At 42.5% G+C, this 72,089-nt stretch overlaps 1 protein-coding gene across 3 annotated transcripts; it reads left to right on the top strand.

Moving 5' to 3' along the window:
- The first annotated feature begins 12,941 nt into the window (after positions 1-12,941).
- Positions 12,942-52,517, top strand: CAV1 (caveolin 1). 3 transcript variants are annotated; one of them, XM_080666450.1, is made up of 3 exons: positions 12,942-13,264; positions 14,574-14,738; positions 50,280-52,514. In XM_080666450.1, the coding sequence occupies exons 1-3, from the start codon at positions 13,235-13,237 to the stop codon at positions 50,619-50,621; spliced, it is 537 nt and encodes a 178-aa protein (XP_080522576.1). In that variant the 5' UTR covers positions 12,942-13,234; the 3' UTR covers positions 50,622-52,514. The 3 variants fall into 3 exon arrangements, with proteins under 3 accessions (XP_080522576.1, XP_080522578.1, XP_080522577.1); XM_080666452.1 differs by having other exon boundaries at positions 13,191-13,264; positions 14,518-14,738; positions 50,280-52,517; XM_080666451.1 differs by lacking the exon at positions 12,942-13,264 and adding an exon at positions 13,685-13,904 and having other exon boundaries at positions 50,280-52,517.
- The last annotated feature ends 19,572 nt before the right edge of the window (positions 52,518-72,089 follow it).

A 72,089-nucleotide genomic window follows, 5' to 3' on the forward strand; every position in this document is an offset into this window, starting at 1 on the left:
TTATTCCTAAGTATCTTAATTTTTTTTTTGTTGCAATGGTAAATGAGATTGTTTTTTTAGTTTCTTTTTCTGAGAGTTCATTATTGAGGTATAAAAATGTCATTGATTTCTGGGTGTTAATTCTGTATCCTACTACATTGCTGAATTTACTTATTAAATCTAGTAGTTTTTTGGTGCAGTCTTCAGGGTTTTCTATGTACAATCTCATGTTATCTGTGAATAATGACAGTTTTATATCTGTCTTCCCAATTTGGATGCCTTTTATTTTATGATCATTGTAGTTAAGACTTCCAGTATCATCTACACTAATACAAGAGAAATATGCAAATTGACTGTACCTCCACAATGCACATCAGCCAATCAGGAGTGAGTATGCGAATTAGCCCAACAAAGATGTTGGGTTAATTTGCATATGCAGGTGTGGAGCAGCTGGGGGTGGGGCAGCCCGGGGACAGGCGTCCTCGGGAGCCAGGCTGCTCTGAGCCTGTAGGCCCATGCGTAGACCCTGAGCAGCTGGGGTCTCAGAACAACTCCCGGCCACTCCAGGCCTACATGCGCTGGCATGGAACAGCTGGGGGCGGGCTGAGAACATCCCTGGGACCCAGGCACTCTGAGCCAGCATGTGTGCAAGCAGCCAGGGGCGGGGCAGGAACATCCCCCGTAGCGAGCAAGCAGACACCAGGGCCCTCCTTGCCCCTGGCCCCGGTGGCTAAGGGCAAGCAGGCCCCCATAGAGAGCAGACGCCAGGGCCTCAAGCAGGCAGGTCCGCAGAGAGCAGAGAACCACGGGGAGCAGGCCTAAGCCCTCAGTAGGACATCCCCTGAGGGCTCCCAGATTGGAGAGGGTGCAGGTTGGGCTGAGGGACACCCCCCCTCATGCACAAATTTCATGCACTGGGCCCCTAGTACTGAATAAAAATGGTGAAAGCAGCCAGCCCTGTCTTGTTCCTGTTTTTAGGGGGATTGGTTTTAGTTTTTGCCCATTGAGTATGATGTTAGCTGTAAGTTTGTCATATATGGCTTTTATTATGCTGAGTTAAAATAACTCTATTCCCACTTTGTAGATGTTTGAATAAAAAATGGGTGTTGGAATTTGCTTAATGTTTTTTCTGCATCTGTTGATATGGTCATGTGATTTTTGTCTTTCAATTTGTTTATGTGATGTATCATATTTATTAATTTGCTAATATTGTACCAGCCTTGCATCCCTGGAATAAATCCCATGAATCATGGTGTGTGATCTTTTTATATTGTTTCATTCTATTTGCTAATATTTTGTTGAGGATTTTAGCATCTATGTTCATCAGGAATATTGGCCTGAAATTCTATTTCTTTGTAGTATCTTTATCTGGTTTTGGAATTAGGATAATGCTCGCTTTGTGAAAAGACTTTGGAAGTGTTCCCTTTTCTTTAATTTTTTGGAATAGTTTGAAAAGGATAGGTGTTAGTTCTTCTTTGAATATTTGGTAAAACTTTGTGAAGCTCTCTAGACCAGGGTTTTGTTTGCTAGGAATTTTTATTATTATTATTGCTTCAATTTTATCTGTTGTTATTTTCCTGATTCAGTTTTGGAAGATTGTATTTTTCTAGGACTTTTTCCAGTTTGTACAGGTTATCCAGCTTATTGGCATAAAGTTTTTCATAGTATTTTCTTATAATCCTTTGTATTTCTGTGGTGTCAGTTGTTGTTCAATTTCTTTCATTTCTGATTTTACTTTTTTGGGGTTCTCTCTCTTTGTTTCTTCATGATTCTGGCTAAAGATTCATCAATCTTGTTTATCTTTCAAAGAACCAGCTCTTGGTTTCATAGATTTTTTTTTCTCTATGTCATCTGCTTCTGCTCTGATCTTTATTATTTCTTTCCTCCTACTTACTCTGGACTTTTTTCTTGTTGATCTCTTCCTAATTCTTTAAGTTGTAGGGTTAGATAGTTTATTAGAAATTTGTCTTGTTTCTTGAGGTAGGCCTGTAGTGCTATGAACTTCCCTCTTAGGAATGCTTTTGATGTGTCCCATAGATTTGGGGTTGTTGTGTATTCATTTTCATTTGATTCCAGGAAGTTTATTATTTCTTCCTTGATCTCTTTAGTAACCCATTCATTATTTAATAACATGCTATTTAGCCTCTATTTGTTTGAATGTTTTTGAGTGTTTTTTACTGTAGTTGATTTTTAATTTTATGCCATTATGCAGGAGGTATCCAATTGATGTGTTTCTCTCACATTGATGTATCTCTCTGTCTTTCTCTCTCTCTCCCACTTTCCCTAAAAATCAATGGAAAAATATCCTCAGATGAGGATAAACAAACAAACAAAGAAAAATTATTTTTTTGTCTTTAACATTTTCCATTTTAATTTGATGTGTCTAGGTGTGGGTCTTTTTGGTTTCATCTTGATTGGAACTCTCTGTGTTTCCCAAACTTGAGTGACTTTTTCCTTCACCAGGTTAAGGAAATTTTCCGTCATTATATCTTCAAATAGGTTCTCTATTTCTTGCTCATATTCTTCTCCTTCTAATTCCCCTATTATGTGGATATTGTTATGTTTCATGTCCCACGGCTTGCTTAAACTCTCCTCTTGCTTTTTTATTTTTTTTCCAGTTGCTGCTCTAAATGGCTGTTTTTTTTCTACCCTGTCTTCTAATTGGCTGATTTGGTCCTTCACTTCTTCTATGCTACTGTTGGGTCCTTCCAGGGTATTCTTTATTTCAGCTATGTCATTCTTCATTTTTTATTGCTTCCTGTTCATGGTTTCTACCACTTTTTTCATTCTGGTATAGTTCTCATTAAGTTTCATTTAGTTTCATAAAGTTTCTTGTAGTTATCACTAAGTTGTTTAAGCACCCTTATAACCATTACCTTGAAATCTTTTTTGATTGTTTGTTAATCTTCACCAAATGACATTTTCCCAAAGATTTTTGGAGAGAGTTTAAGGGAGGGGAGAAAGAGAGAGTAATATCGATGTGAGAGAGATACATCAATTGGTTGCCGCCTGCATTGCCCCCTGACCAGGGCCAAGGATCGAGCCTGCAACCAAGATGCATGCCCTTTACCAGAATGAAACCAAGGACCTTCAGTTTCTGGGTCGGTGCTCTATTCACTGAGTCAAACCTGCTAAGGCTACTTCGAATTCTTTATCTGACAAATTGCTTATCTCTATTTCATTTAGTTCCTTTTCTGGTGTTTCCTCCTTTGCTTTCATTTTGGGATTGTGTCATTGTCTCCCCAATTTTGATGTTCCCTTATATTTATTTCTATGTTTTATATCAAACTGTTTTTCCTCCCAATCTTCATGGAGGGCCTTATCTAGTAAGTGTTTTTGTGAGACCAGTGGTGCAATCTCTTAGATCTCTTTAGTTGGGTGCTCTAGGAATGTCCCTTGTGTGAGTTATTTGGACTCTCCTGTTGTAATTTGGTCTTGAATGTTGTTGTTCCATTCATGGATGGAATCTCCTTTCAGGCTGGCTGATTATGGGGCTCACCCCTGACCATATTGTGCTAGCTGTTGTGGAGGTGCAGACTGAACAGATCAAAACACAACAGAACCAAACTAGAAACAGAACAAAAATATACACAAGGCCACTATAAGAACAACAATAAAAGCAATCACAAAAGAAGAGAGAATTAGGAAGGAGAAAAGAGAGCAAGAATGATAGAAAAAAATAAAGAAAAAATACAAGGAGAAACAAAATAGCATGAAAATGGAATATGAAAGAGCAGAGATGAAATAAGGAAAATTAGAATAAAGAATAAGAGAAGAAAATGGTATAAAAGAAAAGAGTATGCCAAAACCGGTTTGGCTCAGTGGATAGAGCGTCAGCCTGCAGACTGGAAGGTCCCAGGTTCGATTCCGGTCAAGGGCATGTACCTTGGTTGCGGGCACATCCCCAGTGGGAGGTGTGCAGGAGGCAGCTGATCGATGTTCTCTCTCATCGATGTTTCTAACTCTCTATCTCTCTCCCTTCCTCTCTGTAAAAAATTAATAAAATACATTTTAAAAAAGAAAGAAAGAAAGAAAGAAAAGAGTAAGAAAAAAATTGAAAAGGAAAATAGAGCCCTGACGGGTTTGGCTCAGTGGATAGAGCGTCGGCCTGTGGACTGAAGGGTCCCAGGTTCGATTCCGGTCAAGGTCATGTACCTTGGTTGCAGGCACATCCCTAGTAAGGGGTGTGCAGGAGGCAGCTGATCGATGTTTCTCTCTCATCAATGTTTCTAACTCTCTATCCCTCTCCCTTCCTCTCTATAAAAAATCAATAAAATATATTTAAAAAAAAAGAAAAGGAAAATAGAGTAAAAAATAGATAGACCAAAAATAAGAAAAGGAAAACAAAAAAGAGATAGAGAAATTAAAAAAAAAAATTAGTACGAAAAGGGAAGAGAAACATTATATATATGAAAGAAAAAATTGAGACCAAAATAACAACAAATCAATAAAGCAGAAAGATAAATAAGATGACAAATAAAAGGGAGGAAAAGAAAAGTGAAGTGTTATTCATCTCAGCAGAATTTAGTGCCTCCTGGGAGCTCCCTTTGGATCCTGTTCTTCTGATGACTGTGGCTGACATTTTGCCTGCCAATTCTTGGCTTCCTAGGAGGTGCTTAGGTAGTAACTCTGTTGGAAAATCTCCTCCTTTGGCTTTCAGCAACTAGTTTAAAGCTTTATGTGATCCACAATTTGTGTCTGCTCCACAGGACTTGGCCATGTGTGGGAGGGGCCAACCTGTAAAGGCAGATTTGTTAGCAGCACGGGCCCAGGGGTGGATGAGCAAACTTCCCCAGGTTCCCCGTGCTTCACCTCCACCTGTCTTTGCCTGCCTGCTGGCTGTCAATCTTAATCACTCAAAAGGCTGTTTCTGAAAGGGATTTAGGTGGAATTGGGAGCATAGACCCCCTGGGTCTCCTCTGAGGGGAAGCTGATGTTCAGATTTCAGGAAAATGGTTGGGTGTGTTTCCCCATCCCAGAGCTACTCCTCTGAGAGTGTTCCAGAATATATCCCTACCCTCAGCTTGGCTGAGATTCTGGTATGCAGTCCAGTGGGATCAGCTGGATACTGGGAGATTCTATCAGCTCTCCAGTCAAGTTCTTGGGATAGTGGGGTGGACAGCCCCACCCCCAATCCAGTCACTGACGCTCCCTGAAACTATTCAAACCTGTAGGCTTGGCCTCTGCTGCTGTCTCCTTTTTAAAGGTCATGATGCACAGTGTGGCAGGCAGGGCTCCTGAGGGTGGGTCATGCTATATCACCTAGGGTGGATTTTTTTTTCCTTTTCCTGAGATATGGCTTCTGGGAAAGGCCAGTGCCTCAGGAAAAATGGCCATTTGGTTTGCAGGGTGCGACTAAATGCAGTTCTCCTGGCCACCTCTTTTCCATGTCTCCCCCAAATGCTTCCTACCCCAGCTTCTCCTCAGGCATCTTCAGTCCATACCGCTCTCCCTCCATTGGAGCCTTGGGTGAGTAGCTGCAAATGAAAATCCTGTGCTCTGGATTTAAAAACAAACAACAACAACAAAAAACACTGTGTCTTTATCTCTGACAATCTCCAGCCAGAAGCCCTGCTGTTTTTCATGGCTGGATGTTACCTGGGCCCCTTTTCTCAGCTGTGTTGCTCACAGCCGTGGGCAAACTACGGCCCGCGGGCTGGATCCGGCCCGTTCGGCTGTAGTATCTGGCCCGCGGAGCCGAAAGAGCAGAGGGTTCTCTTGCTCTCCCCTCCGCTCCTTTACTTTGAATTTATGTTAGTTCACACAAACACTCCATCCATGCTTTTGTTCCGGCCCTCCGGTCCAGTTTAAGAACCCATTGTGGCCCTCGAGTCAAAAAGTTTGCCCACCCCTGCTCTAGGATATAGAGCCCAGCCTGGGTTCCAGGCCACAATCTTCTCAGGAAAAAGACCCTCCCATAGCCGAGAGATCCCTCTTCACACTCAGCCTGCTCCCTGTGGAAGCTGCATCAGCCCCTCTCATGACCTCAGCTTTCATACCAGTCTCCAGGTGGTTTCTGTCCTTCCTTGATATAGGTCTCCTCATCTGGAACACAGTTGGTAATTCCATGTGAATGTTCTCCAATTTAGTTTTTTGTTGTTGTTGTTTATTTTATTTTTAAAATATATATTTTTGAGAATATTAGAGATATCCCTAATTTTTCACCCTATTGTCCCCCCTCCAGCCAGTTGCCATCCCACCCCAGGCCTTCGCAACCCTATTGTCTGTGTCCATAGTTAATATATATATGCATATAAGATCTTTGTTTAATCTCTTCCCACCCCTTCATCCCTTTCCCTCTGAGAATCATCAGTCTGTTACATTTCCATGCCTCTGATTCTATTTTATTCACCAGTTTATTCTGTTCTTTAGATTTCTTATTCATTTATTTTGATTTTTAGATTCAATTGTTGATAGATGTGTACTTATTGCCATTTTATTATTCATATTTCTTCTTCTTCTTCTCCTCCTCCTCCTCCTCCTCCTCCTCCTCCTCCTTCTTCTTCTCCTTCTCCTTCTTCTTCTTCCTCTTCTTAAAGAATACCCTTCAACATTTCATATAATACTGGTTTGGTGGTGATGAACTTCTTTAGTTTTTTATTGTCTATGAAGCTCTTTATCTGACCTTCAATTTTAAGTGATAGCTTTGCTGGGTAGAGTAATCTTGGTTGTAAGTCCTTACTATTCATCACTTTGAATATTTCTTGCCACTCCCTTCTAGCCTGCAAAGTTTCTGTTGAGAAATCAGCTGAAAGTTGTATGGGTGTTCCCTTGTAGGTCTAACTGCTTTTCTCTTGCTGCTTTTAAGATTCTCTCTTTGTCTTTAGCCCTTGGCATTTTAATTATGATGTGTCTTTGTGTGGGCCTCTTTTGGTTCCTCTTGTTTGGAACTCTCTGTGCTTCCTGGACTTGTAAGTCTATTTCTTTCACCAGGTAGGGGAATTTTTCTGTCATTATTTCTTCAAATAGGTTTTCAATATCTTGCGCACTCTCTTCTCCTTCTTGCACCCCCATAATTTGAATGTTGGTACACTTGAAGTTGTCAGAGGCTCCTTACACTATCTTCATATTTTTGGATTCTTTTTTCTTTTTGCTCTTCTGATTGGGTGTTTTTTGCTTTCTCATATTTCATGATTTGATTCTCAGAATTCTCTCTACTTTTGAATCCCTGTAAATTATAATTTATTTCATTTAGTGTATGTTTAATTTCTGACTGGTCCTGCTCAAAGGAGAAGAAATTGGGAAAATAAGCAAAATAATTTTTGACATACCTGTGTCCCTAGCACAGGCTGAGATAAGTTAGAAGGATCCAAGAACAGAGATATTTTTGCATTTGTGCCTCCTCCTTCTGGGTAGGGACCATGGAGGTAGCTACCTCCTGAAGTTTCTCTGCACCATGGCCTGGTGTTTGTTTTGCTCTCTACACCACATTCACATGGGAGGCTCCATGATGCTGTGCTCCACCTACCACTCAGATTCCTCAGACTTGCACAGAGTCCAAGGGAAAGATAGAAGTTAGCAAAAGTTTCTCCAGCTCTAAGGGTCCTATGAAATAATCATGAAGGACACTGTAGCAATGTCATGAATGAACCAATGTCCAAGGACAGAATTATGGTGCTCGATCCCCTACTAGAGGCCCGGTGCACAAAATTCATGCACTTGGCGGGCGGGGAGTTCCCCAGCCTCGCCTGTGCCCTCACACAGTGCGGGAGCCCCACGATCAATCTCCCCAAAGAGGTAGGCCCCGCCCACCCATCTGGGGATCGTTGATGGATTGCCCCAAAGAGGTAGGCCAGAGCTGGGGGTTTTGTCCCCGGCGTCACTGCGTGGAGCTGCCAGAACCTGCCCCCATGGCTCCACGCAGAGCCTCCTGCCAGGACCTGCCCTGTGGCTCCGTGCGGAGCCTTCCACCAGGACCCGACTCCGCACCATGCGGAGCCGCGGGACCGCCGCACACCGCACACGTCGCGTCAGGTCCCTGCCTACCCACGTGTGCCTGCTGCACACGTAACTTCCTGGTGATGGATTGTTATGGTGTGAGGGCATCACAACGTGAGGGCGTGATGACCACATAGGCTTTTATTAGTATAGATCAGTAGATTCAAGATATACAATAAAAAAAAGAACCTCTCCTGCACAGACCCACCCTGAGATTCCTTGGCAATTTGGAGTCTCTGGAATGTAGAAATGCAATCTCAACAAAATGGAAGAAACAAGGAATTGCCTGAGAGGAAGGTTCTGCCACCTGAAGGAATGCAAGGTTGTAAAAGAAATTAAATTCTGTTACAGAAAAAGAAAAAGTTGCATCCCACAAGGAACAATAGTATCTATGATGTTTTCCACCTTTAAAAAATTTGAAACAAATAAAGCAAATTTATTATTTGATCAGGCTTGATGGCAGGTGTTCTTTATACTATTTGCTCTCTTAGATGGTGAACTATATTACAATAAAAATACTTTAAAATAAAATATATATATTCTAATATTGAATCTGTGAACTGAAATTTGTACCCTTAATTTTTATCTGTTACGGGCTAGGCAGTATCTTTAGTGCTTTAAAGCATCTCTGTTGGGTAGATGTAAATTACATTTTTCACTTTACAAATTTATAAAGTAGAGCTAACTTTTTAAAAAACTAGTATGAAAAGACTACTTTCTTAGCCACCTTGATCAGAAAGATTTTTAAAATATAGAAATAGTTGTTTATTTATTTAGGAAAACAATTAAAAAAATCATTTCAAATACTCAAAATGGAAAGGCTCAAACCAAGGAAGATTCCAGTGGGGCATTCAAGCCAGGATAGAATAGGAAGGGATCAGGTGATCAAGCAAGTCTTAATCTAGAAAGCAGTATCTTTTCATGTATCAAGTGGAAAATACAGAAGAAGTATGGCAAGTATGGGAAGGAGGATGGAATGGAAGTGAATAGGGGTGACTAAAGGAAGATATGTGAGGTGATGATGGTGGTAATTAGGGTAAATATTCAGCTGAACACACAGATTATAAAAATATTGACATTTGTGTACTTTCATGCAAATAGTCACTCTCTGAAGTACTCTCTGCCTCCTCCCCTCTCACCCGGCCCCGAAGGGCGCCCACCCTCCCAATGAGCCAGCAGCTAGCCAGCAAGACTCTAAGGCTCAGCTCCAGAGCTGGGGCCCAAGTCTGGAATGACTGTGGGTGTCTCTGCCAGACTGGTCATTAACTTTTTACTAGTATATTATACATAGTAATAACCCTATTGATAATCCAAACTACTCTCTTTTCTGAACTCATTAACAAAGGCACATTTGGGCAGCCTCAGACTTCTGAGTGCTGGGAAGTGTTGGAAGAATACCTACTTCTTAAAACCTCAATACCATTTAAGTGACCAAACCTTAGGTTCCTAGTCCTAAAGTGGGAATTAGATGGACCCGCCTAAAAGTATGAAGAGGACCTAGAGGGTAGGCACTGGAAAAGGAAGCTGTGCCATGTGCCTTGTGAAGGTGATAACACAAAAGGCAACTAACTTCACAATCTCATTAGACTACATAAGAATCCCATGTCCTATAAGTTGTTAACAGGTGCTAGTATTTATCAACTTTAAAATGTTCCATTATCCCCAGTTAACATAACAAATCTGTAAAGAATTTTTGTGAGTTTATTTGAGCCAAACTGTCGACAATTGCCAGGAAGCAGAATCTCAACAGATTGGGATAATGCTCCGGGGAATGGCAGTTCTTCACCTTGTTTTATACTCAACAATCAAAGGAGGAGACATAAGTGGGTTACATGAAATCCATTGGTGATAGATTAGGGAGGCAGGAGAAAGCAAAGGGGGGACTTTTGGGATTGGGTAAGACGTAAAATGATAGACACATACTATCTTTTAGGTAGGTGCGTGCAGAATAGGTAACATTCAACAATTAACATGATAACAATAACAATGAAGGCATTTATGATCTCCTTCCCCGCCCAGGTGCATTTGGTTGTGCCCTGAGGAGTTCAGAAAAAGGGAAATTTCAAGTTGCTCTGACATTTCACAGATGTGTTATCTTAGATGTAAAAAGACAATAGGTCCCCTAGCCGGTTTGGCTTAGTGGATAGAGCATCGGCCTATAGACTGAAGGGTCCTGGGTTCAATTCCAGTCAAGGGCACATGCCCGGGTTGCGGGCTCGATCCCCAGTAGGGGGCGTGCAGGAGGCAGCTGATCAATGACTTTTCTCTGATCATTGATTTTTTTCTCTCTCTCTCCTCTTCCTTCCTCTCTGAAATCAATAAAAATATTTTAAAAAAAGACAATAGGCTCTGATAAGGTAAAGATTGAACTTTGTCAGGGAAGATACTAACCTAGGACATGATACCCACTATAAACTGCTTTTAAAGTTTTAATTTCAGACCATCCTTTGTGGCTACTTTAGGCCTTTGAGTTTGCAAGATTTCCCTGAACTTGTCAGGTTAGCATGTGGGGCCCCTTTTTTTTGTCCACACCCCACAAAACTCTTTAAGAATAAATAATATTCATGTATTTAAACTTCAGTTTTCTCATCTCTAAGATGGCTGGTTTGTATAATCTGTGTTCCTTCCAGCTGTATATTTTTAGTAACATATAATATGTGGGTTGACTTTTGAGACTGCTTCTTTAAAAACAATACAGGGCAAATGATTGCCATTTACCCACGTTTTAGTAAATGATTTGGAGAAAGTTATTAACTTGCCTCCAAGCCTAACATTATCTATCTGGGAATCAAAGAAAAAACATTATGTTTTGTTTTTACATCATCTATTTATTTCAGTTCTAGTACTATGCTAACAATGTTCTTCATCTTTTTTATTTCTCACAAAGTTGGAGTCAATTCTCGAACTCAACTGTTATAATCACAAAAAGATCTGTTTCTCTTTTGTGCCAGCTTCTTGTTGAGGCAGGTTAATGAAGATTTGTGGTTTTTCCTCTCATTAGGAATTCATTTTGGCATTGACAACGCTTCACTGATCATCATGATTCTGTGTGCTGCTGTTGATTCCCCTTAGATGTAGACTTCCCAGTCAGGCTGCTTTCCCTTCCTTCAGTGCTAGTTAAGCATTCACCCACAGGCCTCCCCAGAAAGTCTATCTCTTGCTGGAATGCAGGACATGCTCTCTCCCTGTTCCTGTTGACGTTTTTCACAGTCAAGATTACTCATCACAGCTGAAGACTGAATAACAATAGATGGGAACCAGTTTCCACATTTTTTCCATAGAAGTTAACCCCAACTGCTTTGCAGCTAACATTTATGAAGGAAGACACAGATGAGCAGACTGGGCATTACACAACACTGAACCTGACAAGACCCTTTTCTAGCATAGCATGTTTGTTAACACACAATTTGTTCAAAGAATTTAGAAATGAAACTTGGTAGAAATAACATTAAAAAAACAAAACAAAACTTTTTTGCCCTAGCTGGTTTGGGTCAGTGGAAAGAGCGTCGGCCTATGGACTGAAGGGTCCCAGGTTTGATTCTGGTCAAGGGCATGTACCTTGGTTGCAGGCATATCCCCAGTAGGAGGGGATGTGCAGGAGGCAGCTGATCGATCATCGATCTTTCTAACTCTCTATCCCTCTCCCTTCCTCTCTGTAAAATATCAATAAAATATATTTAAAAAATAAAATTAAAAAACAACTTTTGGATGATCTTTAGTATTCTAATGATGATTAGCCAGCATAATTAAAGTCATGCCAATATTTGTGACATTTTCCCTGCCACATAGTTAAAACTGTCTTGTTTTTAAAAGTTGTATTGCCGCCCTAACTGGTTTGGCTCAGTGGATAGAACCTCGGCCTGCGGACTGAAGGGTCCCAGGCTTGATTCCAGTCAAGGGCATGTACCTTGGTTTAGGGCACATCCCCAGTAGGAGGTGTGCAAGAGGCAGCTGATCAATGTTTCTCTCTCATTGATGTTTCTAACTCTCTATCCCTCTCCCTTCCTCTCTGTAAAAAAAAAAATCAATAAAATATATTTTATAAATAAATAAATAAATAAATAAATAAAAGTTGTATTGCCTTTTGCTATCAACAATAGGCTGTCTTTTGTAGTTCTACTTTACAGATAATCAGCTAGGTAATCAACTCTAAAAGTTCCATCCTCTATTCCCCTTTTTCTCCTCTTTTTGTGCTCTCCCCATAGTTCCTTTTCTAGACTGTCAGTTCTTTTAATGTAACATGTGCCCTTTCGGGTATATTGACAACTTTTTTTATTTCAAGTCATAATTTGACTTTTGATTGCATGTGGAAACTTAGGTTCAAAAAATCCATTTCATTCTTGGATAGTAAATTTCCTAAAGTAAAAATGACTGATCATTGTTTAATCCATCTTGTGCTGATTTATAATAAGGTAAAGAGAGAAGTCCCCAATTCAGGAACAGATAACATATTTTACTAACAATTTCAAATATTGTATAACTATGGCATAACCTGTTGGCATAAATTCCCTTTGTTACAGAAAAGATTTGTAATAAGTTTATAGAAAAGGTTAATATTTCACATTATTTGGAAGCCATTCCAGAAACGATTGGGAAACATTCAGTTATTCTGCATGCCTGTTTCTCCCAGGTTTCCATCCACAGCAACTACTAGTAGATGCAGACCAGTGACACTAAAGCACACCACACATGCACCCGCAGATTCCTGCCTGTGTTTAGATGTGAACTGCACCTAAAGGCTCCCAGCCATTTTCTTTATCCCTTCCTCTGTGAGAAACAAGGATATGGTAGTGTCTTAGGCAACGATGGAACATGGACGATGAGAAGAAATGGCTTATAAAGGGCAGAATTCTTTCTAAAGCTCTGGCTCCCTTACTGGGCATCTATCTAGCAGGCATGTGGGAACTCTCCACTCCCCACCCCTGCTGGGATGATGCACCGAGAAAACATTCGCTCTCCTCGGGACGCCTCTCAGTGGTTCCCAGCTGGGAAGATGTTGCCCCGGGTTTAAAATATCTGCCCCAGCAGCCCAGCGTGGGTGAAGCGCTTCCTCCCTGTACTCTGCTCCCCGAGGACGCTCCCCGCCCTCTGCACGGAGAACTTTGGGGATGTGCCTAGACCCGGCGCAGCGCAGGTCCTGACCAACCCTGAGCAGAACAAACCCTTGGCGGGCGGCCAGGAGGCTCCCTCCCAGCCACCGCCCCCCCTCTCCGTCAGCTCCATCCCCCTCCGCCCCCATACAAGATCTTTCTTCCCCTGTTCCCTTAAATCACAGCCCGGGAAAATCTCAAGAGCCTTCATCCAGCCACGGGCCAGCATGTCTGGGGGCAAATACGTGGACTCCGAGGTAGGCTTGGGGAAGTGCGCGGCGAGTGCCTGCTTCTGCTATCTCCCTCTCCAAAAGCCCCGGCGGCTCTCCCAGCCCCAGCCCTCTCTCCACTTTGGAGAACCCTCGCGCCGAGCGGCTGAGGAATGGGCCTGGGCGGGGAGGTGAAGAGGAGGCAGGAATATTTCATGTTTTCCTCCTGGGAAGGACCCGGGAGCCCTGAGCTGGAGGGGTACAGAGAAGGTGGTCAGGGTTTGAGGTTGGGTCTCCCTGACGGAGGACGAGTTTCTCCACGGGTCCAGGTGCTACCTGATGGCGGGACCCCCCACGGCGGGCCCTGGCCAGCTGGGAGGCGGGAGCTGGGGCGCAGGGTGAGAGCTCGTCACCCGCCGTCCCGTCCGGGGGGACGGTCCCGGCGACTCCCCGCCGGGCGCCTGGCCCTACCGGCGGCGCGCGCCGTGTTTGCACTTTGCAAAGCTCTCAGGCCGCCTCAAGGACTCTTCCTGCATCTCGGCGCCAGGCAGGGGTGTTTGAAGCGGGACTCACCTCCCTCCCCGCAACTACCACCACCCTTCCACCACCCTCCAGCCTGGGTGTGGAGACTTCGTTTTCCCAAATACAGACGCCGTTGCGCCAAGGGTGGGTCGGAGTCGTGGTGCAGGTGAGAGATACTAGGGAGGTTAGGGGTCTGACACGGCTCCGCCCTAAGGTTGGAGCGTGCGGAGCTGGGGGGTGAGGGGAGGAGGGAGAGCAAAGGGCAGAAGGAGGGTGGAGGACGCGAGCAGGTGCCCGGGAAACGCTGCTGGGAAGCAACGAAATGGGGACATTCCATGAGTCCGGGGGTTCAAGTTTAATCTCAAGGATGAAACTGGAATTGTGGAGAGAGGGGGGAATAGGCGGGGGGCGTGGGCGGGGACGAGAAAATTGAACAGGTGAAGCACTCGGGGTATGAAAAAGGGGGGCTGTAGAGAAGTCAGGGGTCGGCCCCATCGCCGCCCGGGACTAGGAGGGGTACTTCGCCAGGCGCGCTAGGGCGGGGGCCGGGCGGTGCGCGGCGGGGGTTGCCCTGACCCCTGGCGGCGGACGCGGGAGGCTGGAGCTCCCTGCCGGGTAAGGAGGGGTGTGGTGTCTTCTCCCCGATCCTCTTAAAAAGCTGGCGGCGCCGACGAGTTGATTGCGTGCGCCACTGCTGCAGGAGCGGTTTGTTCGATTTTGAGCCTGGAGGCTTGCTCTGCCGCCAGGCTGACTTCTGATCGCTTGTTTGTCTTTTGGAGAATTTCTTCCAACTGCTGGTGCCCCTCTCTCTCTCGTGGCCGTCCGCCCTCTGCAGGGACATCTCTATACTGTTCCCACCCGGGAACAGGGCAACATCTACAAGCCCAACAACAAGGCCATGGCAGACGAAATGAACGAGAGGCAAGTGTACGACGTTCATACCAAGGAGATCGACCTGGTTAACCGTGACCCCAAGCATCTCAACGACCACGTGGTCAAGGTAAGGGGAGGCCTGTCCCCAGAGGGGATGCTGTCAGGGCCCGGACAGCTCTCTTCTGGCCAGCAGCCTGTGCATCCTTTTCTAACTTTACCGCGCGCAAACACACACACACCGTTTTCTGGGCTTGCTCTCCCCTCCCCCATCCTGCTGTTTAGTTCAGGTGGAATTTAGCTAACTTGAGTTTTGTAGGCGTTCATATAACTGCACTCTTCTCCTGGCAAATGAAGCTCCTGATCACAGCCACAGACAAACCCCACTCCCTGAAAGGGTGAAATGGTTAGCTACAGGTCACACTCTCCCTTCCCAGGTTGAAAGTCTAGTGAAGGGTGGTGCCCACTGCACAACTAATTGACGCAGGAAGGTCATTTCTGAGGTCTTGTGCCAAAGGTGAAAGCTGGGCTACAGAGTGGGCATGTTCCCCTCAGCTAAATCAAGTAACTGAAGTGATTTTCTTAAACAATAACATGGGTAGAAGTGCTTGCATCTAAAGACAGATTATGCAAATAAATATGCATACATACTCATATAGATCCATATATGAAGAGTATTTTAACTGGAAAAAACATGGGACTTATGCACAACTGAACAAAATTACAAAATCAAAAATAATGCACACCTCTGGGTTTCTCCCATAGAAACCTCGAGTTAGATGTGGAAAGTTGCTTCTTTAGTGACTACCTGCGTCAGCTTTCGCTGAGCTAAAGGGACATTCTCCTTGCAGTTACTTTTTATACTTTCAGGATGTACTTGGTGAGATTAAAAATAGGTTAATTGAACAGGTTACTGGCCAAACTTAGATCTGACTTGGGGGTCAGTTTTTTATTTCATGATGTTGTTTAACTTTGACCCTTTTAGCAAATCAAGTCAGAGGAATTTATTGTCTGAACCCATCTGGATTGTGAAATCATGGGCGTGAGCCATCCTTGGCAGAGGGTTTTCTTTGAGGAACCAGGAAGGCCAAGAAAAGTCCTGGCGTGGGAGATAGGGTGTGAAGACCCAGTTCTGTACTATCCCAGAGCAGTCAATCGGGTGAATGAACCACTTCACCCACTGGGCCTTCTGTCCATCCATGGAAGAAGCTATAGTTGAGACTGTTCACATTCATGAATAATAGATTTCAAAAAGGGGAACAATTTAATCTGTAACTAGAAGGAAAATGTAGCTGTCAGAATGGACTCTGTTGGCTTGCTGGTGGAGGGGAAAAGGAAATTTGGAGCCTTGGCAGGGTTTTCTACTAGCCAGATCATGGAATATTTAAAGGTAGCAGCAATAACCAAAGTAGCTTATAAACTGAAAATGGGAATTGCTATAAACTATTTACTAAAAACATTACCTTAAAAGGGATAAGGGCATTTTTTGCTTCTTCCCCTTCTCCTGTAGCTTTGGGCAAGAAGGAGAGATGCCAGGAAAAGAGGCAGAAGTCAGGAAGGGCTGGCTTTGCTGGAGCCTCCCTGTTGTTCCACCACAGTGTGAGTGGGGTTCCTGGAGCGGGCAAACCTCCCCGATGAGTCAGAGAGGCCAGGAGTGTGGATGTGGCTCTCCACACATAGCATGACTAAGTTGAGAAAGAAGAGCCCGCTGGGAAAAGAGACTTCAATGCAGATGGAAAAAGGGCATAACAGGCTTAGAGGAAATAGCAGTTTACAAAATAGCATTTCAGAGAGCAAGTGTGGGGATCCTCATATTAGAGAAATTAAAAGGGAGAGTTAGAGCAAGCTCCTGCTGGCCTAGAGAAAGCAAACCCCACCCACTTGCTCATAGAACTGTGAGCAAAGCAAGACAGACAGAAAAAATCTGCCTTGAGAAGAATTTGGGAGGCCCGCTTACTCAGATGCCCCACTTAGGACTTCAGAATGCCCTGCAGAGAGGGAGAGAGACCCAAAGAGTGCCATGTGCCAGAAGGTGGAGGAAGGGGGCTTACGCCTTACAGAGACTCCTAGTCCTTTTCTTTGAGTACAAGCATAAACATAATGACAGAAACAGGGGTGATCCTCCTCATGTTACCATAACAATAAATAATGAATTTTCCTAAATTTTATTTTGATGGCATAGATTTCTAAAATAATAAAGACATCCAAAGCCTCACTGTTAATACATGGTAGTTTAAAATTTCACATGATAATAAACAGCAATCAATTGAATCTATTATTAAAGGTACCAAATCAGGTAAGGAAAGTTCTGTTCTAAAGGCAAGCAGCTCGGTAAAAGCAGCTCTGTCCAATTCTGTAGCCACTTAGCCACTTGAAATTTAAGTTTAATTAATTTACATAAAATAAAACTTAAGTTCAGTTCCTCAGTCACTCCAACCACAAAGAGTTCCCAGCACATGAGACTAGGGGCTACCATATGGGACAGCATAGATGTAGAGCATTTGGACAGCACCAGCCTAGAGTGTTCCCTGCATTTTACAAAAGGTTCCTATGCCAAGGTTAGAATAATAACTCTGGATGTAGAAGAAATTAGACCCTGATGTACAGTGAGAGGAATAGCATAGTATTATCTACAGCAAGCATGTCAAACTCGCGGCCCACGGGGCACATGCGGCCCACAAGGAATATTTTTGTGGCCCAACCAATATAATGGTATGTAAGAAACGCTTTAATAAAAATTTCTTAACTTAATTTTTACAATAGCCTGTTATAGGATATTGGACAATGTTCGCTAATGACTGGTTACTATAATTGTGTTGCATTCATTTCCCTTACGCACCTTATGCACGGGCGCACCATTTTAGCAGCTGATTGCCACGTCATTAGTCTTGGACTGACTTGTTTGGTGTGCGCAACAGGAAATATTTCACTTTTGGAGAACAAGAAAAATAGGTTTATTTGCATCACACTTATTAATTTGTGCAGTTATTTAGTGTCTGGTAAGTTAATGTTCAAGAAAAAATATTAATTTTTATTAAAATGTTCTATTATTTTATGTTAACGATTACTCATTTATTTCAGCCCTTTGTATTCAGCATGTCTCTATCGAAATAAACCTACATTTCTATGAAAATTGAAGCTTTTGTTTTTTTGCTGCCCACATAATCTTAAGCCTTGTTTATTTGGCCCGTGTTGGCCTTTGAGTTTGACATGCTTGTTCTACAGTATCCTCTCCATCCAATAAAACAGACATGTAGGGAGGGGAAGAAAACTCAGAACTGGCTGTGTCATGATTTTTTATTTCAAGGTGTTTTACCACCTATTCCACTGGTTTTAATGGCATAAATTAGTCTATACCATTTAGTTCCACCGAATTTGTTTCTTATATTACTAAAGGTTTGCTGCTCTATATATGAGATATCTGTATTGATATTTATCTAAAAAGAGTGGGCTATGAATGCTTCTTAAAATTTCCTCTAATTAAAGTGATCACAACTTCAGACCCTTCTCCTTCCAAGGTTTTTATGTCATCTTTTTACGTTCCCATTTCCATCCATGTGTTTATTATGTACATATTTGGAATTTCTAGATAAATAAAATGGCTTCAATTTTATAATTCTGATATCACATTAGCCATCAATTAATTCACTTATTCAAGTCTTATATGCTGAACTAAACACATACTACAAAGGGTAATTCCTAAAATAATTTCTAGAAATCACAAAGATTAGAATTATGAGACAAGATACATACAGATGAAAAGCTTAAAAAAATACACACGTATAATATCACAATAGTAAGTCACTGCCACATGGTAAGTAATGGGCTCTTTTTGGTTTGACTGCCAGGAAACATATAACTAGATTTTAAGTTTTATTGACCCATTTTATTTATTCTCTCCCACATATGGATTTTAATTTTCACTTTCATTTCCAACTGGCATGCTGTTTTATGCAGTTACTATAGTAAGCTCTCTCATCATCATTTTGGAAATAGACCAAATAGCTACATTAATAAAAGAGTAAGATGCAAATTGACCATACCTTTGCAACATCCACCAGCCAATCAGGAGCGAGTATGCAAATTAACCCAACAAAGATGTAAGGTTAATTTGCATACGCAGGTGCCGAGTAGCCGGTGGCAGGGCGGGATGCTTGCGTCGTCGCCATGGCAGCGCAGGCATTCCGCACCACCCCAGCCGCTCCGGGCCTCTGGGCAGCGTGGGAAGGTGGAAAGGCGGCTCCAGGCCAGAGCGAAAAGGCAGCTCCAGCCGGAGCGAAGGCAGTGCCAGCAGCCAGGGGAAGGAAGGCCCATTCTTGCACGAATCTTTGTGCATTGGGCCTCTAGTCTATATATAAAAAGCCAGTGACCAGAACACCCTAATGACCAGAACGACAGAATGACCAGTTGCTATGACGTCCACTTCGGCCTGCGAACCTGCTGGAGCAGGGATGGAGCTGGCCGACCAACCTTCTGCGGGCCCTCCCCCTGGCTGACCTCACCCCTGATCTCCCGCACACACCAATCGGGGGTGGGGCCACCCGGCCAACCTCCTGCAGCCCCTCACCCCGGCAGGCCCAACCCTGATCCACCCCGATTGAGAATGGGCTGGCCAGACCCCATCTGTGCACGAATTTGTGCATTGGGTCTCTAGTATATTATAATAAGTCAAAAGTAAGTAACAGTGACTATTGCATAATAAGGCTTTTAAAAAGTGAATGGTATTAATTATCTTGATTTTGGTAATCATTCCACAATGTAGATGTATATCAAATGATCATATTGTATACTTTAACTATATACAATTATATTTGTTAATTATTCCTCAATAAAGTTTGTTTTAAGTGAATGGTATTAAGTGTTAGGGAGGCCCTACTATGGAGAGGGCATTAGGGAAAGAGAAGGAGGATGCACTAGAGAAAGGTTAATGGAGAAGAACATGAAGGAGATACAGTCTGAGTTGGGTCATACAGGACAAATGGAATGCAAATATCTGAGAGAAGCAAAGGGGGGCATTCTAAATGAGCAAAGCATGGAAGCGAGAATGCCTCTCCAAGGTCATGAGCCTGAAATGCCTCAAAGCCCATTTTTTATTGGAATAGAATTTAGTGGCAGAGTGGTCGATCATAAGATGAAAAGACTCATCATGGCCCGGTGGCAGAGTCCTGAATCCAGTACACATGATAAGTTTCAACTCTTAACAGGTCAGCAGTGCGGTCAGGAGCACTTCAAGCATAAGGATGGCATGCTGAAGGTAGGCATTTTGGAAGATGACTGGTTAGGGCACAGGATGTAATAAAACATAGCTAGTCTGGATGAGTAGAGAACAGTTACACTATAATTGCACAAAATGGGGAGGACAGTATGTGGTAGCATTGGGAATAAAATCATATAAGCACAAAATGACGGAATTTTAGAATTATAAGGGAATGGAGTGGTTATATGAGGCTAACTTCCACTTCATCTTTTTTAACATTAACAGGAATTTAAGGGCTAAAGAAGTTTAAAATGTTATCCATGTTTTCACATGGTTTCTGTCTAAAAAATATTTTAAAATCTATCACAAGGGAAGAAAAGACAAGATTATGTGATTCTCCTGGACTATTGTCATGAGGAGAGAAATTAGTTGAGATAATTCTGATGTTAGTTCTGAGACAAATCAAGACATCTGAGAGGAGATCTTTGTTGGAAAACACAAATATGCATTTGCAATTTTCTTTTCCAAAGCTTGAATGTAATGATTCTTAAATAGACATGAAATTTTTTTAGTAGTCAGCAAAAGACATGCACATGGTAATCAGATCTGTTTTGGTTTCAAAATAACAGCCTCTGTGATCTCTTTCAACCTAAAATCATTCTAGGGTGATTGTGAATTAATATCAATATAATAGTAATTTTTAAGTTTATTCGATATAGCTATAAATCAAAGCATAAGGTTTAAAAGATCAAATTATCTCAAAGAACTCAGCACATCCTATGTAATAAAGAGCTAATATGCAAATGGTCATCACGCCATCATGCTGTAACTGCTCAGACACTCAACACTGGGGTGAGAGGAATGGGGACCAGCCAGGCACAAATGAGCTTGCAAGAGAGGAATGGGGACCAGCCAGGCTGTGGCCTGGGAGAGGGACAAGCAGTCCTGGGCACCAGTGGCTGCGCCTGCACCTATGGCCCGGCCCAGGAGAGGGACAAGCCGCCCGCTCTGTGGTCCTGGGTGCCAGCGGCTGTGTCTGCACCTGTGGCCTGGGAGAGGGACAAGCCACCCACCCCGCTGTCCTGGGCACCTGTGGCTGTGGCCCGAGTGAAGCCACCTGCCCACGGTCCCCTGCGGCTGCAGCCAGTGTGGGCGAAGCCAGCCCGGGTCCTGGGTGCCTGCGGCTGGCCAGAGGTAGGGAACCCTGGGTGCAGGATGAGGCAGAGGCGGTTAGGGGCAATCAGGCCAGCAGGGGAGCAGTTAGGGGTGATCAGGCCGGTAGGGGAGCAGTTAAGGGCAATCAGGCAGGCAGGCAGAGGTGGTTAGGGGTCATCAAGCAGGCAGAGGTGGTTAGGGGTGATCAGGCAGGCAGGCAGGCAAGCAATTAGGAGCCAAGTAGTCCTGGATTGCAAGAGGCAGTCGGACATCCCCTGAGGGGTCCCGGATTGGGGAGGGTGCAGGCCAGGCTGAGGGACTCTTCCTTCCCTTGTGCACGAATTTCATGCACTGGGCCTCTATTTGGTAATATTATCTTCTGTTAGGACTGTTGTTTGTGTGTTTGTTTGGGAGATAGTGATGGATATTCTGCCACACATGAGATCTTGCATGGAATTCAGAATCCCCAGCTTATAAAAGAGCATTATAGTCATCTTTGGTGGGAAATTATCCTCACATCATTGAGTAAAGAACTATAATAAAATGGGGAGATATTATTCATTCATAAAAATCTGAAACACTTTCAAGTTCAGCCAACAGTGATATACATTTTAAATGCTTATGGAAAGTCTTTTTTATGTTCTCTACCTCCTAATTGTGGTAAAAAGAAAAAAAAAAAAAAGAAGAAGAGTTAGCTCCACTTTGGTTCTAACTGAACAGAATGTCATATTATTTAAGACTAGTGACCCGGTGCACAAAACTTGTGCACATTAAAAGGGGATTAATTAGAGGAAGTATTTTAATATTGCTATTTGTCCTTTCTCTGTAATAGAAATTTCAGAGATGAAAGAAAATTAGTAAAATGTATATGAAAATGTTCCTTCTGTCAGAGTATGGGGCATGCCACAGGAACCAGAGTCAAGTCCCCGCCCACCCACGTATGCCTTGAAATCGCACGAGACGCAGACCTGGCTGGCCCCACCCCCATTGGGCTAGATCCAGACCTGGCCAACCCCACCCCCATCAAGCCCCACTGGGTGGGGGGCGTTGGCCTCAGGTTGCCTGGCCCAGTGCCGGGGTAGGGGGCGTGGCCTGAGGTCCCCTGGCCCAGAGCTGGGGCGGGGTGTGTGGCCTGAGGTCCCCCAGCCCAGGCCGGGGCAGGAGGCATGCCTTGAGGTCCCCGTCAAGCCCTGCTGGGCAGGGGTCTTGGTCTGAGGTCCCCCGTCAAGCCCTGCCGGGCGGGGGGCACAGCCTCAGGTCCTTGCTGATTGCTCGTTAAGGCTCTTTACAGGAATTCAGCCTCCGCTGTGGGTGCAGCCATCTTGTGTTACGGGATCTCCGCCTCTGCTGTGGGCGCAGCCATCTTGTGTTACGGAATCCCTGCCTCCGCTGTGGGTGCAGCCATTTTCATTATGGCATGATGGTCAATTTGCATATTCCCTCTTTATTAGATAGGATAAGATACACCAAATACCCTTGAACTGTAAAAAAGTTCGTGATGTGGGTAATTCTCCCAATGAATAACAGTGTCAGCTACATTTTAAAGGGGCTTAGCCCAGGCCAGTGTTGTTTAGTGATTAGAACTTGGGCCCTGAGTTGGATTCATAGTCAAGGACGTGTACTTGTATTGCAGGTTCCATCCCTCACCCCAGTGTGGGTGGGGGTAGGAGGCAACCAATCAATGTGTCTCGCTTTCTCTCCCTCTCTCCCTTCCTCTCTCTAAAAATCAATAGGGAAAATATCCTCAGGTGAGGATTAACATAAATCAGTAAATACATACATACATACATACATACATACATACATAAATGGGCTTAAAGTAAGAACAGCTGCAATGGTAAGCAGCATCTGGAAAGTCCAGTATGCACTCAAGTCCATAGAAACAACAGACACTTGCATATTTCAAGTGAAACTGCTTTTGAGTTTGCCCTAGTTTCAACATAAGTTCTCTATGATGAAATGGTCAGAGAGAACTGGTCCCTAGGAGACCTGGCTGTGCACACCTGTGGGATTCTGGGCCTTTTCGTGACTCAGCTGGCTGGGTTTGCAGTGGGGAAAGGGCAGGGCTGCCATTTTTATACGAAGATGGTTTATGCCAAGAAACACACGCTTCCATACTCTGGACCTTGTATATACTATAACAGTATATTATCTTCATTAATGTGCACAGAGCTCCTGAAGAAAAAATTTGCATGCTATATTTCTTTTTAAAGAAGTTTCTAAAAAATAAGCCCTCGGCCCCTAGAAATATCCCTAACACATAGGTACTCAAAGGCACCCTGACAGAGTGGAAAGAGTATTGTGCCAGAATAAGAAAAGATATTTTTGCAACTTTTTTTTCTAAAACTTGAGTGTGATAATTCTTAAATATGCAGGCACAAAATTCTTTTTCTTTAAGAGTCTGGAAAATGCATGCATATAGTAATCAGATCAGTTGGTTTCAATATAAGGGCCTAATGCTTTTGTGGCCTCTTTCAGCTAGAAAGCTTAGAGTCTCAATAGTGTGGTACTGCACACCATGGAAGGAAGGATGAAGGAGGTTAGGGAAATAGATTTCTCTTCTTCAGTCATCCCAGAGGATCTGGTTTATAAACAGGGAGTATATTTGTTTGGATATAGTAAACACCAGTCCTAAAAATATTTTGGGCAAGCTATTTTATGTTTGTATGCTTCAATTTCTCCAACTATAAAAAAAAAAAAAAAGGAGAGTCATTCTCATATAATAGTGTTCCCCTTAAAAAAACTATTCACCTTTCAATAAATGATTATTATACATCTACTATTATGTGTCAAGGGCTACAATAAGAATAAGATAGATAGGAGCACCACCCAGAGTTTATGGCCATCTGCTTGCCTCCCTTCATGCAGTTTCCTTTGAAAACTTTTGCTGAAATTCCTTTACCAAATTCTGCTGTCTGTTAAAACCTTAGAACCTTCAGGGTTTAGTTCAAAAACACCTCACCTCTAATGCCTCCAGTTGTTCCTGAGCCAGTAAACAAGGCTTGGGCAAAATAAGAGGCATATTTTTTATACAATCTGCCCCTGTTTGGGCCCTATAAAAAGTGCAATTAAATTATGGACCATATTCCAATTTTCTAAAATTCTCTCTTCCCACATTGGTGCTCAATTTCTAATCTTATTGAAAATTTGACATTTTCAGCCTTTTTAAAACCTTGTAGCATCTTTACAAATTCAAATTTGGCTGAACAGCTGACAAACCAAAGGAATTTTTAAAAATACCGATGCCTGGGCCCATTACAGATCTACTAAATTAGCACTTCTAGAGATGGGGCCTAAGAGTCTTTGTTTTTCAAAGCTCACTAGTGATTACATTTGTGAGGTCAGGTTTAGAAGTAATTGTACCCAAGGTTGGCTTAAAATATACACCTTAGATGGTTTCACCCAAAGACAACAGAGGAGTCACCCTGTGTAGCTCCAGATGTTCTTCCTGCCAGGAAAATACTTGGGAGTCGGGCCCATTTAAACTGGGGAGTTTTGAAACACCATAGAGGGTTCCCAAACCAACCATGCTCAATGGTCCTCCATCCCTTGAGGCCACTTGGGCTTACAGCCAAGTGCAAGCCCAGAGCCTCATGGTGACATAGGAGAGGGGTGTTCATATGTCCTAGGTTGTCCCGCATAAACCAGTTACTACTGGCCAGCCCTGAGTAACTAACTATTAGTAGTGTCCCCATTCATGCCTAGAAGTGCCCAAGTTTGGAAGAAAAACTATATGGTCACAAATGGATTGGCAATGACCTGCCACTGACTCCTACACCTGGAATGCACTGGAAGCCCCTACATACTAGTACACTATTTTTTAGCTGAATGAGCAAAATTTCCACATTCCAGACATGTTTTCTTTCCTCTCCACTCTCCAGTGTTACCTGTCTCCTGTCCATCATCACAGCCTTGAAGCTGCACTAGAACTCGGAGGAGGGGCTCTTAACCGCCAATCTAACCTGACCCCTTAGCTTCTTTCCTTGCAACACAGGTTTAATTAAACTGACATCCTTCCATCACATATTTTGTCAACTACTCAATCAAAGGTTAAAATGTTTAAAATAGTTTAAACTCTTTTTCAATTAGTTCAGGAAACAAATGGCATGCTTTCATATGAACCATTGTTTAGGGTGGAGGAAATGTTTTTTAATTTTGTCTTAAAGGAAATCTGCATGACCCATGTACTGTGCAAATACCCGGGGAATTAACTGGTAGAACAGATTGACACCTGCACAAAATACATACTTCCTGCCTCTCACGGGAACATGCTGATGGTTCAGATATAAAACACATCTTGTTTTCTTCATCGAAACTTGCGAAGATGTCTCTTATTGGTCATTATTTCAAAGTAGAGGAAGTGCATATTCCTAAAAACACAACTGAGCTTCCCCTTAGCCACTGTGAGCTGTTTAGGTCGTTAAGAGGCAGGCATTTTGATGGTGTATCTATGTGCTTAATCTCAGAGTAGGAATTTAACAGTAAAATTTTTAAAAGGTGCATTCAATGTATAAACCTTTCCTGAGCCCAGCAACGGCATTACGATACAAATGGACATTGATAGATTCTATGTAAAAAGGCAAATTGCATCTAGAGATTGCACTGGGTCATCTCATGTGCGTTGTGGGTATCAAACACAATTACATTTTCTCATTTACAGTGATTAACTGGAAAGTATGCTGATTTCTGGACCCAAGTCATGAAACAAGGAGGAGATTGGGAGGAAAGGAAGCAAAGATAAAGGAAAATCCACAAGGCCCCTTCTCCCTGTCCTGCCACTGGCTCTGTAAGGGACTGTACATTTCACATGCGAACCTCGGGATCCCCACACCCATTGCTTTGCACAGTGCTGCCATGTGAGGCTGTGAGCAGGCGCAGGCGCAGGCACTGACTAAGTATTAACTCACTGCTCCTAACCCCCAAGAGGTCTAGCGTTTATCTGGGAAGCACACATGTAAACACATCCAAGTGAGGCCATGTAACTAAGGGGCAGGCCAAAATTGGGCAGAAAGCAGTGGATTTTCAACAGTCTCCAAAGCCAAACCACATGTTCACCAGGCACTAGAGGTAGTAAACGGGTCCCTGGTTTGGTCCAGCAGAGGGAAAGGAAGCAAAGATAAAGAAAAATCCACATGGCCCCTTCTCTCTGTCCTGCCACTGGCTCTGTATGGGACTGGACATTTCACATGCAAACCTCAGGATCCCCACACCCATTGCTTTGCACAGTGTTGCCATGTGAGGGTATGAGCAGCACTGGGTCCATTACTCCTCCAGTGGTCCTTTGAGGAGGCTGCTATTGTTATTATCCAGTCCTCTTCATTTTGCAGATAAGGAAACTCAGGCTTAGCCATTTGCGCAGGATTACACAGGTAGGAGGTGGTAGAGTCAAACTCTGAGTCAGAGTTTGAATCCAGACAATGCGCCCTCCAGGGCCCAGGTCCTTAAGCACTGTGCTACAGTGCCTCTCTTTAAAACTGGCCACGATCCAAGCAGACAGAGGTCGAGAAAAATGACGGTTTTCTTGCAGTGGGTGGGCAGCATTTAGCAAGGGGAATTCCAGAAGTCATCTGTTTGGGGAGTGACAGGCCTGCACTTCCAAGGCCAGACTCTGGATCCCGGCAGGTAGGTTGGGGAAGGAGTAAAGGAGCAATGTAAAGATGAAGGTAAAACCCCAAACCTCAAGAAATGCAGATGCTGGGTGAATTCCCAACAAGGCAGCAAAGATCTATTCCCAAAGTCCAGAAGTGGGGTACAGAGTGGAGTGTGGTCTCAGTGATTAGAAGTGGAGCACACTCTCAGAACCAGACAAGCTACAATCCTAGCTTGGGTTGAATTGCCTGAGTCTTTTATTTTACTTTTTTTTCAGTCCTCACCGAGGATATGTGTTTTTTGTTGTTTTTTTTAATTATTGATTTTGAGAGAGAGAGAGAGAGAGAGAGAGAGAGAGAGAGAGAGAGAGAAAAACATCTATGTAAGAGAGAAACTTCAATTGTTTTCTTCCCGTACATGCTCGGAATGGGATGGAACCTGCAACCTAGGTATGTGCCCTTATGGGAATCGAACCACAACCTTTTTTGGTGTAAGGGACATTGCTCCAACCAACTGAGCCACCTGGCAGAGGCTGAATCGCCTGAGCCTTTTAAAGCACCCCCATTGCCTAGGGTGGCCAGCACCTGGGGCGCAGCTGATCCTGCGTGAGTGTGGGTAGGTGCCAGAGAATGAAGCAGGTCCTGACAGGCACTGGGCAAGAACAGCTTCTCAGTTTGCCTGTTGGATTTCTACAGGTATCTGTGCCATTATCGTAATATGTTGTGAAAACAGGGAACAATTGAGAAAAACCTTTGTTTTATGCTAGTGGGAGAAATGTGTATTTAGTTCTGAAAGTAGTTTCTCTTAGACTTCCTCCCTAGTTGTTACATATTTGTTCTCAAAAACAAATGCCAGACATAAGGGAGAGACTTAATAGTGCATTTTACACCGTTAAGTGAATCTCTCAGAACAGTTAAAATGTCCTATCAATCATGGCTCACTATTTGCCTTTTTATTATTATTTTGTTGATTTCAGAGAGGAAAGGAGAGAGAAGAGAGATAGAAACATCAATGATGAGAGAGAATCAGTGATCAGCTGCCTCCTGCATGCCCCCAGGCATGTGACTTTGACCGGAACTGAACCCAGGACCCTTCCATAGGCCAATGCTCTATCCATTGAGCCAAACCAGCTAGGGCTGCCTTTTCTATATTATTAGCAGTAATAATAAAAGCTGGAAATGGCATACCACAATATGTCAAGAAAATGGAATTGCATTCACTGGATTTCATCACCGGTTATTTTGGTTAGGTCAACTGATCTCTCTTCCTTGCTTGTTCCTGAGCACCAGGCTTTTTAGTAGGGAGAGAAATTCTTTACGAAACTATTTTGGGTAAGTGCCTCTACCTACTCTAGTTATAAAGGTGGAATGAGAGTCATTCCCAGATCATGGGCTTCCCAGAAAAGCCATTCAACAAATATAGGGTGTCCCCAAAAATGTACACACACTTTAACAGCTGATGGCTCAATTTTGAAAATGAAATGTATTTTAATAAACACTGCCTTCATAATTATTCAACATGTGTGTGTACATTATGGGGGGGCACCCTATATTTAGGAAGCACGCACTCTGGACTAGGCATGGGGTATGGCCCGAGTCTTGCTGCACAAGAGCCTGCCTGGCAGACCCATAGCCACGCCCAAGGCTCAGCTCAGATTTCTGGGCCTCTGTTAGCCTTCCCTGACAGCCCTCATCAGAACTGCTCATCTCTTCTCTTGGCTTCCACCACTTAAGTTTTTATTTCTATTTTAGCGTGTATCAAAGCCTTCTAAGTATTCTGCTTCTCTTGCCCCATGCCTCTTCCCCTGCTTCTCTTCCCACTTCAGGTCTAAGTTTCTCAAAGCTTCACAGTGCCCACCCCAGGACCTTATACTGTCTGCAGTTAGAAAATGGATGCCCAACTGAATCTGCTGAAAGTAATCTGAAACTCTTCTTTAAGGAATTGAAGGTCTCCTCTAAGCAAAAAGACAGTGGGATTCATTATTGAGTGTCTTCCTTTTACCCCTTTTCTCTACAAAAGCCACATTTAAAATCTTATAAGAAAAAGTATATCCAATTAATTAATAAAGAAATCCAAAAGCATTTGCTTTATTTACTAAGGTAAAGAGAAAAGTTGTTCTAATATGTGTATATATTTATTAAGATTTTTAGGGGAATACAAATACATGTGTCCGGTGGCATCCCAGGGCCTGGAGGACAAGGCTAATTTCCTAAGTATCTTGGGGCCAGGCAAGCAAATTCCCAGGATTCCAAGAGATACCATTCGGCTGCTTGGCATTGTCCCCTGGGGTCAGACGAGTTAAGGCTGAGAGTTGTTTCTCAGGCCACATGAGAGATATAAACAGACTCCCTGTTGAACCCCTGACATGTTCCCCCCAGACAATGGCAAACATCAGAGGAATGTCTAGATCAGGAGACATCCCTGAAGAAAAAGCTAAAATCCTCCTAGCCTGAAGGAGACAACAGCCTTGATAGCCTGAGTCTCTTCTTCCTTCTATTTTGGCTTTACTACTTCTAGATATTAAGTACAGAGATCTCTGAGATTTTACTAGCTGGAAGGTGGCGACCATTAATCCACTACTACAATAACATAGAAGTTTCTTTGTACCTCAGAGGTGGTCTCACATAGATTTCAGATCTCTTCTACAGAAAAAAAAAAAAGTGAAAATGCTTAAGTGCCTCTAAAAGGGGTCAGACATTATTCATTTCACTATTGATGTTTGTGCCAAGTGAAGGGACCATTAGCTCCTTTTGCAGATGTCTTTCTTTCTCTCATCTCCTATGAAAGGAGATGGATTTATTGTAATATGTATAAAAGTAAGACTTGTCCATTTGACCCCAAATAGTTTACGTATCAATAAGCTAAGTATAGGAAATCAGGATTAGGATTCAGTGAAGAATAGGTAGGACTCGGAAGTAGCCATCAAAAGAGGGTGGTGACGCGCAATGTGAATTTCAGCTGTGACTCTTATCTGATATATAGCCGGGACCACAGTTTTTGCACATTTACTATTTTATCAGTGACTAGAATGAACAAGTTAAGAGTACTCTCAACTTACAAATGACACCAATCACAATGACCTTGTTAGTATCTGTGATAAAAAACTTCCAAGTGATTTTGACAAATTACAAATAGCCCATAAAAATAAGATAAAGACTAATACAAAGTAAGATAAAGTTATATAAGCAGAAGTAAAACATAGAGATATTAAGTGGGAAACAAATAGGTAAACACATGAAAAATAAAAAAATACTAGCATGAGAAAAGGGTAGTCATTTCTATAGGAGCTTGTGACGTGGAAAACCAAGATGCTTCGTGAGCATAATGGACATGGAAGGCCCTTGTAATAATTCCACAGCCTCCAAGACACCAAGATCTATCTCCAAGGTGAAAATCACTATTTAAAATTCATCCTTAAATGAATCCACACTTCATACTCTTTGGGCAGTAGGGAACCCGAACTAAGTCTATTGATTGTTCCTGACCATGAAACATCTAAAGAAGTTAATGATATTTTAAAGGAAGCCTAATGAATGGAATCAAAAGGACAATGGGATCTAAAGAAATGTCATATACAAGATTCTCTACTTTACTAGTATTTGCTAGTGGTTCGACATTAAAAATGGGATCCTGATTTGATCTTATGAGAGACATAGAGATGCTGGAAAGAGCAAAAGGAAGGAGATAAGGAATGGAGAGAAACCCCCAGCTGGGGATGGGGCAGGACTGTTTTGTCTGAATGATTTATTAGAAGAGTTGGAAGGGAGCATGGAATGACAACTGCTCATGGTTATTGCCAGGTTATTATGAGACTTACAAGAAAAATACTGCTCAGACACAATCACCATTCAGACAAGGAAAAAGGAGGAAGGGGTGTACCCTTTTTAAAGTGTTAATTTACATGGGAAAAGAGATTCCAGGTAAGGACTGGGTCACAGGAGGTTATGTTATAATAGTTGTGTATTAAAATCCCTTCCTTGTCTGTGTAACTTCTCAAATGCTACCTCTACAATTACAATTTGGTGTATAACAACATTGACACACAGCCTCATAATTAAGCATAGGCACAGGTATGAACACTTTCCTCTATTCCCTCAAGATACCTGGTGTGTTTGGGGCAAAGAGGGATTTATGTGGCAACGCAACTGTGGTTAAGAATGCAAGTGGTAAACATCTGAAAGCAGAACACTGCATTGTATGTACCAAAAGGTCAGTATGAAACATTGTCTTTATGGCCAGCGTGCCCATCCACGCCTACACGCTGCACATGCACACAGTTTTGCAGCTTGTATAAACCCCTATTGTGATTTAAACTCATGAGAGAGTGCGGTTTCTGCCGAGGTGGCTGTTTTGTGACTTTAGACCAGTGGTTCTTTACTCTGGCTGCAGACCATCTGGGCAATGTTTATATACAGTGTTGTATATGCTCTCTCCCTAGAAATCCTGATTGTATTGACCTATGGTGAGGCCCACGCCTATGTATTATTTTTCTTTTTTTTTCTGTTTTGAAAGCTTCCCAGATGAGGCTAATGTATAGCCAGAATGGAATCTGTTTTTGACTCCCAGAATAAATAAAACCATGTGCCATGATAAAACTTTCAGGACCATAACGGCCACAGTGAGGAAATTATTACTTCTCATTTTGGGGACTAAGCATTTTTATTGGAATATTATATTTGTCATTCAAATTCCCATTACAAAGAAAATACTTTCTGCAACTCTGTTGTATGTGAGGTAAACCTCATGTCCCTTATATAATCTAGTCCTGTTGTTTTTCCCTTTTCTCATTCTTTCTATTCCCAAAGAGGAAGATCAGATGGCTAGAGTGTCAGAATGTTCTCTCTATGCCCCTTTCCTACCTCAGTCCATGGCTCAGGCATCCTAAGAATGGAGCTCACAACATGCACTGGTTGTTTTTCCTAATGGTGCGTCAACACTCCTGTGCTGCCAGGGGCTACACGACGTTTCCCTGGACCTGGGCACAAGCAAGTGTCCTTCATGTGTCCAGGGCCTGGCACAGAGAAGAGACCCCAAGTCACTGAGAAGTGCTTTACTGGTGCCAGTCACTCGTCAGAGCAGATGGGTAAACTAAACCCCAGAGGAAGTTTCCAAGACACTGCTACTGAAGGTGACTTTGGGCCTTGGAAGAGTCACTGTACCCTCTTGACAGCAGTTTCCGCATCTAGAGCAATGAAGAAGTTGAACCTAAAGATCTCTAGGTCACTTTAATTTCCAAAATCTTTGGTTCTGATTGATGAGTATTCATAAAAGAATGGAAGGCTGTAAAAGACCTTCTTAGACTTTCCCAGTTGTCATTCTCAATCTTCATATTCTGTTGGGCTTAATTAACTCGTCTTTGAAATACTGAGCTACCAATGCATGCTGACTGCAAATATATCACAGATGAACATTTGCTACTGAAGATCAAGAGCTGGGGTTCTTGTCCTCTTCTCATCTGGGCTCAGAATTCTGTGGTCTTCCCTTTTATTGCCCTTAACTCCAAATTGGATGTTTGTGTTCTAAGATGGGTCAGAAAATCAGTATCAAAGTTGGTTACAAGCTGTCAGTAATTTTTTTGTAACCAGACATTCTTAGTTCATTTAACAGAGGAATGCATAATTACTTGCAACTTTAGTTAGAGCGATGGTCTTAAGAAGGTATAGCTAGACAGAAAATGCTCAGACTTTCTAAATGCTGACAGTTGTCAAATTCACCTAATTCATGGGGCCACGTTTCTGAAGTTCTTTTTTATTTTTTAGATCCTCACCAGAGTATATGTTTATTGATTTTTAGAGAGAAAGGAGAGGAGAGAGATTGACAGAGAGAAAAAGAGAGAGAGAGAGAAACATCGATGTAAGAGGGAAACACCAATTGGTTGCCTCCCGTATGTGCCTGGTTCGAACCCGAAACCTAGGTATGTTCCCTGACCTGGAATCAAACCTGCAACCCCTTATGGGATGATGCTCGAACCAATTAAGCCACACCGGCCAGGGCTGAAGTTCTTTTAACAGGCCGTCTGTAAGCAATAGGATCAAACGACTAAGCACTACAGGGCAGAAACACTATTACTTTGAGCAGATTTTCCTATTACCCAGCTGTAAAGAGTTTGTTTTTCTCTGACTTATATGAAGTTTAGCATTGAGGATCCTGTATGATTTTAATCCTATCACTTGGCACCCCAGCTGTATGGTTCTGTAAACATAAAGTTGTTTGAATTCCAGACCACCTAAACATTCTTAAGGAACGCATCAGCTCCCTAAGCAAAGCTATGTCAAAATCTGTACATTTGAATCCAAATTTCATGATAAGCAAAAACTGAATTGATCTGTCTTCCATTTAATCAGTCATCTTTTGTTCACTCTTTTACCAAAATTACTGTGACTGGGTTAAAATAAATGAATGCAATCAATGCATGCAATTACTTACCCTTCAGCTAGATATGAACATTCAGAGCTTTCTTTTCTAAAGATTTTATCAGGCTTGTGCTCTTGGAAATGAGACAGGGAAATATAACTTAGCAAATGGTAACATTCACTAATTCATTCATTCGGTCAACAAATATTAACTTAGCACCTACTACATTCCAAGGAGCTTACAGTCTAATAGCAGAAACACACACACACACACACATCACATCATATCACATCACATCACATTAATATGTGTGTGATAGACTAGATAAAAAAAAAAAGTCCACGTGAGAAAAAGGGTGGGGACTAGAAAGAAATCTTTGAAAAAGGACGTTTAGGTTAAGACATTACAAACAACTCAGAGAAATGAAACATGATGGAAGGAGTGATCCTTGTAAAACCAACAGCAAGTGAGAAGGGCCTGAAGCACAGAAGTTTTTGGGGCCATTGTCCCGGGAGAGATTATTCAAGATTCCAGTCTAAATTCAAGAGGTCAGTGACTTGGGAAGGTGCAAGAAAGTGACGTCCTGTACGACCTTAAAAGTAAGGGAGTGCAGCAGGGAAGGCCATCGCCCCTCTGGTCTGATTCCTGGGTGAGCTGCAGCAGCCAGAGGCTGTCTCCATGTGATTGGCACTGTCCCCTTTCCAGTGACATGTAGCCAGTTCATCAACCTTGTCCTGGCTCTACTTTTTCATTCACCATATCATCCTCTAAAAGTAGGTGCTTCATAAATACTGAATGAATGAATGAATTTACAAGACCATCTACTAAAAACAACAAATTTCTGCAATTAACAAGCAAGCATTCTAGGCTATAAATATTTCTACACTTCAGGTCCTGTCTCATTACATCATATTCTCATTTTCTAGATCAGAGTTTTTCAATCTGGGATAATTACCTCCCATTCCCTCCTAGGGAACATTGGGCAAAATCTGGAGAAAATGTAGGGGGTTTTACTGGCTTTTAGTGAGCAGAGGACAGGAATGCTACAGCACACAGGACAGCACCCCCACCCTCACCCTGATGACGAAAGGCCAGTCAAGCTCAGAGGAAGAAACTTGTGGCAGAGGTTGTGGACTGTGATTGTCTTTGCTTAGACCTTACAAGAACCTTGGTGTAGATCCTTTTCCTCACTTGCAAAGCAGTGTTCAAACCTGCAGAGATTTATTCCACTCATTCTCTTATCTGTTTAATAAACTCAAAAGCACTGAAGGAAACAATATTCCAGTAGTGACATAAGACAAAAGCTACTAGTAACCCTGCTTTGACTTAACTGAATGGTAGGAAACAACCTCTGTCCTCAGGAAGTGAACTGTAGAAACTGAAAAGAAATGAAAAGTGTTTAAAGAGCTCTGTTCAAACAGATGTCTATGCGGACCAATTGGTAGCCTGAAAATGGGGGGGGTGGGGGGCGGGGAGGGGACATGTCCATTTCTTGTGTCTTTGATAGAATGAAAAGAGCTTTTATTTTCTTTAGGGCGGTAATCATTCATATTTGTCCCATGACACACCCAGAAGTTTAAAGAATAACAAACTCCCAAGTGTAAACACAGAATTTTGTGAGCTCGTGAGGCCTCCAGATGAAGCCTTTTAATTGTATGTTTGAATAAAATAAGATTTCCGTGCATTAAACAGTGTGGCTGCCTAGGGCTGCAGGGAGAGGGGGGCTGACTAGGAGTGACTGATAATGTGTATAGAGTTTCTTTTGGGGGTGTGGAAATGTTCTAAAATTAGTTGTGGCAATGGTTGCACAACTGTGAATATATTTAAAAAAACACTTTAAATGGGTGAAAAAAATACAGAACTTTTCCATTTGGGAAGATAATTCTCAAAACTTTGAAGGGCTGTAGTTATTTTTCCTCAAGGAGAGCAACATAAGTGCTCCCCAAAGTACTCCTCTGCCCTGTTCAAGTTCAATGGTGCTATCACTGGCGTTTGGCCTATTTTTGCACTGTTCACAGTTCCTTGTCAATTGTTTGGTGACACTCAACATCAACAAGTGCCACCAAATTGATACCAGAAGACTGAAGATTAAAAAGGGGATCAAAAGGTATGCAGCCTGCTTTGTACTGAGCCATCTGCTTTTTTTTTTTTTTTTTTTTTTTTTTTAAGAATAGCTTATTGATTTTTAGAGAGAGAGGAAGGGAGGAGAGAGAAACATCGATGTGAGAGCATACCATCAATCAGCTGCCTCCTCCATGCCCCCTACTGGGGATCCAGCCCACAACCCAGGCATGTTGCCTGACTGGGAACTGAACCAGCAACTTCTCTGTGAACAGGATGACACTCAACCATCTGAGCCACGCCAGCAAGGGCACCATCCACTTTTTGTGATAATAAAAATGTGAGAATGTGTGGACAGGAGAGATGGTTCCGGGCTCTTGAAGAAGGCCCATGCCCACCTGATATGAAGTACACCAAATGTGGCTTTAGGTTCCCGCCTAGGATCCCCGTAGAAAAGGTGGGCAGCCTACTCAAGGAGTAGGAACCCTCATACTATTGTGCCATTGAGGATGGTTTTTAGCTATTTCAAAGGGATGCACACATATTCATTGCCCAGGATTACCTTCAAAAGGAACACATACCGGGTCGCTTAAAACAACAGAAGTGTATAGGCTCCCTGTTCTAGAGGCTAAAGGTAAAAAATCAAGGCCATGCTCCCTCTGAAACCTGTCGGGGAATCCTTTCCTCGTCTCTTCCCAGCTCCTGCTGGTTTGCTGGCAATCTTGGATGTCCCTCGGCTTGCAGCAGTATGACTCCAATTTCATGGCCTTCTTCCTTGTGTCTTCATACTGCCATCTTCCTCTCAGGATGCCAGCCACATTGGATGGGGGGCCCACCCTACACCCGTGTGACCTCATCTTAATTACACCTGCAAGACCCCGTCCCATTCTGAGGCGCTGAGGATTAGGATGAGGCCTGCAGCATATCTTTTAGAAGGGTACCCAATTCAATGCATGACTAGATGTAAAGTAGGAGTGTAAATCTTTGTTATCAAAATAGGAAAATTTAACCTACATTTTTGAGGTATAATACAGACCCTAGGGGAATTCATGTTCCTTTCCAAGAACAAATGATGAAGAAACCTAGTAGTTACCTTCAAACAAAAGGAAAGGAAAAATAAAGCAAAAAGGAATTAATCCAAAGCAAATAGAGTCCCATCTAGTTGATGTTGGTGCCACTTTCTGACATGTCCAGGTGCACGGTCAGCTGGGGCATCCTCTACCCCGGGGCACATTTGGTCGCCTTGTGCCTCCTGTTTGTAATAAACTCCGGAAGGCTGACCCACTTGCTAGAGATGAGCTAATCCTTCTTGCTCACGTAAAGACAGAATGAAAAATAAACAGCCACCTCCATGAAACAATTTCAGGAATGCCAAGAGGTTCTCCTTTTCCAAAAGATCTCTGTCCTCCCAACGCTGTTCCTGAAATCTCTGACATTTTGCCACTTCTGGTCCAGGCACCTAGGCCAAAAGTTCCTGATGTAGCACTAACCATTGCCCCAGGCACTGCCCTAAACATTTTGTATAAGTTATGTAATACACAGAACAACCCTATGAAGTAGGTACTATTATACCTGCATTTTACAGGTGAGAAACTGAGGAAAGAGAGGTGTAGTAGCATATGAAAACACAGCAGAGTTGGGATCAAACCCAGCCCTCCTGCTATCAAGCAGGTCAACATATTGCTTTTCAAAAGTAGCAAGTAAGCCCCTGGCTTGTGTGGCGCAGTGGTTGAGTGTCGACCCATTAACCAGGAAGTCCTGGTTTGATTCCCAGTCATAGCACATGCCTGGGTTGCAGGCTTGATCCCAGTGGAGGGCATGCAGGAGGTAGCCAATCAATGATTCTCTCTCACCATTGATGCTTCTATCTCTCTCCCTTTCTCCCTTCCTCTCTCTAAAATCAATAAAAACACCTTTTTTTAAAAAGTAGGAAGCAACACAGTAACAAACCTAGTATGATGTCCATCAGATCTCTATATCTAGCAGAGAATAAAGGCTGAGGCAACTTTTTGTTTCTCAAAGTGTCCTCCCCAGACCACCTGAATCAAAAGGGGAGAGAGGGGGAGAAGGTATAGATAACTGGACTCTTCCTTTAGAACACATTACAGAACCCCAGGAATCTTCATTTTAACAAATATTCTTCAGAAAATTCTTGAGTATATGAATGTTCCAGAAGCACTGGCTCTAAAGGAAAGGAATAAAGAAAGGGTACAATCCTATCTAATAAAGAGGGAATATGCTAATTGACCCTCACGCTGTCACAAAGATGGCAGCGCCCACAGCCAATAAGGAGGGGATATGCTAATTGACTGCCACACCCTCAAAGATGGTGGCACCCACAGCCACAAGATGGCAGCACCCAGTCCCCTCAGCCCAGCTGGGGTGGCAGGTGCATGGCAAGGCTGTACTCCATGTGCCTGCCTCTGGAGTCCCCCAGTCCCCTCAGCCCCCCAGCTGCCCAGGGCTGCCTGAGGCTCAGGTAACCAGGGATGGCCGAGGCTTGCGCTGCTGGCAGTGGCAGCAGCAGAGATGTGATGGGGCATCGCCTTCCCCTGATCGCTGGGTCACCTTCCACCCTGAGGGCTCCTGGACTGTGAGAGGGGGCAGGCCAGGTTGAGGAAACCCCCCTCCAGTGCATGAATTTTCATGCACCGGGCCTCTAGTATTATGATAAACCTGGAAAAACCAGGGAGAGATGAGAAGGCAATGGGGACTCTGGTCAGTGAAATGAACCAGGAGTCCTGGTCAGAGAGGAGCGCCATTGCTGGAAGGGAGAATAATAATGAACAGGGAGGTTTGGCAGTAGAAGAAGGCAAGCTGCATCCTCTTGCTTGGATCGTACACCCTTTCCTGGTAGAAATGGTCATTTACTGAGACAGGGAAGGCACTTTCTATTGATTTGGATGGGAAGCTTGGTGCAGGCAAGGGAGAGCATGCAGATTCAGAAACCCCTGCGTGAGGCTTGAATGTGCAGGGTTGTGAAACAGAATGAGGTGTGGCGTTAAAAAGGGTGGTGTGATGGCAGGAGAACTAAATGAGGAACTAAGAGCCCTAAGTCCTGTTTGATCCCGTCACTGACTACAGCCTCTCTGAGCCTCAGTCTGCTAGTCTGTAAAATGGAGGAAATAACACGTTCCAAGTCCTCCCATACAAGATGTGATGTGAACTCGAGAAGGCATCTAGGGCCTATAATATAAAGGGTTGCGAGTCGAAGGCCTCTGAAAGAGTCTGCCCCACAGATGCCTGAAATTCATTACTGACACAAAAGGACAACTGGCAATGATGCTCTGCCTTTCTCTGCACATCTGCCTGCATCCCTGCCAGGAAAGAAAAGAGTCACCTAAATGCATTCTGAAGTACAAATTACTTGTAAGCCTTCTTTCCTGAACTGGGGCACACAGGCACACACACACACAAACGTGAGAAAAGTGGAGAATAGAGGCACCAAAGAACAAGTTTATGCTCCTCAGCCTCTTCCTTCCCCATCGGGGCGCTCTGCTGATGCCTTGTAGGGATGAGCCCAGCTGCTCCTCTACCTCCACTCCAGCTTCCTCTTGGAGGCCCCTCCCCATTATACTCCAGTGGGCCCCCTACTTTGGGGCCAGGTCTACACAACTGTAGTTATTCAGATCATTGGGACAAAACCCAAGCAAGCAAAAATATGTTTTCCTCAATGTTTTCTAAATAATCTTTCCCTAAGGTGAAGACTTCCGATTGGAACTTCCCCCTCTTTTGTGAGCTTTCCAAGTCACCTAAATGATAACCAACTCTCCACTTAATTTTGGTCAGAATGGTCATGGTTTTGTAGAGCTCTGGTAAATAAGATCATTTTGAATAAAATGGGATGCCAAAAAAATTAATTATTAAAGTAAACAAGATACCGGGCAAAAAATTCCTAAGAGGCAATATGTTGATTAGTGTAATGTTATGTATGATGTCTTTATAGTAGACACACAGCTCTTTTAAAATATTATACATATTGAAGAAATATTTATTTGCTAAGTAGTAGTGTATAGCACTACTAGGTATCGCGGCGGATACCAAGATGGGTACAAGTGCACAGACTTGCCCTAAGTTCTGGTTTGGTCCAGCCATTTATTAGTTAAGTGAATCTTTCCTTAGTGGGAAAATAAAAGACTATTTTTCATTCTTATTATGAAATTAACCTAGAACTTCTCAAGTGTGTGAAGAGAAGCAGATGAGTGGGCACCATAAATGTAAACCATCATTTATTAGGCTTCATTCTAAAGCCTCTGTTATGTCTGGAAAGCAACAAGAGGGAGGTCAGTCCAAAGGGCGAGACTCAATGCTTCCAGCTGGAGGCCCAGGCAGGGACTGGAGATCCCCAGGCACCACTCCTCCTGCACCCAACCCTCTGCTCTTGCTCACAGAGGGAAACAAATACCGACATTTCACCCTCTCCTGCTTGAAACCCAGCCCTCTTCCTTTCTCCTCAAGCGAGATTCCTGCGCTCTTGTGCAAGGCCATTGCCTAGTACCTGCCATTTCCAGGCAGCCCAGGACCATGCCAGTGCTGCCACCCAGGTTTCCATGTTTGCTAAGGCTGCCTGTGGATCCTCTGGGAATCCAAGCAACGCAGGCATTAACAACACAATTCAGGCTGCCTGTTTCCAACCAGGGCTGTGAGCACACTGCAGCCTTTTCCCTAGTGGTGCCAGTTTGGCCCAGTAAACACATGGGCATTTGCCCTTGCCCGCGACAAAACACATGGGCATTAGAGCAAAGTTTCTGTGTTCTGGAAACACTTAATTGTGCTAGTACACCCCCATACACACATTTATTCCATGGACTTCAAAGGCTGCTCCACATGTTGGAAATATGCGTGGGAACAGTGAGGGGGGTTTGAAATGTCGAATCCCTCCTTCTGTATGACTGGGTTTGGTACATATATACCTTGGGATTTTAGAAGTGCGTATTTGATTTTTTTTAAACATGCATATTTTTTATATGAAAATGAACCAGGATTTCTATTGCCAGTTTGTGTGTTTTTCATAATAAATAGTAGTCATTCATCCTTTTCCAATAATACATCTTTATAGGCTTAAATTAGGGAAAGCTTTTCAAAGAGAATGTCCATTCATTATTCACCAACTTCCAGATGCCATCCAGTACACGAGGAGCTCCCAGAAAGAAGCAGGAAGCAAACCTGCTTCAAGGCATAGAGGAGGGAGCAGTATAGACCCAAAATAAAGGAGTTGTCACTAAATGAAAAAGAGCTTGGCATACTTTCGACTTTTGCGTGAAAAAAGGAGAGATTTTGTTAAAAATATAGGTTCCCCCTCCCCCCTTCCCCCGAGAATCTGAAATGGGGCTTAAGCATCTGCATTTTGACAGGCACCACCCACTCACGCCCACGGTTGATCCTTTGCCACACTGTGCCTGCTGAGAGCCGCTGGGAACCAAGGGCCCTGTGCCAGTGTATTACAGTCAGAAGTCCATATTCATGATGGATTTTCTAGAAGGAGCTGGCTCTTAGTCTTCAGTGCATATCTCAGGATACAACCAAGCCACTTCAGGTATATGAACTAATTGCACTACCAATGGCCTAAGAATTTTTTAATATTCTGTTTGACGTGGATGGTAGAAAGTGAAAATGCTGTATTTCCTCCTCATATATTTCTAGACTTTGCCCCAGAACCACATTCCTGGGTATTTAGGCACATTCACTGTATACATTTTCAAATGGCCTTGCACTAGAGTGCATGAAAATCGAATCCACTAGTAGAAAAGAGCGAGAACATAGAAAACAAGAAATGATTCTAAGAATAAAAGTGGTTGCTCTGCTAATTGTATTAGTTTTCTATAGCTGCATAACAAATTACCCTAAAATGGAATGACTTGAAAAACAAACATTTATCATCTGACAGTGCGCCAGGAACCCAGGTGGACGTGACTGAGTGGTCTGGCTCAGGGCCTCTCACAGGCTGCAATCCAGGCGTCGGGCTGGAGACAGCCCAGGGCCAACGGGGAGAGGCTGTTGGACTGAGGGTCTCAGCTTCTCAACCCTTGGTTGGTGGCCAGAGCCCTTCCTCCGTCCCTCCCACACAGACCTCCCCATAGCACTATCGCCACGGGGCAGCCGGCTTCTAGCAGAGCAAGCTCCCTAGAGAGCAAGGAGGAAGCAAGATGGGTGCATAGTCTTTAAAACCTGACTTTGGAAGTGACACCCCACCAGCCCACACTCAAAGGAGGCGCATTACACAGGTCATGAATACCGGGAAGTGGAGGTGGGGGAAACCATTGGGAGCTATCTTAGACGCTGTTACAGAATACATTCATTTGTTTCTTTCATAGTGAGTTTGGCATCCTCTTTATTTTTTGCTAAAACTAAAAGTTAATGTAAAGGACCTGTATTTTTTCATACAGGTCAGGCAGCATATTCTGGAAGAAAGTCTAGTATAGTAGACTTTCAACCGGTGTACCCCGAGAATTTTTAAAACATGCAATACCTGACTATTTAGTCAGGGACACGGACCTGTTTTCCCTTAGATTGTCAAAATTTAAAAAAGGGCAACAATCAATGCAACAATAGCCATCTGGTGTGAATGAGTCAAAATTATACCTAATTTTTTTTTTCAGATTGGCAAAAAATATATTTTTGGTGTGCCACAGAATTTTAGTAATCAGTTTATGTGTGCCATCAGATGAAAAAGGTTGAAAATCACTGGTCTAGTAGTGTGGAAGAGATTCATTGGGATTCGACATTGAACTCAGGTTTCTAAATGGCATGTGCACTTTCTGTGCCAACCAGTGGGAAAGAGTGCTACTGTGCCACGCGGGAATGCTTTCTGCTCTAGGTACCTAAGAATCCGAATAGCTATGGCTTAAAGCTAAGCATACATGTATTTCACACAAGGAAAAATCTAGAGATGAACAGGTACTGGCATTGTTTTTACATCTTGATAATGGCAAAGGTAGCATCTTTTATTCTCTTGGCCTTTTAATCAGGCATGTCACCATGAAGTCACAAGATGACTTCTGTACATTAAGGCTCTATGTCATATTCTAAGCAGGATTAAAGAAGCAAAGGTCCACACAATATGTTTCCATCTCTTTTTGTAAGGAAGATAAAGCTTTGTTTGAAATCCCATCCAACAGATATCCACTTAGATCTCATTGGCCAGAACTAGGTCGTGTGCCTACCATAAATCAATCACTCACAAGGGAGACTAACTTGACTACAGCAATCTAAACCAACTATGACTTATCTGGGAGATCAGAGAATTATTGCTGTTATTTGGATAATGAAGATTCTGGGCAAAGAAGTAGAACTGTGGATGTTGGACAGACAACCCCCAAGTCTTCGGTAAACATCTTGTGTGTTGTTATTTATATGTTCCATATATGCAATACAATCACAATTTCCACTGAGAGTCTAAAAAGGTATCTTCCCATAGAAACAGAATTTGCAAGTATCATTGCCTATGAGATTCTAGATGTACTTAAAGTTTCCTTCTTAAAAAATTCCTCATTTAGAAATAAAGTGTCTAGATTTTTTAGATAAAAAAATGACCCCATGTTTTTTTAATATTAAAATATAAAATATTTTTTAAATATCGCCATCAGATACATTTAACAAGATGAGATTTACTCTATTAGCCCAGTATTATCAAAACACAACAAGAAAGATTGCTTTTCCTGACATCTGCTGCTAGATTTTTGTTAACTTATGTTTCTGAAATTGTAATATCATAAGTCAATGTTGCACAAAGGTATTTAATGTCATTTATAAAAATCTAGTAATATAAACTGTTGACTCCTTATAAAGCATCTATTAAGACACAGACATCACTAAAGCCACATTTATGCCTTTGATCTTGAGCTACATAATGATTCTTGCCAGAAGGACAACTTGTTCCATAGACTTCAGGACAGAAAATCAGTTCTTGGACCAGTAGCTCAACCTCATCTGAGTGATCCCATTCTAAGAAACTAAATGGCAATGCACTTCTGTGTTTTTGTTTGTTTGGGTTTTTTTGTGAGTGTGTGTTTTTGTTTTTAAAAAGCAAATCTCTAATTCCTGTTCTGCTCCAAATCTAAGTAAACAGGTTAAGTTCAGGTCCAGCAAAGACCTGCCCTCCTGTAACGTATAAGAGGAGCGAGTCCCTGAGTAAATAGAACTCCAGATTGGTAGTTTTGTGATGAGGAATAAGCCACACCAATGCTGCATGGGAGCCATGAGCACCCTGGGGACTGTCAGAGAGAGAGAGACACTACCATTCATTCAACAACAGACCGGCAGGACCCCTTGTGACCAAGATGGTGTCCAAGTTGAGAGGCAAGCAAGCCTTGCTGCCTTTTGCATTGACTATGGAAGGTAGCAGCCAGGCTGATGGAAGATGAGTGATGGTAGCCGAGGCAGGAGTGGAAGACCCCAGGACCGTTCCTAAGCCTGAATTCCAATCCTGGGTCTGCCTTTACATGGGAAGGTATCCTTGATCCAGTCATCTGACAGCTTTGGCCATCAATGTTTATATCTCAAATGAGACTCTGTTTCTTTAAGGATCCCTTCAGCTTTAAGTATTTATGAATCTGTTGAAGCCACTATATTCAGATTGCTGTGGAATGCTGAACTGCCTTTACCTGGAATGACTGATCACTAGCAGAACTTTGTTGGGTTCAGTGCATTATCAACATATGTCAAAAGATACAATGAAGATATTTTATAATTCCCTCCTGTTTTATTCACCTTGAATAAATGTATGGAAACGTCCCTATTCATGTTGTGAAAGGGACATTTCTCCTAACTTCACACAAAGATAGCTTTCACGTCAGTGTCTCTTAGAAAGCAATGAGAGACTTACATGAGACTTGGAGATATGAATGGGGTAGGTGGAGAAGGGATGTGGGAGAGAGATATAAGTTCCTGGGGAAATTGTGTGGAGCAGGCCAGGACCTAGGCATGGGAGTCAGGAAGTTAGAACTCTAATTTCAGCTTTTCCACTGATTCACTTGGGACCTTGAGAATGTCAGGCCCATTTTAATTGTTCTGTGCCTCAGTTTCCTTACCTGCTAATTAGAGTGAGAGTCCTTGGCTGGGTGCCCAGGATGGTGAGAACACACTGTGCAGGGCCATGAAAATACAACCAGTCCCAAGAATGGAAAACATTCTACTTATCAGATGTCCTGACTTAAAATGGAAATGTCAACAAGGCTAATTCCTTTAATAATCAAAATGTGAATGTTTTAGGAAGTATGTCTATCTGGGTGAAAATTAAGCAAATAAGTCTATCATAAGGGCTTGTCACCTCATGAATGCATAAGTAAAAGAGATCAGGCTTGTGTGATCTTGAGTAATTTCTTAACCTCCCACTCTGTTGTCACCTGTATAATGGGAATAATGGCATTCATTTCAGAGGATTGTGGTAAAGATGATTACAATTGCAAGTTAATTCTTCTGAGCCACTGGTGGGGTTTGAATTCATAGCCACTATATACTTTGCAGCTGGTCGTTTCTCTTATTACAATTGTCACCCAGACTATCTTAGTCACCCAGAGGAATTTTTTAATGTTACTATATATTGAGCATTTACTATATAGCAATGCTCTAACCCCATGCTAAGCACTTTATATAGATAATCTCATGTACTCCTCACAAAAACCAATTACTGTTTCTGTTGCAGAAATGGAAGTAGAGAGAAGCTAAACTTTATTTCTGGCTCCACTGTGTTTCCTTCACTGGCCTTGCTTTCTTTTTCTCAGCTGTTCTTTCTAATTGGCGGTTCACGTTCTCTTAAGCCACCTTTAAGACTAAAGCAACAACTAACTGAATACATCCTATCTAATAAAAGAGTAATATGCAAATTAACCATCACTCTGCTACACCCAAAAGCCACGCCCACTAGCCAATCAGGAAGCGAGTATGCAAATTAACCCAACAAAGATGGCTGCGGCCATGGAGAGAGCAGGAGGGAGGCTAGGGTTGCCCCCGACTATGGAGGAAGCCAAGTTTCCGCACACCCTGGCTGGCCCAGGCCTCCACTTAAGGCTACAAAGTTTCAATTATAGAAGATAAATAAATCCCAACAGAAATGGCTGCCGCCACGGAGGGAGCAGAAGGCTTGGCTCCACTCCAGGCTACAAAGTTTCAATTGTAGAAGATAAATAAATCCCAGATACCAGGGCCTCTGCTTGGGTCACCGGGGGGCATGGCCGGCCTGCAAACCACCACAGACCCCTCGCCCACGCCACCCCATGTCCCAAGGGAACCCTCAGCCTGATCCAGGACACCCTTCAGGGCAAACCAGCTGGCCCCCACCCGTGCACCAGGCCTCTATCCTATCTAATAAAAGAGTAATATGCAGATTGACCATCACTCCAACACACAAGATGGCTGCCCCCATGTGGTCAAAGATCCTGCCCCTATGTAGACACAAGATGGCCACCACAAGATGGCCAGCAGGGGATGGCAGTTGGGAGGGAGCAGGCCTGCAAGGGAGGGCAGTTGTGGGCGATCAGGCCAGCAGGGGAGGGCAGTTGGGAGGGACCAGGCCTGCAAGGGAGGGCAGTTGGGGGCGATCAAGCCTGCAGGGGAGGGCAGTTAGGGGTGACCAGGCCAGCAGAGGAGGGAAGTTGGGGGCAAACAGGCTGACAGGGGAACAGTTAGACATCAATCAGGCTGGCAGGGGAGTGGTTAGGGGGTGATCAGGCTGGCAGGCAGAAGCGGTTAGGGGCAATCAGGAAGGCAGGCAGGTGAGCAGTTGGGAGCCAGCAGTCCTGGATTGTGAGAGGGATGCCTGGAATCGGGCCTAAACGGGCAATCGGACATCCCTCAAGGGGTCCCAGATTGGAGAGGGTGCAGGTTGGGCTGAGGGACACTCCCCACCCCGTGCACGAATTTTGTGCACTGGGCCTCTAGTTTATAATAACATGTTATTTCTGTCACGTTGCTGTCTACCCCTGGAGACCTGCTCTAAATTCACTTGGATATTTGATGATAAATCATGCTCACTGGCAGTTTCTGGAAAGCACTGGAAAAACAGCCACCCTGAAATTTTCTAAGCAACTAAAAGCTTATGAGTTTCCATTATGTTCGTTGAAAACAGCATTTATATTTATGCGTAGGAAAACAGAGTTATTATCAAGAACTCTTATGCACAGGCATATGCTTGTAGACCTTCACTAATAATCAATTGTGTATATGATGTATATGACCTTGTCATGATGCTGTCCTCAAATGCCCTGCTGCAGAATTCTAAGTTACCAGGAGGGTTAAATTCAGCAAATTTTTTGTTAATGTGCCTTTTAATTGTGAAATACTATAATTGCCTTAAAGAAACTTTTAAAAGTATTTTTTAAAGCAATGTGGTATTAAAGAAAGAATTTTTTTTTTTTCAGACCAGATTCAACACTCAAATCCACCTCTTATTTACCAGCACAATTTAACATTTTGAACCTCCCATCCTAATATATAAAAACCCAGGGTCCATAACATCCAAAATGACTGAAGGCTGGACTGACCGGAATTCAGTGCTGGATTGCCATGGTGACCCAGCACTGACTGCCAAGGGGGCTTCAGATCAGGCCCAAAGAGAGGCCTGGAGAGAGAAGCAGGGTCTGATCCATAGCCTCCGTGGCAGCTGTTGATCAGCACTTGCCTCTCTCTTTCGCTCCAAGCCTGGCCAGCAGCCACGCCTCTCTTTCTCTTGGGCCTCCGCTGGGGCTGCTGATCAGCCCCGCATCTCTGATTAGGCCTTTGATAGGCCCAGAGATGCTGACTGGCATAGAAACCGACCAATCAAAACCAAATCTGGGTAAAGTGTGAGGAGCCAATGGTTGCCTGGGAGTTGGAGCTTTTGATGCTGACTGGCATAGAAACCGACCAATCAGAACCAAATCTGGGTGAGTGTGAGGAGCTAATGGCTGCCTAGGAGGTGGAGCTTTTGATGCTAACTGGCATAGAAACTGACCAATCAGAACCAAATCTGGGTGAAGTTCAAGGAGTCAATGGCTGCCTAGGAGGCAAAGCTTTTTATGCTGACTGGCATAGAAACTGACCAATCAGAGCCTCATCTGGGTGAACTGCGAAGGCAGAACTTAAGGTGGGGCTGAGGAGGGGTTTTAAGGGCAACAGCTGTTTGGTGTAAGGTGTAAGAAAGCAGTTCAATTTTTTAATGACTGGTTTGGCAGTATAGTGCATATGGCTGGCTATCAGTCCCGATATACGGATTATGTACTTTTGTTTGCCAAGAGCATCTTCTCCTGATGAAAAAGTCTCCCCCCCCCCCCACAATTAAACAATCCTATCCTATATAATCTATGCTACTAAAAGGGTAATATGCTAATTAGACCAGGTCGACCAGCCATCTTCTGGACATCCGACTTCCTTCCGGACAAAGCCATGGTGGTGGGGGCTGAGGCAGAGGCTGTTAGGGGTGATCAAGCTGGCAGGGGAGGGTAGTTGGGGGCAGTCAGGCAGGCAGGCAGGTGAGCGGATAGGAGCCAGCGGTCCCAGATTGCAAGAGGGATGTCCGATCTCTGTGGGATTGGACCTAAACCAGTGGTCGGTCATCCCCCAAGGGGTCCCTGATTGGAGAGGGTGCAGACTGGACTGAGGGACCCCCCCCCCATGCATGAATTTTGTGCACTGGGCCAATAGTTTTTCTATAAAATGAAAATGATATATTACCAAGTTTCTGTGTGTTAAATGAGAATAGTGTCTGATCATAACAGCCAGTCAGCAAATATTAGTAACTTCTCTTCCCTTGTAAAAGAATCTCAAGGAAGATGTACTTCAAGTCTGTTCTATAAAGAGCAAGGAATCCTCTGCTTCAGTAAAGTCCTTCCCAAACTCCATTGGTAATAAACTCGTTATTTTCAAACAAATGTATTGTACTCTTGTACATTGTACCCTCAAAACACATATACCCATTTCAGAGCATTCGTGGACCACCGTTGCCCATCCTTTGACCCAAATTAAGAATGCCTGCTCTAATGTATTAATTTTGATGTCACCAAATCCTCTTACAAAACAAGGTTATCTTTTAAAAATAAAGTTCTTTTGGTATCTTGCAGTTCCATGAATGAAAACTGCAGACCTTTATTTTTATTTTTTTAAATAATATTTTATTTTTAAATATATTTTTTCTTGATTTCAGAGAAGAAGGGAGAAGGAGAGAGAGATAGGAACATCAGTGATGAAAGAGAATCATTGATCGGCTGCCTCCTGCATGCCCCACACTGGGGACTGAGCCCACAACCCGGGCATGTGCCCTGACTGGGAATCTAACAGTGACCTCCTGGTTCATAGGTCAGTGCTCAACCACTGAGCCATGCTAGCCAGGCCAGGCCTTTATTTTTAATAGCTTGGGGAAAATGTTGTGTTAGAACAAAACCCTGTAGTAGACAAGTAAATTTGCACAAACTTCATTGAAGGATTGATCTGACTTGCCACATATTTTGTACAACCTTTTAAAACACACAAGTTAATGCTTACTGCTGAATTTAGATCTAAATGAGCAAAGAAAAAATTAGAATGATAATCTATAAGTTCATTTACATAATTGTGGACATACCATTTTTACATATTACCTCATTAGGACATTGGACAATAGATCAAGGAACAGGATGTTGTAGAAAACATACTTTAACTATTAGTAAGCATCATACACTTCTTTCAGAAGTGCTGACTTCAAGGTGGCTCCTTGGCATGGAGAGGCACCGTGGAATCGCCTAATCCTGAGCTTGGCTATATTGCTGCTAGCGGTAATCAACTTGTTTGGGGACCTACTTTATATTCCTTCATACATCTGCCAACACCAAACATTGAGCTGGCTCCGTCTCACACTTTGGGGAGTAATTTTTCCCCAATGCTTCAGTTGTTTATATAAATCCTTCCAGAGGGATAAAAGCTCTTGAGAATTCACTGCTTATGTGAACATGTGCTGTGGGAGAGAATGCTATTGGGAAAGGGGCCACATTTGCTTTCTGTCCCCACCTTTGTGATAGGACAACCCACCTTTCCACATTGGTTTGAAACACCAGATCACGTGGAAACAATGGAGTAGCACTCAGTAATGGTTAAGTGCCATGTGACTGCAGACTCATTTGATTACTACCCAGTGGCCACCAAAAGGACTACCTCAGGATCCATCTGGTGTGGACCACTGATATTTGCATCTGTCCTTAAACTTTACTGTTCCCTTATCTGCCAAATAAAGTACATATAGTTAAAAAATGATGCTCCCTCTTAACATTTTTACCAGCCTTCCTTTCTCGCTTTCTTCTTGATGTGAATGTCACCTCTGTTCTCCCTAGAAGGCAAATTGAAAGTTCAGAGCTCACTTTAGGCTTTTCTCTATCCCAACCTTGAGGTAACCAGGTCCTGAGCATTCTTCCTTTTACATTCCTAAAATTCATTATTTTCTTTCTTTTTTCTTTTCTCCATGGCCACTATTCCAGTTTGGGGCCTACCATCTCAAACTTGGGACACAGCAACAATCTCTCTGCCTTGAGTCTCTTTTCCCTTTTGCCCAGCCTCCACACTGCTATCAAATCAATCTTGATAAATGACCACTGGTTGTGGCTGCAGGCTACATTCTCCCACCTCAACATCTTCAATCGACTTCCCATCTCACACTGTAAGTAAAAAAGTATTGAATCTGGCCTCAACATGCCTTCCCAGCCGTGGGCACACAGGTCTATCTGCTTGTGACACTCACTGTATTATCCTTCCTCATTCCTGCGTTCTTGCTCACACCATTTCCAAGGCCCCTGCTTCCTTCCTCTCCAAATCATACCCCATTTTCCAAGCCCAGCTCAGGACCCACCACCCCATGAAGATTTCTTGGGCCCTCACTGTTCACAATGATTTCATTTATCAAAGAAATTCTAATAGTGGAGTGTTCAAAAAAGTTAATAATCAATTAACTAACTACCCCTTAATATTTAGTGTATAGTTGTCTCAGAATAAGGCTAACTTAAATAGTATCATTTATTGAGTGCCCTGCATACTTATCCATGTTGCTAGGTTTTACTTGAAGGCAGGAATTGTATAATCTCCATTTGGTTTTCCCTACAGCAGTGGTTCTCAACCTTTCACCTGGTATAGAAACATCTGGAGAACATGTTAAAAATCCTCCTGGATTCCACCCCCAGAGATGCAATAAGATCTGAGTGGGACCCAAGTATCTGTTTTTCTAAGAAGTTCGGAGTGCTGCTGCTGCTGCTACGACTGGGTGCTGCCAAGCATCTCACGCTGTACATAAAAGCTAATCTATACTTACGGATACTCAGTAGTGAGGTTTTTCTCTTTTCTCCCATTTCAACTTCACATTCTGTCACTTCTTCCTTTTAGATTGATTTTGAAGATGTGATTGCCGAACCAGAAGGAATACACAGTTTCGATGGCATCTGGAAGGCCAGCTTCACCACCTTCACTGTGACGAAATACTGGTTTTACCGCTTGCTGTCGGCCCTTGTGGGCATCCCACTGGCACTTCTCTGGGGAATTTACTTCGCCATTGTTTCTTTCGTGCACATCTGGGTAGTTGTACCATACATTAAGAGTTTCCTGATTGAGATTCAGTGCTTCAGCCGTATCTATTCCATCTGCATCCACACCCTCTTTGACCCACTGTTTGAGGCTACTGGCAAAATATTCAGCAATGTCCGCATAAGTGTACAGAAAGAAATATAAATGACATTTCAAGGATAGAAGTATACCTGATTCTTTTTTTTTTCCTTTGAATGTTCTTGGTGCCAATATCAAGTTTTAAGTTGCTAGTACGGCAACAATACATGAGTGAATTTTCTTGGTTCATAACAAAGAAATCACTCTCTTAGTTTTCATAACTATTAGGTGTCTCTTCTGAGCTATTTCATCTTTTTTTTTTTTTTTGGTCTAAATTTTTAAACCCATTTAAAATGTTTTCCTTTCATTTTTATTTGCATGTGGGGTCATTGTTTTATTGCCTGAGATATGAATGAGAGAAATATGAAGAACCGGTGACCTCAACTGCCTATTCTAAAATCTTGATCATTTTATGGTAAGGGAAGAATTCCGAGCTATGGCCATTTGTTGTACAGGTATGTGGCTGGTTTTAAACAAATTCTTCCCTTACCATCTGAAGTGTTAGTGGATTGCTGTCACTCATTTTAATGATCCAATGGGATCTAGTGATATTTATCAAATTAGAAAATCTACTCTGCATTCACACAGTCTGACTGCCTTACCCTACTTAAAATGTGATACTCTCTGTTCCTGAATATTTGTTACATAGATAATGAGACTTAAGTGCCTTCCTGTTCATCATATTTTCCTTCTCAAATGGGGTCTCGCTGGTCAGTTTTCATTAAGTCAGCAACCTCTCTGGAGACCAAAATTAGAAAATCCATTACCTAGTTCTCCACACTTGTTTCTGACTCTGAGAACAGAGTCGGATGAAGTTCCTCTCTGCACTTGATCACACACCATCTTTATTCATATCAAGTATGGTCCATCTCAGCCCAATGAGATGAATTAGGGAGGACAAATGGGGCCGAGTCCTCTCTGGACTGGCAGGTGTGGAAGCCAGCTTTCCTGCCTCTTCAGCTGAATGAGGTCAGCATGTCTATTCAGCTTCATTTATTTCCAAGAATAATCACACTTTCCTGACTCCAAACTAATCCATCACCGGGTGTTTTAGTGGCCGAACATTGTGTTCCCTTTTCAGCTGATCAGTGGGCCTCCGGGGAAAGGCTCATAAAATGGAGGCCATTGTGTGAGCCGGTCAGAGTTGTTGCACATGTGACCCCTTCAAAGTAAAGCACTGGCAACCGCCTGTTATGCTGTGACACATGGCCCCTCTACCTGCCAGGAGCTTTGGACCTAATCCAAGCATCACTCTGCTCAGAGAGAAGGTGGGGGAGGAGGCAGTAATAAAAGATCGGGATCGTTTTGCTGGAATAAATTCAAATTCTTCTAAACTCAAACTGAGGAATGTTACCTGTAAAGCTGAGTCATGCCGAAAGCGGCCTGGTACACCCGAAAGCTTTTTCTTCCTCCTGCTCATATTACGATTCTGCCTTTGGGGAATTTATGTTTAACCTTCAGGTATGCTTTCATTTTTAGTTCCATACACTTGTTGGAACTTTGCTTGATAGTTTTTTGTTTATTGGTTGTTTTTTTGTGGGGTTTTTTTGTGTTTGTTTTTTTTTTTTTGCCTCTTCCAGTTTTCCTGACACTTTACTTACCAACTTGTTACCGACTTTGATGCTTTGCATTTAAAACAGACACTGGCATGGACATAGTTTTACCTTTAATCTGTGTACATACTGAAAATGTACTACACTGCATACTTTTTAAGTGTAAAGATATGTTTATCTTTATGTGAGGAAGATCACTTGGGAAATGGCTTTGTGACTCAACCTGTAAACTGTGTATCCCAAGACATGTCTGTTCTACATATATGCTTAGTTTCCTGTGCAAATCAAATACTGGCCCAAAAGATAGCTGAAATTTTATATGCTTACTGATATATTTTACACTTTTTTTTATCCTGCATGGCCTGTAAAGGTTACAAGTCTACACAATAAAAATGTTTAACAGTTCTACAGTCAGCTTTATTATTTTCCCCCAAACAAATGCATACATGTCAGGGCCTGTGCGCGTGTCTGTGTAGTACATAGTGTGTGTACATGTTTGTAGGGTGTTTGTGGGAGGGGGTAGTCTTCCACTTTTCAAATATTACAGTCATTTAAGTGGAATCTTTCTCCTAAGGCCATTGCCTTTCATGAGTTACTTTAGAGAAAAGTTATAATTCATAAGGAAGATTTGTTTAGCAGTTTACCCAACAATGCTTTATTATATGTCATCTAATTTGAGCCCCTAATAACTTTGTGTGCTGGATATTAATATTCTCGTTTAGTAAATGACGCATTCAGGGAGTATGCCTTGAATTTTGCCCCGTCGTAACTAGAATTTCTTTAAAAGGCATATTTCAGAAACAATTTATTTTTTGGTCTTGGTTAAACTCTTACTAAAACAGAGTTTCTGTATTAGTCGAGGTTCTCCAGAGAAATAGAACCAATAAAAACGTATGTATGTAAAATGTATACGAATATGTAAGGAATAGTATGTATTTAAAGAGGTTTATTATAAGAAATTGGTTTGCACAATTTATAGAGGTGAAGAAGCCTCAAGATCTGCAGGAGAGTCACAGTCCAAAAGCGGGCATGCGCCAGCCCAGGGAAAGCTGACGTTTCAGTTTTAGTTCAAATGCAGCAAAAAAATAAATAAATAAAAATAAATAAATCACAATGTTCCAGTTCAAAGTCAGTCAGGCAGGAAGAATTTCTCTTACTTAGAAAAAGATCAGCCTTTCTGTACTATTCAGTTCTTCAACTGATTGGATGAGGCCCACTCACAATAAGAAGAGAAATCTGCTTTACTCAGTCACTGATTTAAAAGTTAATCTCATCCAGAAACACCAGAATAATGTTTGACCAGATAGATTGGCTTTCTAGTCGATGTGCATGATTAATCGTCACAGTTTCCAAACACAATTTTGCAAAGGTGATCTAATTCCTCTCACCCTGAAATTTCTTTCATGCGGTCCCCTCTCTTCGCTGGGCTCTCAAGAAAGCACTAGGTCTGCTTATTTAGTAACCCTGTCTGGTATTTATGTTAAAAATCCATTTCTAGTATGCAGTGTGGTGATGTACTTCTGACTCAGACCTTCTCTGATGCAGGTGCTGATATTTAAATGTCTGGCTTATAAATTATAATTCTTATTTATAAAATTGGGAGTGGAGAGGAGAGGTAGAGAAAGACACTTAACATAACACAAAAGAGTGAACGGCAATCATATAAAAATGTATTAATAATCTATAATAATAAAACATAATATGCTAATTAGACTGGACCGCCAGACGACCTTCCTGATGAAGCCGGGGCTGTGAGGGCCAAGCCCCTTACACGAATTTTGTGCATTGGGCCTCTAGTGAGATAATAAAAATCACAGCAATGAGATATAATTTTTGCCTAAGGTTGCAGTGACAAAAATAAAAATAATACCCAGATTGGGGAGGGTTCAGGGAAGCAGGCACATTCATTAGTGCTTTGGTGTGTGCAATTGTACAAGTCTTCTGGAGGACAATTAAATGTACACATGATGGATCCAACAATGTCACTTAATAAAAATAACAGAGGCATACCAAGGTTCATCATCAAGGATGCTCATTAGTTGATTGTCAATAGTAGGAAATATTGGAAACAACATATTCAGAAATATGGAAACAGTTAAAGGATGGTATATAGTTTAATAAGCTACTAAATAGGCTTTTAAATGTTTTTATGCAGTAGAATATTTAATGACATAGGAATATGTTTATTTTTTACATGTTTTTTTATTGTTTAAAGTATTACATATAGTAGTACATATATCTCCTTTTTTTTCCCCATTGACCTTCCCCCAGCCTCCCCTACCCCCTGCCGCATGCCCTTACCCGCACTCCCCCTCCCCCCGCAGTGTTTTGTGTCCACTGGTGTGCTTATATGCATGCATACAAGTCCTTTGGTTGATCTATTTCCCTCCCTCCCCAACACTCCCCAGCCTTCCCGCTGTAAGTCGTCAGTCTATTCGGTGCTTTACTGCCTCTGTATCTATCTTTTTTTAATTTATCTTTATTATTGAAAGTATTATAGATGTCCCTTTTGTTTATTTCCCATTGATCCCTTCCACCCCACACCTGCCCCTCCCAGGCCTTCACCAATATATTGTCTGTGTCCATGGGTTTATGTTATAATGTTAACTTAAAAAGTAAAGTTAAAAATTTTATGTGAAATATGCTGCTACTTTTTTGTTTAAAAACAAATGGAAGGGGGAGGAATCATTATATCATTTCCAAGAGCCCAACAGGCACTTTCTAGGGGCTATGTCATTTATACAAGATTTCAAACTGGAATTGCTGTTCTAATTTTACAAAAGAGATACAGACTTAGAGATCACCAATTACATACAATAAACATTGGAGCTCTTATTTAATCCAGGTGAGGCTGAGACCAAAGCCCCGATCCGTCCTCTTCTCGATCCTCCTGCCCTGTGATGTCTGAGCCCTAAGCTTGCCTCCTCTTCTTAGGGCTTCCTTTTCCTGCTGGCTTGTGGAATCATAATCAGGAAGTAATGTGAGCAGAATTGGAGTAAACTTTAGCAATAGTTACATAATAGTAGTTAAAACAGAATAATCTCTGCATGCCAAGCATTATTCTATATACTTTAATATATTTGTTCATTTAATCTTCCCAGTAACCCTATGTGGCATGTATTATTGTGCCATGCCAGCACAGCCAAGGGTTCAGTGAGCCTGAGGTGGGGGGTGGGGTGGCGAAGGATTGAAGAAAAGACAGACAAAGAGAATAAGCTGGGTCTAGGACTAGGTGGATCTTCTGTGCCTGGCTAAGGCCACAGAGAAAGATCCAGAGGGCATGCTGAGCCTTTATTTCATAGTCAGAGGTAAACAAGGTAGTGGTCACCATAGTTACAATGTTCTTGTGAGTTTCACTTGTTTTGGCAGCACTTGCTGTACCTCCCACAGCCCATTAGCTACCCAGATAGGATCTAGGGAGAGTCATAAGGTCAAGCTTAATTATGCTAAGAGGGCTGGGCCCTCTAAGCTGGGACTTGTCAGGGTCAGTCTGAGGCATTAGGACAATTAGGCACAGAGAAGTCAAACAATTTGCCCAAGGTCACACAACCGGTAATTGGCATGGAGACTGGCTCAGAGTCTGGAATCTGAACCATACAATCAACAACAGAATTACTATTAATGCCAACAACCAGAAAGCAAGTTGTGTCTCTACTGAGAACAACTAATGCAAATTAAAACATTTTACATTTAAAATATAAAAAGTCAAATTTCTCTCACAGATTAACCCAAATTTTGATCTAAAGATTTAAATATAATTTTTTAAAACATAAAATGTGTTTTTGTAATAGTGTACATTCAATCACATTTTAGTTTAATGACTTTTGGAACAATAAAATGACCAAGTGACAACTTAATATACAGACTCCAGGATAGACATGTCAATCATGGAAAGAAACAAACCTTTGAAAATAATAAGATGGCAGGATGGCAGCTGAGTGGGCGGATGTTACACTTACCTCTTCGCAGGACAAAACTAGAATTAGAACAGAAACACAGAGCAAGCAAACTAAATAACAAACTGAAGACTAGCTGAAAAGAAGCTTTATAATGAAGGATTTATAGAAGAAAACACATCAAGTCTGGTAGGATAGGTGGAGATGGGAAAAGGGCTGGCCCTTCTCCCACGGGTGGGGGGGTTGGAGGGCTGGGGACAGGGGCTGAGATTCTGGAGGGATATCTCAGCTGTGTGTGTGTGTGTGGGGGGGCATGTTCCCACCATGCCAGGCTCCCCAACCCAAAGCACCAGAGATAGAAAGAAGCACCCACATAACATCTGGCTATGAAAATCAGCAGGGAGTCTGTCCGCCTGAGAGAGACAGGAGTCTGCTAGCGACACAGGCGCCCTACTGAAGGGCCAGTACACAAAACCTCATCTGAAACCACTCACCCTGAGCTCCAGGGGAAGGAGGGCAGAGTGGACTACAGCTGTGTGAGGAGAGTTAAAAAAATAAAATAGTTGGATGGTTAGATGGACGGATGAATGGATTGATGGTCAGACTGTACTAGAAACTATGAAGGCATGAAGTGACAAATTTCTGCTTTAGCACTAAGAGTGTCATGAAGAAAGTCACCAACCCATTCTGAAGTAAATCACAGCATTATCAACAACATACTTGCCATTTTCCCCCATGTCACCTTATTTTTCCATGACATTTTTCCCCCATCAAAACCTTCTGTATAGTACCCATTTGAACATTTTTATATGTCAAAACATGCGTTTCCCCAATAAAAACTTTAGCAAAGACTACCATGGATATTTGACATACATATTTTTTTACTTGCATGATAGCAAGCACATGTTAATACAGTTAAGAGGGGAAAATGATTTCCCAGCAGCTGCTGGGTTCACCAGTTCCACTATGTGATGAGTCACTCAAACTTCCACAGTTAAAAGTTACAAGTGAGGAAGAAGGAGGTTTTTTATTATTATGAGAGAGGAGTGGGAAGAGTTAGACCTGGCAAAGTGAATAAAATCAACTGGAATGAGAATTTGATGCTATAGAAAGCTAAATAATTTGTATGTCAAATGAAAAAACAAATGAGTCACCGTACACCTTCCTAGTACTTTAACAGAACAACTGAAAAAAAAAAACAAAAAACAACCAACATGTGAAAAGTGGCATCGAGGATGGGCATTTGCAAAAGGAAGAAGGCAATCATTTTTGTTGTTGTTGTTGTTTTAATAAAAAAGGCAACAGCTGCCAGTCCGAGCTACTCTATGAATGGGTAACAAAGAAACCTCGCTTTCATTTTTATTAATTTGATGATAACTATTAATGAGATGATCACTATCTGAGACATTAGTCAAAACCCTTTTTGAAAGGCTATTTCTTAAATCCTTCATCACATTGCACAACCTCTTAGAAAAGGTCAGATGTAGTTACTGCCAACTCTACAACAGGAAGCTCTGTCCACTGCATAGCACTGGTGAGTGCCCCGTGAAACGCACAGTAGTGTTCACACTGACGGCTATCATTTGGCTTGACACTGACTGCATTTTCACCATGATTTTGTTCTTTGCTTCATTGCATTCATGTTGCCCTCAAAATAAAAATAGCTTTAATTTACTAAGCACACACCATATGCCAAGCTGTGTGCTAAGCTTCTTACAGATAATACTCCTAAAAACAGCCCTATGACTTACGTATAATTATCTAAATCAAGTGAACACCATTATTCTGTTTTCAGATCAGAAAATAGAAGCTTAGAGGAGTTAAGTAACTTAAGGTTAACAAGCAAATTTAACATCCATGACTACTAGTATTAGCTCCAAAGCTCTTGTTTATGAAGAAACTCACTATGCTCTTGAGAGAAATTGAAAATGTGGAACATTTGAAGATTACAATAGCATTGTGTGTCATCCAGGAGAAAAAAAGCCACCCAGTAAATGGTAAAAAGCCATGCATGCAAATAATGTATTCCTTATCCAAGGTTCTTTTTCACAGAGTTGCTCACTTTATCTCTTCAACAGGTGTTTATGGAGCAACTGTTTGGCATAGTAGAAAAAAGAAAGGTAAGACAAAGATGGGTAAGACAAAGGCCTTTGTCTTCAAGAAGCTCTGTGAAGCCTCAATGAAGGCAACTCCAGGAAAGGTTAATACTTTTCTATTTTCCTGCTGAGAAAATAGCTTTTGGTAAATAAAATCTATTAACAATAAACGTTATGGTTTTATTACAGCAGCTTTAAAACTATGCCCTATGGAAACTAAAAGTGGCCCTGGCTGGTGTAGCTCAGTTGGCTGGGCATAGTCCCATGCACCTATAGGATATTGGTTCAACTCCCAGTCAGGGCACATGCCTGGGCTCAGTCCCCAGTAAGGAAGGGGTGTGCAGGAAGCAACCCATCAACATCATCAGGATGTTCTCTCTCTCTCTCTCTCTCTCTGCCTTTCCTTTCCTCTCTCTCTAAAAGTCAATAAAAAATATTTAAAACAAACAAAAAAAGAAACCCAAAGTAATAACTAACTCCCCTAAAACACAGAGATGGGCTAGGGGCAGAGATGAGAAAAATAGCATCTACCACTTTCCTTCAAACAGACAAGCCCCATTTTAATCACTTTTCATATTAATTTTCAGCATCATTTTGTCTTTGACTATATAGTCCCATCATTAAAAAAATTTTTAAACCATTGATCAATAAAATAAAAAAAAATTGAGTGAATTGGTGAAATAAATGCACATTTTATACCAACTTAGATCTTAAATGAAATGTCACTGCTTGCTTTTATTTTTATTTTTTATTTTTTTAAATTTAATAAATCTTTATTGTTCAGATTATTACAATTGTTTCTCCTTTTTCTCCCATAGCTCCCCCCACCCAGTTCCCACCCCACCCTCTGCCCTTACCTCCCTCCCATTGTCCTCATCCATAGGTGTATGATTTTTGTCCAGTCTCTTCCTGCACCCCCCATACCCCTTCCCCCCTGAGAATTATCAGTCCACTCCCTTTCTATGCCCCTGATTCTATTATATTCACCAGTTTATTCTGTTCCTCAGATTTTTAGGTTCACTTGTTGATAGATATGTATTTGTTGTTCATAAGTTTTATCTTTACTTTTTTCTTCTTCCTCTTCTTTAAGAATACCTTTCAGCATTTCATATAATACTGGTTTGGTGGTGATGAACTCCTTTAGCTTTTTCTTATCTGTGAAGCTCTTTATCTGACCTTCCATTCTGAATAATAGCTTTGCTGGGTAGAGTAGTCTTGGTTGTATGTTCTTGCTGTTCATCACTTTGAATATTTCTTGCCACTCCCGTCTGGCCTGCATAGTTTCTGTTGAGAAATCAGCTGATAATCATATGGGTGCTCCCTTGTAGGTAATTAACTGTTTTTCTCTTGCTGCTTTTAATATTCTCTCTTTGTCTTTTGCTCTTGGCATTTTAATTATGATGTGTCTTGGTGTGATCCTCTTTGGATTCCTTTTGTTTGGGGTTCTGTTCACTTCCTGGACTTGTAAATCTATTCCTTTCACCAGGTGGGGGAAGTTTTCTGTCATTATTTCTTCCAATAGGTTTTCAGTATCTTGCTCTCTCTCTTCTTCTGGTACCCCCATAATTCTGATGTTGGTATGCTTGAAGTTGTCCCAGAGGCTTCTTACACTATCTTCAACTTTTTGGATTCTTTTTTCTTTTTTTTTTGCTTTTCCGGTTGAGTGTTTTTTGCTTCTTTGCATTTCAAATCTTTGACTTGATTCTTGCGTTCCTCTAGTCTGCTCTTGGGTCTCTGTATAATATTTTTTATTTCAGTCAGTGTATGTTTAATTTCTAGTTGGTCCTTTTTCATATTCAAAGGGGCTCGTTGAATTTATCAACCTTTTCTAGGATATTCTTGAAAAGCCTTATAACCATGGTTTTGAATTCTATATCCAGTCATTTGTTTTCCTCCATTTCTTTCGTTTGTGATCAGTTTCTTAGTCTCCACATTTTTGCTGCTTCCCTGAGTTGGTAGGGTGGCTTTGTGTGCTAGGTGTCCTATATGGGCCAGTGGGTCGGCCTCCCTGTTACCTGAGGTGGACACTCTTGGTGCACACCGTTGTGGACTGTGTGTACAGCCTTGTTGTAGTTAAGCCTTGATTGTTGTTGGTGTCACTGGGAGGAATTGACCTCCAGGCCAATTGGCTGTGAGGACCCGCTGTGTCTATAATGGAAGAACTGCTGCGCTGGAGACACGCTTAGGGGGCAGGACTTGCTTCAGTGGGGCTTTGGTGCTCACTGAGTCTGCCTCTTGAATGTGTCACTTATGGATGTGAGTAGTTGAAATCTGGTGTCGTCTCACATTGACCACTAGATACACTGGCTTCTGGATCTCTAATGGGATGCTGGTCAGCTACTGTTCGAGGCCACCCAGCAGGAGGTATAGCGAGAACTACAGTTTTCTCCTTTTGCTTGGGGTTTCGAGGTTTTGGAGCAGTCTGACCAGAGCTGCAGTTTATTTGGTTAAGCTGCAATAGGGCAGGCCATTTATATGCAAAAGCTGTGTGGAGCTTGGGTGGGTTTGTAAATTGTGCGGGGTGTGGTCTCAGGGAGTCACTAGGCTAGGGCGTGGCAAACAGCGATGGCTGCCAGTCAGCTGTCTCTGCGTTTCCAAGTCCCCACGTCCCGCACCCCAGCGCAGTAAACATTAATTGCTGGGCGCACCTCTGCAAGAAAGTCACCCTCACTTTCCAATCTGATGGCAGACAGTCCAGCTTCTCCCTGTAGGAATTTGGGTCCCCAGTGTCTCCCCAGAAACTGGAGTTCAGAGTAATCGGGAGCTTGTCTCCCTTCGGTTTGAAAGAAGCAGCGCTCCCAGACACCCACCACCATTCCGATTCGCGTGCCTCCCTACCTCAGCTTTTCAGCGCTTGTGCACGTCTCAATGCTCTTTCTCTTTCCTTCTAGTTGTAGAACTTCCACTCAGCCAGCTTTCCCATGGCTCTGGGTGATAGACGTTTTGTCTTTTAGTTGTAGTTTTGAAATTGTTGTGCAAGGCAGCAGTTTAGGTGTTTACCTATGCCGCCATCTTGGTTTCTCCCCCTCACTGCTGGCTTTTGTGATTGTCACTCAAATATGTTCCAATAGTGTTTTGGAAGATGCATTCCCAACTGAGATAACCAAACTCAGAAAATATCTATAAAAACCATGAATAAATACCAATTAAAATATATAACAGCTTTGCAAACTCAAGCTTCAGTTCTAACAGTAATGAGTAATAATTTGAGTGCAATGAGTAGGAAAAAATTAGTAATGTCATTTTTATTCCTGTGGAGGAAATAATTTAACAGTAAAGTTTTGGGCATTAGGAAAAATATCCAGATGATGTCAAATATTGCTCAAGGCAATTTACAAATAAAATATAACCCTTCAGTATCTACATTGGGCTAGGACAATTTCTTTAGATCTTTGACCCTCAATCTTAAACAATAATAAATGTAAATAACAAGCCATCCTATAGCAAAAACAAATTTTTTTTTAACTTAGAAGCAGGAACTTGTAATTAAGTCCTCAGCCAAACTCAGAACCATCTGTGTAACCTTGGATAAGTTTCATAACTACATACATTCACCTAAACTAGCTACCATAATGCCTCCTACCTCATTAGATTGTGGTTCAAATGAAAATGTGAAAATGCCTAAAACAGAGCCATATCTCATGGGAATTATAGGGGGGATAGATGGTGATTGAAGGAGATTTGAATTGTAGGTGGTAAACACACAACACAATATGTAGATGATGTATTATAAAACTGTACACCTGAAACCTATATAGTTTTATTAACTAATGTCACCCCAATAAATTCAATAAAAAAGAAAAAAATATATAATAATAAAAGTGTAATATGCTAATTAAACTGGACATCCTTCCGGACGAACTTCCAGACAAAGCCGGGACTGTGAGGGAAGCCTGGGTCCCAAGTGCCTGCTGGCTGCCGGAGGGAAGCCCGGTTCCCAGGTACCAGAGGGAAGCCGGTGCCGGCAGCCAGGGGAAGGAAGGCCTACTCTTACCCGAATTTCATGCATGGGGCCTCTAGTTAATTAATAAAACACAATAATCTTAAAAAATAAAGTTACAGACAGCCCATTACTCCATCACCCTGTCATTCTCTTTAGTGCCTCTGTGTTACTGTGCTGCTCTTCATAACACATTTAAGCCATTCTCTAGTGTGTCTTCACAGACCACATTTCTATTTATGCTCATTCATGTGGACTGAGTCAAAATGCCAGAACATTTGTCCCAGACCCTGAGCACCTACCCAGAGCCCAGGTGACATCTTCTCCTAATTTTTTGTATTAGCCAAGAAATCCTGACTTAGTTTCCACCTTGGATCTCCTGAGATCACTTTGGCTTCTCCTGAGACTGAAACCCATTTGGGTTCAGAGCATTTGGGTGTGATCTTCCACCCTGCAGCTCTGCGTGGCTCTTCTAAGCCTTCTCTCACCATCCACAGGGGCCTGAGCCCTATTCTCCATCCATGTCTCTGCCACTTGCCTCTTCACACTAAACCTACACTCTTAGAAGCAGATACAACTTACCATCTTACTCTAAGACTCCCCATTGCTTGAAGACCAACATCTGCACTGAACCCACCAGATCTCTGACATCAACACCAGCCACAATGGAGAGTGGACTTTGGTCACTGGGGCAGAGACTGGCTAGTTTGTACAAAAAACTAGTTTCCTTTCCCTCCTGGACATACAATTAGACTACATTTCCCAGCCTTTCTTGCATGGCCATGTGACTCAGATTTGGCACTGGAATTTGGGCAGAAATTACATGCTTTATTTCCAGGTCTGAGTCATAATTACCTCGCATGTGTTTCTCCATCTGTTGGCTGGATGTCTAGACCAAGGGCATCTATGAAAACCATGTGTTCAAATGGCAAATCATCTCTCAGCTTGGATCCTCCAAAGACTGTGTAGAGGAAAGTGCCATGCCCCACCCCAATCTCCAACACTAATGGACACTTGAATGAGTAAAAGCTGAGCTATTAGGATTTCAGGATGTATCCTGTACAGCAACTGCACTTACATTAACCAATGTAGCCACCCATGACAAAGGTGAGGCTTGCCTCCAAGTTGATTCCCCGGGTGTCTGCAACCTGTCTCTCACTTGCAGTTGTGGAGGTCCCAGCTTTCTTTACTTCCTAAGGGTGTGTAGATGGGTAAGAGACACCATCAAGAAAATGTTTCTCAAGGGAAAAACTTTGACTTTTCCATGTTTTGTAATCAGAATTTTCCATGGTCACAGTGAGTCAGAGGCAAAGCAATGATTCCTGTTCTCCCTCTGCTGGGGTATCTCTCTTATGCAAAATGGGGTCTGGAATCTGTGCTTAGGGAAGTGGGGAATCAATCATAAGAAAGGTCATGAAACCAGGATCCTACCTTCCAACATAGACCATTGAGGAGACATTAAGCCCACCAACCTTCAACAAGTAAGGAAGTTTAAAATCAGCTGGACATGCCCTGCTGGTGTGGCTCAGTCAATGAATGTCGACCCATGAATCAAGAGGTTGCTGCTTTGATTTCTGGTGGGAGCTCATGCCCACGTGGCAGGCTTGATCCCCAGTAGTGGGCATGCAGGAGGCAGCCGATCAATGATTCTCTCTCAAATGGATGTTTCTCTCTCTCTCCCTCTCCCTTCTCTCTCTGAAATCAATAAAAACATACAAGAAGAAAACATTTTGAAATCAGCTGGATAATCCCTTTTTAGTTTAAATATAGGACTGTTTTCTAACCCAGCCAAGTGACTTTATCTCATCAGTATTTTCTTGCCATTAAAAATGCACATCCTCATTGTTCCATCTGTAAACAGCATTGTCCAATCCCTTTGTACAAAGAAACAAATTAAAAAGTACCACCCTATGGTGTCACCACATTTAGCAGCTAAGTGCTGCCACCCAAATGCATAGCAAATTAGTTTAAAAACTGGAAAAAACATGTCTTAACAGGATGTCTTGAGGCTCCCTACTCTGTGCTTGGTCACCACAGCCAGCTTGCTTCCTCTAGTGGATAGTTCACGTAGTCCCGCAGGGAATTTAGGAACTGCTTCATCGGCTCTGCCCTGAAGAGAAAGATTCCTCAGAGTAGTGCAAAAGGCACAAGGCCGAGAAAGGGGAGGAGGCTCATGACATGTAGCAGGCCTCTGTCTGCAGAGAAATGGCCGGGCCTGGGAGGCCTTGCAGGACCTATATATAGCTCACCCTGTGACATCTTTGCACCTCAGCGTCATCTCTCACGCTAGCAAAGTTCTGTGAGACCAAATCTTTTACTCATTGTAGCAAGGCTCTGACTCACTAGTTTAAAAAAAAAATCTTTTTGAGAACAATAAGACCCATGGGGACAAGAGAGTTCCAAAAAATAATAATAATAAAGGAAACAGTTGAGCATTACTGCAGGCTAAATAAAAATATGAAGGTCCTGAAAAAGTTTTCCAGAAGGCTTCCACTAAGTTATTATTATTTTTTTTTTTGCTAGAGCACAAATCCAAATTGAACCAAGCACTAGTTTATAATGTCCAATGTGTCCTGAAAAACACAAGCCCATTTTTATAATGAGTGTTTGCAAAACCAAAATGTGAGTGCTAACTACAGACCAGCACTGTCTCACCACCTTTGAGGGGCTGACTCAAATTGCAGAGGCACCACATTCAAGTGGTGGCCTGTTTTGGTTTGGTCTTGAAAATACCTTAGAGACAAATTGAATATTTTTTAACTAATTATCTTCTAAATCTGTGAATAACTTAATACAGGGGTTGGCAGCTTTTTCTGAGCCAGATAGTTTTTTTAGGCTTTGCAGAACATATGGTCTTTGTCAAAGCTAGTCAACTTTGTCATTCCACACATTGACTGTGTTCCAATAAAACTCAATTTATTAGAAAAAAGTGGGTGGCGTAGCCATAGTTTGCTGACCCCTGACTTAGTGACCAGAGCCAGTGTTGATGAGGCCAGGCTCCCAGACCCTATCCAAGGCTTCACCCTGTCCTATGGCCAGAGATGTCCCCATACCCCAACTGAACAGTCTGTTTCAAAAACCCTCTCCTGGCCAAGGAACATCAAGCAAGAGTCAATGAATTTATCCCTGTGTTTCTATCAGCAACACAGGATTATTAACTCAAACTCTATTTAGGAAACAGAAAGTTACTATAAATCTAAAAATGTCTCTTTTCATAGGGCAAAAAGCATGGAGTCGGGTGAGAAAGAAGAAAAGTCTTTTTTTTTTTTTTTTTTTTTTTAGGTCAGGATAACTTTTATAAGACAAGAATTTTGGAAGAGACCAGGACCTGATTTTGATCCAGCCCAGTTGTGAAGGGCAGTTACAGAGTTGAGCACAGCAAGCCTCATATGTAAGTAAACATGACATCAGGGGAAGATGTCAAAAGACAATAAGTAGGACAGTGGCATTTCTAAACCTATCTGACCACCTGCAATCAGTACCAGTAGAAATGAGCAACAGCATGGGACTGACTATGTCCATGGCGATCACTGATCACTTAGTACCTTTTCTTATCTCTCCATCCTTGCTCTCAGTCCTACTTCCCCAGCTCTGCTTATCGTCTGAAGGTGGAATTGAGTAGCTATTAGAAAAGTGGGCTTTAGTGCAGTGCTTCTGACCCCCAGGTGGGACTTCTGATCAAGATAGCAGAACAGGCAAATGCTGTGCTCACCTACACCCATGACCACAACATTATGACTAAAGTATAGAACAAGTCCCCTTGAAAACGACCTGAAGACTAACTAACAGAACACCTGTAACTAGGGATATAAAGAAGAAGCCACAAGACTGGTAGGAGGGCTGAAGATGTGACAGGGTTTGCTCTACACACTTGTGGCAGTTGAGAATCAGGAGGACTATCTGGGCAGCACAGAGTCCCACTGAGAAGTAAGGAATCCTAGACCCACACTAGGCTCACCAGCCATAGCACCAGTACTGTAAAGAGGAGTCCCCGCAACATCTGGTTGTGAAAATCAGTAGAGACTCCGTCCAGGTGAGACAGAGAACTGCTGTAGATCCAGGTGTCCTCCTAAAGGGGCTGAGCACAGTCTCACTTGGTCACAAACACTCACCCTAAGTTCCAGAGAAGGAACAGTATCTCGAAAAGCACCAGGGACATATGGGGATGAGCTGAATTGTCTGGTTTCAGGGAGAGGGCTGGAGGGGCAGCCCTCCAGGGGACTAAAGTGATGGCAGGTGCCAGTGTTCCTTTGTTGAGGCCTACCCCACACAGCCTGCAAGTGCAGGTGGGCACGAGGTCTGAGTTTTCATTAACCTGGCTAACACTGATTGCCCCACCCTGGTGATTCCAAGACCCTGCCCCACCAATACACAAACCTCTTTTGGAGGCTAAATCACACAAGCAGCCAGCCTGGGCCTGCACTGTGAGCTTCCCTAAACTCTCTAAAAGGTCCACAAACCCCAAACAAGGAACCTCTGGTCTTGGCATGTTCTGTACCTCTTGCTAAGTGGCCCCAAGCCAAGCTCACAGCAAAACCACTGCCAGCGCGGGCTGCTAATAACCGCAGATCACTTTATCGCTCCTACCATGTGGCCCCGGGCCAGACAAAGGTAGGGGCTGACGTTGACCAGCACTGGGACCACTCCCAAGAGGCCCCAGAACCAACATACCTAGTGGCCTGTTTCAGACCACACCAGAACAGCACCCAATTAGCACCACAAATAACACACCCAAGCAACTCCTGCTCCCTGGTATCAGGCCCTGCACAACAGCTTACATGCTGTAGTCATGGCCAGTTCTCACAGACAGTCAGCCAGAGGGCCAACCCCACCCACTGATGTGCCAGCAGCAATCAGGACTCAGCTACACAGGAGGGCACACACAACTCACACAAACATACCCCTGGAGTACTCCGCTCAGGTGACCAGGAAGACTGTGCCACTGGGTCCCACAGGACACCTGCTACATAAGGCCACTCTACCAAGATCAAAAGACACGTGTGGTAGCATGTGTCAGAATTTCTTCCTTTTTAAGGCTGAATGCTATTCTATTACGTGTATCTGTTACCAAATTCAAGGTCAGCTGCCTGCTGCCAATACATGTGAGACAGGTGCTGGTGAGGAGAGAAGTTTATTCATGTTCTGGTGACCTGAGAAGATGGCAGACTCCCATCCCAAAGCCCATCTTAACATCAAGATCAAGCCAGTGATTCTTGGGTAGAAGTAAGGGGGTGCAGACATGTATGCTGTCTTCTTGGTGGTCCCAATATAGATGTTTAATGTCAGCATTCCTGAACTAGCCAGCATCAGATGAATTTCTGTAGTTAAATGATTTGTGCCAGCAGGAATCGTGTGATCAGGCAATTTCTTGTTCATATGGGAACTGGAACTCTGAATCCTGCAATGTGCTTGTAAACAAACTTAGTATAAAATTTCCCTTTTATGAGTTTTGGTTGTGTTCGTGCATTTTATTCTGGTTCTTGTTTTATAGTTAGTTGGAATAATATAAAGTTTTCATAATTTTATTGCAAGAACTTAGATGACTCAAGTTAATACAGTCAAACCTTGGTTCTCATCTCAAATAATTTGGTTCTTGACAAAGTTGTTCATGGAAAAAAATGTCTCGGTTGTCAAACAAAGGAATCTGACAACCCTTTCATGCTGATACTTGTGTGATCAGTCACATGTCTCTCAGGCAACAACAAAAAATAAAAATAAAAATAAAAAAAGGAGAGAATGTGAGAGTATGAGTCAGTTTACTTGTTAACATCTCAGGAAATTATGCTGTGAATGTTTTCATGCTTTTTTGCTTTTGTTGCTTCTTCTTCGTATTAAATATGTACAGTAAGTCACCATGGGTCCCAAGAAGGTTAGTGTGGCAGCAAAGTGAAAAGGAAAGTTGTGACAACAATCATAGAGCTTTAAAAAGAAATAACTGCAAAGTATGATAAAGCTGTTCATGTGTCTGATCTTGCTATCTAGTATGGCATGGCAAAATAAAAAATTAGCACAATTTTAAAACATCAAGAAGCCATCAGGAGTGCGGATGTTGCTCAGGGTATGAAAGTGCTCATGAAATAACAACCACAGGCAATTGAGAAAGGTTAAAATAGGGAATCATTTGGGCATCTGAAACAGATTAATTCAATGTACATTATTTCTAATGGGGGAAAAAATGATTTGGTTTTTGAACAAATCACTTCTCGAACAGCCTTCCAGAATGAATGAAATTCGAGAATCAAGTTTCCACTTGATTCTTCTAGTTTTTCCTAAAGTTAATATAGTTTGTCCTATGTGGTTTAAAATATCTTTCAGCTATAACTAAACTCATGTTAGGATTCCCTTTACCTCTATATTCTAACCAAGGTTATTATTATTAGTCCTATACAAGTTAAAGACAAGTATCACATGATCTCACATATATGTGGAATCTAGTGAATAAAATAAACTGATGAACAAAACAGATCCAGAGACATTGAAACATGCAACAGAGCGATGTATTTCAGAGGTGGGGACAAGAAAAGATTAAACAAAGAACTTATCTATATATATAAAACCCTAATATGCAAATAGATGGAATGGTAGAACAACTGAACAACGGAACAACCAGTTGCTATGACATGCACTGATGACCGGGGGCGTGCGCAGAACATGGTGGGCGTCGGCAGCAGGCAGCAGAGTGTGGAACGTGGCAGGCATCGGCCGCAGCAGGATTATGGAGCAGGTGAGTGGGGGCACCAGACCAAGGCAGGGCGCCAGTCACTGTCATCAGGGTGAGCCTCTGGTGGTTACTGAAAATTCTTTACTCCCGCAGTCCTGCCAGGCGCTTGCACCTGCTGCCTGTGCCTGCACCTGCTGCCAGTACCAGCCCTGCTTGCACCCGCTGCCAGCGCCCAGCACTGGCCCCAATCACTCAGTGCTGTCAGCAGGTGTGAGCGGCAGCTGCTGGCCCTGATCGCCCCTCAGGGCTTCTCCACCTCCCCCTGCTCCTGAGGGGCAATCGGGGCCAGCAGCCACCATTTGCACATGCTGCTGGCACCAGCCCCAGTCGTTCCATGCTGTCTGCGGGTGCGAGCGGGGCCGGCACCATCAGCATGTGGGAGCAGCAGCGGCAGGAGCAGGGCTGCCAGCAGACAGGGGACTGGAGGCCACGGTGGGAGGGGCCAAGCGGGGGCACAGAGGATGGGCCAAGACCTACCCCTGTGCCCACTGTAGCTTCGCGGCCCACAGTTCAAGGTGCACGAATTCATGCACTGGGCCCCTAGTATGCATATATGCATAGTCATGAACAAACAATAGTTCAGGGAAGGCTGGAGAGGGGTGGAGAGGGTCAAGTGGTGGGGGGGATTCAACAGTAAAGTTTTCACTTTCAACAGTAAAGTTTTAAAAGAAAGGAAATGAAAATAGTCTCTCAAAGAGCTATCAGCATTCCCATGTTCATTGCAGAATTATTCACAATAGCCATAATATGAAAACAATCTAAATGTCCATCAATGGATAAATGGATAAAGAAAATGTACAAACATACTACAGAATATTATTCAGCCTCAATAAATGGAAATTCTACCATTTGTGACAACATGGATGAAACTGGGGGACAACATTATGCTAAATGAAATAAGCCAGATACTGACAGACATATATTGTATGATTCATTATAGATGGAATCTAATAAAAAACCCAAGCTCAGAAACAGAGAGTAAATGGTGGTCTCACCAGAGGCTGCAGGAAGTGAGTCATGGGGAGGTGTTGTTTAATGGACACAGAGTTTCCATTTTGCAGGATGAAAAATATTCTGGAGATGGATGATGGTGATGATTGTACAAGTTTATGAGTACATTTAATACCTCTGAACTGTACACTTAAAATGGTTAAGACAGTAAATCTTATGTTATGTGGATTTTACCACAATAAAAAAAATAGAGAAAAAATAAAACAATTCAAAAAAGTAAGTAAATAAAAATGCAGTATATGATCATGGTTACATATATACTAGACATTGTTTATCCACCCAAGTTTTAAAAGCATTTGGATCACTTCCACCTTTTGGCCATTGTTAATACTGCTGCTATGAAAATGAGTGTACAAATATCTCTTCAAAACCCTGCTTTCAAGTCCTTTGGATAAACATGCAGAGTGGAATCTCTTGATCTCTTCTTAAGCTCCTATCCTGACCTCCAGACCTCCTTATGGTGGGCCATGTAGACTCCATGGCTTTTCTCAGGGTGGCAAGAGCTGGCTACCCTTTCTACGGACAAGCTCTCCCCTGCTGTCTCTTACCATGGCTGGTTGTACTTGCTGCCTTGTTGTATCTTCACACTTTCAGTCTTGGGATAGTCCAATAATTTTCCACGTGTGATCATTCATTCACTGATCGAATAAATATTTACTAGGAGGCTGAGACATGAAGACTGAGACTATGCTGGCCTGGTGGAAAGTGGAGGGGAGAAGAGCCTTTGGAATCAAGCTAATGGCATGTGTGAAGTCTTAACCTTGAGTCATCTCCTCTCACTTTCCCTGATTTTTACTGCATGCTCTTCTCCATCAGGCCACACACCCCTTGGCTTCCAACAGAATCAGTGACCTCTCCTAGTACCTCCCTGATTCTTTGGCCAGGAACGGTTCTCCTCCACCTTCCTCTGGAGGGCAGTCTCACCGCCTCCAGCAGCTTCACACTTGCTTGTTTCACAACAGACTTCGGAATCCACTGACACCTGGACGCAGTGATTTTTTCTCTGTGTTCTCCAGTGGACACGGATAGGTTCTTTCTCTTGCCTGGGTCTTTTGAGATAGAAACAAACCACTGCCCAGGCAAAGGTCCCTTCCCCGCCCCCACCCCCCACCCCAACAGATGTCCCCTTCAACAAATCAGATTGGCCGTTTGTATAACAGCCACTTTGCAGTATTTAACATTGATGCAAATTCCTACAATCACTCATCAGTTGTTTCTTCAACAGAGAGAGGAAACTTTCTAAGAACAAAACATCCCCTGGTATGTTGCTGGTCACATTTGAAGGGCTGCAAATCACATCCTCCAGACTGCTCTTCTTTAAAACACTAAGAAAACGGACAGAAAATTGGTTCATTGCTTTGATCGATCAGGGCTTGTGGATGTTTTAAGTTAATCATTTCTTTTGTTTTATTGTGCCAAAATCTTTTAAAAGTAACCTGAACCAAAAGGCAAATATATGTTCCATTTATATTGGTTCTTTAAGGATAAAAATTAAGAGCAATGTAGCTTAACATTGTGTTTCACATCACTATGTGAAACTTTATCAAAGTTTCCAAAATGCAGGTTAAAAAAAACTGCCGTTAGGATTTAAGACAATGTTCTGTGGATCATAGTGCATGTACTGCCATCTACTGGACACTTAGGATATACAACTAGTTAAACTGTACTAGTATTTAATAACAAAAGCAGGATTGTAGAAGAAAATTATGATACAAATGTAATTTTTATAATAAAGAAAAGTATCTGGATGGATACATAGAATAAATCAATGTGATATTCAGTACAGCAATATTCTATCTGGAAATACTCACTACGAAGGACTTTTCATTTTAATCTGCAGAGAGTAATGTTTGTTTTCCACTCTGGTGAATATAGAATCATGGCATTCATGCTAGCAAAAGGATTTTCAAACTTGATATGGTCAGAGAAAAGAGATATATCATGCTCCCTGTGCTATATTAAAGGTAGATATGTGAAACTCCTTCTTCCAAAATGTTGCAGCATAGGATAATCTATCTAATCACATTCTAAAAATAAGTACAATAAATTATGCACATATATGCAATTATGTATTTACAGAAGCTTGCTGGTTTTTAAGAAACTGAACTCAATTACAGTTACAATGCTGAACTTTTCATGAGTAAAGTTCAATCTTCATTTCAGAAGGCAGTTCAATGTTTTATAATGCCTTGCAGTCATTACTGAAAACAATAGTTACCTTTATACAGTGTTGTAAACAATACACTCTATTGAGCTTTGACCTATTGTTACTCAGGAGAGATAAGTGCTATTCTTTGATTGGGTGACAGAAACACAC

This window comes from Plecotus auritus, assembly GCF_963455305.1.
Source record: "Plecotus auritus genome assembly, chromosome: 4".
Taxonomy (NCBI): Eukaryota; Metazoa; Chordata; class Mammalia; order Chiroptera; family Vespertilionidae; genus Plecotus; species Plecotus auritus.

Coding starts and splice junctions, on each gene's coding strand:
- CAV1 (XM_080666450.1), top strand. CDS start 13,235: ATGTCTGGGGGCAAATACGTGGACTCCGAG. Junction 13,265..14,573: donor GCAAATACGTGGACTCCGAG/GTAGGCTTGGGG, acceptor CGCCCTCTGCAG/GGACATCTCTATACTGTTCC. Junction 14,739..50,279: donor TCAACGACCACGTGGTCAAG/GTAAGGGGAGGC, acceptor TCTTCCTTTTAG/ATTGATTTTGAAGATGTGAT.